The 58,623-nt window shown below is 38.5% G+C and overlaps 1 protein-coding gene and 1 long non-coding RNA gene across 4 annotated transcripts; one reads left to right on the forward strand and one right to left on the reverse strand.

Moving 5' to 3' along the window:
- Positions 1 to 767: 767 nt before the first annotated feature.
- Agxt2 (alanine--glyoxylate aminotransferase 2) lies at positions 768 to 49,208 on the reverse strand. 3 transcript variants are annotated; one of them, XM_013152888.3, is made up of 14 exons: positions 49,016 to 49,208; positions 43,918 to 44,003; positions 42,599 to 42,783; positions 33,574 to 33,697; positions 27,724 to 27,818; positions 26,378 to 26,471; positions 25,665 to 25,758; positions 18,513 to 18,613; positions 17,950 to 18,042; positions 14,423 to 14,555; positions 12,796 to 12,887; positions 10,901 to 11,050; positions 6,878 to 6,976; positions 768 to 1,689 (listed from the first exon to the last, which is right to left on the reverse strand). In XM_013152888.3, the coding sequence occupies exons 1-14, from the start codon at positions 49,101 to 49,103 to the stop codon at positions 1,582 to 1,584; spliced, it is 1,542 nt and encodes a 513-aa protein (XP_013008342.1). In that variant the 5' UTR covers positions 49,104 to 49,208; the 3' UTR covers positions 768 to 1,581. The 3 variants fall into 3 exon arrangements, with proteins under 3 accessions (XP_013008342.1, XP_003470269.2, XP_013008344.1); XM_003470221.5 differs by having other exon boundaries at positions 43,918 to 44,006; positions 49,016 to 49,198; XM_013152890.3 differs by lacking the exons at positions 27,724 to 27,818; positions 33,574 to 33,697 and having other exon boundaries at positions 43,918 to 44,006; positions 49,016 to 49,198.
- On the forward strand, positions 28,716 to 32,962 carry LOC134478072 (uncharacterized). Its single transcript, XR_010050434.1, has 2 exons — positions 28,716 to 29,261; positions 31,994 to 32,962. It is a non-coding gene; the product is annotated as an uncharacterized LOC134478072 (long non-coding RNA).
- Positions 49,209 to 58,623: the final 9,415 nt, after the last annotated feature.

Here is a 58,623-nt window from a genome sequence, read left to right on the forward strand (position 1 = left end):
GGAAAAACATCAATATGAAGGGAAAAAATACAATCTTAGACCTCCATCCCACACTGAACAAGTTCAGGAGACAGAGACATAGTATAAATTAGAAGTCACACACCTGATACTTCTGAAAAGATAGCAACTGAAGTAAAGGAGCAACTGAGTTTTTGTACTATTTGGTTAATTTTATAAGCCTATGTCTGATATTATGGATAGCTGTTTTGAAGATAATGAGAAGCATTATGATAACCATTGTTCATTTCCAATTATCATGTTTTGAAGTCCTATATCATTTTCATTGTTTTGTTTGATTTTATTTTGTTTTGTTTTATTGTGTCTGATGGTATGGGCAACTATGTTATGGTAGCCATTGTTGATTTCCTATTATCTTGTTTTGAAGTCCTGTATCCCTTTCATTGTTTTGTTTTGATTGGCTTTATTCTGTTTTATTTCATTTGGTTTTATTCTCTTTAAAATATTAAAAAAGATATTTCTCTTTCTGTTCTCCATTTGAATTCAGGAGAAGGCCTCAGTTTGCCAGGTATTTTTAACATGCCTCAAACACTCTGACCTCCTTTTTGAACAAAGAGAGAATAACCTTCAATAGAAATGGGTTATGTTGCTTGTATTCACTTGGTTTTATTTATGGTTATCTTCTATTTATGAAAAGTGGTACTGATACCTAATTATTGTTATTGTAGACAATATACTATTAATACATTTAAGTAAAAAATCAAATTAAGGGAAGTATTATAAATTCTAAGACAGGTGTTACACATACATGGAAGAAAAATTTATGAATTTTTATTATAATAAGTATACGAACTTGAGTAAGAGTTTGAGGAGTTGGGTCCAGGTCAGGAGATGGGAATGGAAAAAAAAGGAAGACTTTGATAAATGTTTATGAAAGGCAAGGTGGGGAAGTTGTTATCATCCCAAAGTGCTTTATGCATCATTTCATAGGATGCTTTTAGCCACAGTAATGCAAAGTATAAATCAAAAAGGGTTATGCAATACAATGAATTTATTATCATATCTCAAGTAGCCATGAGGCAAGGTGGCTCCAGGATTGGTTGTCAGGGGTCCACTGATATCACTAAGTACTCCGGTTGATCCATCTTCCAACTTGAAGAAACAGACTACATATTCATGCTCCCCAGACAACTAATGTGGTTCCGGGTATTCCATCTTGACATGTGATGTTTTCAGTGCAACAAAAAGAGATGGGTAAAGCAGTCTTTCCTTGAAGAGACCTCCATCAAAAGATTTTTCCTTTAGGAGTCATTTGCCAAAAAATGCCACATACTCAAGCATAAAGCAATTAATGCAAAGAAAAATCAAATTACCATAATTGCACCAGACTGACTGGGACTTGGTCTGCATGCTAAAGATAGAGATCTTTTCCCAGAATTCCTAAGTGAATGGGGGGATCTGTAAAAAAAAAAATGGTGGGCAGGCAGTCAACTATGTCTTGTACAGCTATGCTGGAGAGCTACAAGTTTTATTCAAGTGTCAGTGGTTTTGAAATTCCTCGAACTCATCCTTGCACATAAGTAGGAAGTTCTTGAGGCTTGTGATTTATCATTTCTAACTATTTTACTTAGCTTTTCTCTCCATGTGTTGGATTAAGGCAGAACGAAACACTTCCACTGCAAAATCAGCTTCTGGTTTAGTGATGCACATTGGGGGTGCAATGCGGAAGGTCTGAGGAGACAGAGGAAAACAGAGCAACAAATCAAATATGGCTTTGAGGAAATGTATTAAACTAAAATTTGAAAGCCTTGTTGTCATGACATTTCTTACGTTTTTCTCATTGAGTTCACCTCTCCTCTCAAACTGTCTCCAGGTCATGCACTTTCCAGTCTTCATACAAATTTTTGCATCATATGGCTCTGTCTCTTTTTCTTTTTCTTTTTTTCCTATTCTAGTCCTTCTACGACCTTCTCTGAGATCCCAGGCTTCTCTCTACACTCAACTTCTGCACCAACACGGGTGAGCTCCGTGATCATGTGTAAAACCAAACAACTGGCTTCTCTTTTCTGATGGCCACAACTCCCAGATCCTTTGTTTATACTCTTCTTTAGCCATTCATGTCCAGGGTCTGTTCCATGAGCCCTTTTCACCTACAAGAATCCAATTTCTTATTCCTAGTACTCCTACCCTTTTCATGAAAACCCTCTTTATACCGTCATTATCTGTAGTTCGTTCATGCTACTTTTTAATACCTCTTCTCTTGACTCATATGCAGTTTTGGGCACTGAGTTGACCAAACTACTCTCTTACCCCTCCCCCCATTTTGCATGCATTTTCATACAAATGCTCTGCACCCGTATGGCCCAGTCTCAGCCCCGATTAAAGTTATCATTGAACTGCTTTACTGTATCCTATATGACTGGGAAGTGTTAACAAAATCAATTACACAGTAAACCTGATTGACCTCACTAAATATTCAGTCTTCAACTTCTGCTGGTCACTAAGATTTTTCTTGTCCTTTGAGAGTTTCCTTTTTCATTCTAATCCTTTAGTATAATTCTCAATTTCCTTGTCTAACTACTCCTATGACTCCTACTCTATTTCATAGACAATCACGCCTCATAGTATTAGAGAAGCTTCCAGGCAATATAGTTCTATGAAAATGTTTGTTCCATTCTTATATCCTTTCCTAAAGGCTCACAGCTTTCTTTCCTATTCAGCTACAAATTGTCCACTTGTGTGCTTGACCCTGGATACTCCCATTACATTCATGCTAGGTAGCATCATTACATTCTCTTGTACCTCAGCTGCTTTTCAACGTCCTGTCAGCCTATTATCAAGCAGGCTTAATATTCTGATAATCCAAATCCAAACCACACCAAATAAGCATCTGTACAGAACCCCTGGCCCCTTCTAGCTGCCATGCAATTGCTAGCTTGCTTTTATCCAAACATTAAAGACTTAGTACATATTCACTGACTCTTATCACTCTGTCCTTCCCTGCTAGACATCACAGCCCTCTGTAGAGTGGTTTCTGTAGTAGAATGGCTTATAGTCCTATAGTGCGGTACAGCTTTCTGTCACCATTCTGACACCAGTATCCTAAAGTGACTTGCAAGATGTGCATTTCTCAGCCCTTTACCTTCTAGATCTTCTCTGCTGCACTTGGCACTGGAACCTCTCCATTCTGTTCTCTAATTTCACATTCTTCTGGCTCTCCTCACCTACCTACCCTTTTCTGTTTACCCCGTACACCTTCTCCTTCTCCCAGTAAATGTTACTCTTATGCAGGTTTGTGTCCTCACTGCGCTTCTCAGTCCGTCGCTGGGCTTCCCCTGAGGTGGCCTCACCTTACCACCTCTACGCTGATCCAGTCATGGTCTTTGCCTTACCCCTTCCCCCCAAGCTGTACACTGGACCAGATGTTCACAAACCCCAAAAATGGAGCACGTTCAGTGACGAATTCATCACGTCTACCCAAAACCAAAGCAGACACAAGAGATCCATCCTTGATTCTCTCTCACTCTTCATATCCAGCCAAAGTTATTCTCTGAGCATCCTCTCCATCCTTACCACAACTGTTCAAGTTCAAACAGCATCCTCTCCTCACCCCCACTCAGACTACTGCCTTCATGCTTCTTCTTCTAGGTTCATCCTTTTCAGAGGACAGATTCAGAAACCAGACTGCCTGAGTTTGAGTCTTGCACTCTGCTATGTCCCCATGTGTGCTTCAACTCACTGTATCACCGGTCAGGACTGCTAGCTGGGGAGGGTGGCCTGACATCCATTCTCTCTCTTATTACACCTCTTTTTATGCTTATAAATGAGTTTACTACACTGTATTATGATTTCTAGTTTATTATTTTTCTTTTCATCAGCACTGGGAAGGGACCAGATTTTATTTATCATTGTAATTTCGGTTCCCAGCATATTTTCTGCTGCTCAGCACTTATAATTAGTGTTTGCCAAGTCACAATAGCTAAGAAAGTGAACAATTGTTTCATGTTTTCATGACATTTATAACCTGATATTTATAGAGACTTCCAGGGAAATGGCAGGTGGTGAGCAGCAGAGAAAGAACCTCTCCAAGTTTTGGTGCCCAGATCCTGGAATAAAGCAACATGAGGAAGAGGAGGAGGAGCATGGTGGGACCGGTGGACACAGGAAGGATCTGAACTGAAAATTGAAGCCCAGAGAGACAGACAATTCAGGAATCCAGCAAAATAACAAAACTGGGAGCAGGGGCCCTGTCAGCGGGGAGAACCAGGAAAGAAACACTGTAGCCTTCCTGTGTGCTGGTGGAGCCTCTGGGGTGGGACAGAAGCAGAAAGGAAGCCACTTCTACCTCTGGCTCCTTCTCCCACCCATAAACAACTGGATAGGACACAGGCTGAGATGATAATAACCGAAGTAGGAAAGTAACCTGGCATTTATGTTGTTTGATTGACTTTGCAGGCCTGGAGCCAGTAGCTGAAAAACTATTTAAAGGAAAACAGTATGTAATATAATAACGATTGTAGATTTTCTACTATTGCATCAGTTTTGTTTCATTTCATTTTACTGTTCAGTTTTACTTGCTTTAAAATAAAAATTTAAGGGGCTGGGGATTTAGCTCAGCGGCATAAGCGCCTGCCTTGCAAGCAGGCAGTCGTGAGTTCGATTCCTGGTATTGATAAAAATGAAAAAAAAATTTAAAAAATTATAGACTTTATATAGAGATCTTTCCTGATTGGTTCAATTTTCTCTGAGATGTGTGAGGCAAGAACTGGAACTTTCAGTATCTATGAAAATGATGGATAGGCAGGTGTGTAGAAGAAAACTGGGAAGAATGAGGAATGTTTAAATTGGTGGAAATAATTAGAGTTAGAAGTTCTGCTGTTCTGTTTCACAGTAGTTAACTACAGATAATAGTAATGCACTATGTATCTCAAAAAAGTAGATGATTTTGAACGTTCTCATACAAAGAAATGATAAATGAGGAGACAGATATGTTTACCTTAATTGGGACATTACACTATATAGGTGTAGATACCTATACATATCACATTCTTCCCCATATGTACGATTACTGTGTCATAATATGCTTTTTAAAAATGTTTTTAAAAATGGGTAGGAAAAATGACAATGGGCAAAAACCACGTGGGAGAAGTGCAAAAGTTACCCACACTCCTCAGCCCTTGTCCTGGAGCCTGTTCTTGGGGAGGTACCAGGCAGCTGGAAAGATTTAGAGGCAGGTCCCATCCACAGAGCAGCATACTCCCTTCCGGCAGGTGGGGAGAATTCGAGATCCTGGCTGTGGAGTGCCAGCTGGTTTTTCCAGGTGGAGGATCAGGAGGAGGGCGAAGTGTGGTAGGAGTGACCGGTCTTGAGGCCACGCCCACGCTTGACCCGCAGTCTGGCAAGGGTCAACTGAGCCTGCAGGACAGGTAGGTTGCTCCCCACAGCAGCAATACTTTAGGTTGAGCTGGTTCTCAAAGTCTGAGTCAGCACAGAGTTAAGAATGCCCGACTAGGGATTGGGGATTTAGCTTGGCGGCATAAGTGCCTGCCTTGTAAGCAGGCAGTCCTGACTTGGATCCCTGGTACCGACAAAAAAAACCACGTCTGACTGTATAAAGGGTACTGCTGTTCTGAAGTTCCTTTATTAATATCAGTATCAGGCCTTAGGGAGAACCTGGGTATACCAAGCAAAGGCTGTTCTTACTTAGTAAAGACCGTTGTCATCCAAAAATGTGAAGTTCAACACTTTTAAACCTGCCTTACAGAAATGTTTAAGTGACATGACATGACAGTAAGTAAACAAAAATGAGTAATTTAGGGAGGAAAGTTGTTCTTGGGTCTTGTGACCGAAAAAAGGAGAGGGGTCCATACAAGGCAGCACTCTGTTTTGATGTGAAAACGGAGCTAACGTGAATGAAACCAGAACAGTAGAGACTAAATAATTTCCAAAAATAGAAGCCAGGTTGGTATGTTTCATCAAGTATATTTTATACAGATGCAGAAGTGATTTCAAGAAACAATGACATTAAAATTGCTTTTTATTTACAGAATTTTGAGCTTGATGAGCTATTTTATTGATATTCCACTCATAACTTTTTAATTCAAGAATATAACTTTACCAAAAGAAAAATTGGAAAATTTCTATTCAAGTTATTGGAATTAGTTATTAAAAGGAAAAAAAGGGGAAAGAATCCTGCTGTATTCAGTATTTCCTGATTTTATTTTTGTAGATATAAAAAGGAATTTCAATAATGAAAAAAATTAATAATATATGTACTTTTATTTCCTGTTTTAAAGATTTTGAGTTGCAATACCATTTTCAGATTTTTTTTCAAGTATGCTGTGTTTTGAAATGAGATCCCATTTTTTCCTCCAATATAAATTGTTTTCATAAAAATCTGGTATTGGTTATGGCCTAGTGCCTTGGGTTTTACAGGTTTTTCTTTTAAATGCAAGACCTTTTCAATAAAATAGTGTTTGTCATCAGTTTGGTACTAAACATTTATTTATAATTACTGTGTAATTATGAACAAAAGTATATAAAGCTTTGGACGTAAAAAAATGATTGCCTAACAGAGCTTTATCAGGAATGGAATTCATTTATACATGAGACAACTTTTTTTATTGCAGGACTCTTATGACCTACTTAATCAATTGTACTTTAAATTTTTGGTTTGGCTGTGTATTTTATAGATGCCTCTATGATCTTTTCTCTACAGAGCTCAGCAAATCAAATCATTTTACGACAGCTCCCTCTAATGCCCAGAAGGCGTCACTATCTTTTTTTTTTTTTTAAACATCTGAGCACTAACCTTGGTAGTGGACGGAGTTCCCCAGAACTATCAGTGAACCCAAAGATACCCACAGGGGCACATCAGAAAGGCGCCAATTTAAGACACCTATCTTTTTTTTCCTCTTACCTGAGAAAAAATGCCACCTCTGCCCACCAGAAGCCCCATGTCTTTGCAGTCCTCGTGGATTTGATTTACTTCTTCGCAAGAAAGAGGTTGGCAGCTCATCTGTGAATGTATTTAAAAAGTTTTCTGTTTGGTTTGAGGTTGTTAGAGGAGTTATTTCCCAACAAACAGAGAAGAAACTCGCCAAACCAAAATTCAAGCAGCCCATACTCTGGAAATTAAATAAAGCTGTGAATTGCGAGACAAACTTCACGGAGGGTATTCTTAAACGTATTTGTTTTTATGCTACTTTCTCCCAACTCTCTGAAGACAAAATGTAGTTCCATGCAGATAGTCAAGGAATCTTGGCCTTGCTAATGGCTACCTTGGGAGTTCGGTTCTCACTAGATGAATTTGGAGTCTGTTTTATTTATGTTGAAATTCTCCTCAACTCTTCAGGGTGTTCTGACCATGTAAAGAACCCACTTCAAAGCCCAGAGGACTCAGCAATTACACAAGCAGCCAGGGTTTTCCCGGCCACTGCTGGAATAGGGCCTCATATTCTCTGCTTGTGAAATTTTCTGTCTCTCCCAAAACTCCATCCAACGGGGCCAGGAGGCGAGAGGCTCCGACAGATCTCTAGGCCTCTGATGCTGCTCCCCAACTTGAGGGCTCCGGCATGCCAGTACCTGTTGAGGAATTGGACTGTGCCCTGCAATTCCAGTCTGTGAGCATGAGCACCTCCCACTAGCTTAGCTGTTTGGAGTCTGATTATGCCTAAATTGCCTGGAAGCCTTTCACTGTACAAATATCTGGGTCTAATGTTAAATCAGATTAACATATTTGGAACAGCCCTTAGGACTATATTTAAACATTATCCTCAGGTGGATGGGGGACTCCAACCCTCCTGTCAGGAGACCGCCGTGCTGTTGCTCCCATGTCTTCCCGCTGCCCTCCATAGGCCATTCAGGGAGTGTCAGCTCTGGGCCTGACGGGATCCTTGCCCATGACACAGCCTCTGCAGGTTGAGCACAGTTTTCTCCAGTGCACTGAGATTCCTTGTGAGCTTCCCGCACACTCTCCCCTGGCTGTCTTCCACTCCCCTCCTCCTACCAGCCTTCCTACCCTCTTCCTAATCTTCCATTCTCTGTGAGCTATTGGTATCTGACAGCACAATGTGATGGGGCTTCCTAGAGATGTTTGCAATTTTCCTGTGTCTTAAAGCTTTATCATAAGGAAAGTAACATTCCAACTTTCAGACCGTGAAATAAAGGAGGATCTGGGGTGGGGATGGGGGGCGAGATGTGTATTGGGTCCTCTCATGGACCTCAGAATCCTGTCATGGATCCTCCTTGCTCCTGAAGTTCTCCTCTGTTGGAGAAAAAAGACTAAAATAATTTGAGGCAGAACTGTGAGAACTAGAAAGAAGTTAAACATGATTAGAGGGACCAGAAATGGTGAGGGGCTGCGCCACTGGGCAGGTTTCCTGAGGGGAAGATGATTTGGTGGGAGCCTCACTCAACTTTAGGGGTCTGAACAGGTGGAATTTGGCCTCACCCCAACACTGGTTTGGACCAGAGTCCTCCATGTTGCTTTGCCCATTTTACTTCACCCCCATTTTAAATGCATACCAATTTAGTCTTACTTATAGCATATGGGAATATTTACCTTGTTATGCTAGACAGCACCATAGTAAAGTTCTGTGATGCTGTAATTATATGAATGTAGTCTGAAGTTTTGCAGGGACTTGAAACCAATGCACAAAAACAAAGCACTATTTGCTTTCTGACCTCAAGAATATAAGAATTACTTAGGAAAACAAAGTATTTATACATTAAAAATCAGAGACAATAAATATACGGAATATGCCATAGACTGAATGGTTTTACCCTCTAACCACACTACATCCCCTTCAGAGGCTTCATGAATGGAATTAGTTCCCTTCCAAAAGGCCCCCAGAGTTCCCTTGCAGGGTTACAGCAGCCTGAAGGTTCTGTAGGAATCAGGAAGTAGGCCCTCACTGGACACTGATCTATGGGCACTTTGATCTTGAACTTTTTGGCTTCCAGAACTGTAACAAATACATTTCTGTCATTTATAAGATACGCAATCTAAGGGCCTTTGTTACAGCAGCTAGGACTAAGAGAGTGGGAAAGATCTTCCTAAAAGAGCTCTTTCCACAGTGAGTACACAAGCAATCTTTTGAAAGGCAGGGCCTCTGCACGGGGAGAGGCAAATGTAAGCTTTTAAGAAGAGGTGTGACGTGGAACTGGGCCTTACAGAAGACTAGGACTTCCATACACAGAGGCAGAAAGGAGAGTGTTGCACTCCATGCGGGAAGACAAGTCGACACTCTGGCTTATTGTTTATTTTTCTGAAATTCTGTATTATTTCTACCCTTTTTTTCCTGTTTTTTTTCTCTTTAAATAATAAATAAATAAATAAATGACATCATAAAAAAAAGAAAATGAATGATCATGAGGGGACATTGAGTAGAGTTGGGACTTGGAAAAGCTGGGATTCGAATTGAGGCCCATGCTTACAAAATATAGCAAAACAAAGAGAAAAAGAGCTCATTCTACAGATACTGCTTTGTTATCTGGTAGTAGGGATGTATATAATTTAACTTTTTCTGTATTAGTGGCCTTTTGGGAAGATTCTGATGGTTTGCTATGACAAAGTTCTGATGAATACCTTTTTGTTGTTGTTGTTTTTTTGGTACCAGGGGATAGAACTCACAACCTCGTGCTTACCAAGAAAGCGCTTGAGCTACTGAGCTAAATCCCTGGCTGATGAACACCTTTGTTCACGTGACTTTGACCATGAAGAAGTTGGATTTGGAATACCTTGCCCCTCATTTTCCATCACGTTTTCTTCTCTGAATTCTTGACTTTGAGTTGTGTAAATATCTCTAAGGGCCCTCTGGGGTGGGGACTAGAATGGACTTGTACTGAATCACAGCTGAAGATCTTATGGGGTGGCCAACGAGCTACAGGGCTTCATTTCATTTATTTATTTATTTTTTCTGTTGTCTTCCCTTAGCTTTTGAATCTTATTTAATCATCCAGCTTTGTACTGTATTTGTCATATGGCATTAATGGGATAGTTTTATACCCATTGTCTGGCCTGAATCTTAAAACAACAGACCCTTCCACAATTGTATGGTGAGACCAAATATGTAGTAAGAAATAAGTACAAGGAAAGCTGGATCCTGTGAACAGAAATTATACATATGGAGATGGCCTGGGGACTCTGCTCTGTGCAAAAGATTTTCTTTCTTTTCTGTCCTCCAACTAGGATTCTGCTTCCCTGGAGGAAAGCCTTGACTTCCTACTGGCATGGACTCTAGGGCCAGCAGCAACAGAAACAGACAGGCAGCAGAGGAATTCGAGAGATAAAGCAAACAAAGTACCCATAAGAGTCACAGAGCATTTTGCAATATTGAGGCTGTGAGTGAGGAGAATGGCAGAAGATGAGAAAGAGAAGCAGTGATCTTGGGAGGAATGGTGCTTAGTTCACTATTGTCATATTTAGTTCAAGATCTCAGTGGAGTACCTTCTTCTCTGGTTACTTGGGAGACTGAAGGCCATTCAAAAACAACCAACCAGTCAGTTGGTCAGTCACACAAATATAAAACCCAGTACATTTTTAACACGGTGAGTGTATTAAAAATGACTTTATCCTGGTCCTTTTTCTTTATTTCCACTTGCTCTCTGGGCCACCTGCCCTTTCCTAAATAATTTCTTCCCTTCCATATATTTCCAGATATTCGTTCATTGCCCATATTATTTACCTAGTCTGATAAGGGTAATATCTTCTCTCTTTTCTACGTTCAGGTTCTCCCCACCTCTTGGAATTCCCCATGAACTGCTAACATTTTGTTCATACTGGGTACTCCCTACTCATCTTCCAAGGGCTTTGCTGAGTCTTGCTGTCTGCAGATACCTCCCCGCTGAAAATGAATGAAGCAGGCTTTGAGCTGATACTCCCTACACTAACCCTACAGGCTCTGAGCAGCAGCTACAAGGGCACCAGTTCAGGACTTACCTTATCCTGCACCATTTCAACCCCTATCAGGAGGCCTTTGCCTCGGACATCTCCAACAATGTCAAACTCATCCCGCAGTTTAGCAAGCTTCTGTAACATGTAGGTGCCAACTTCTTGACTGTTTTCCTGTGTTTTTTCTTCTTTAATCACCTGTTGAGAGAAAGCCTCAATGACTTTTTATGACAAAGGTTCTAAGACTGACCGAAAAACACAGAGATGTGTGTCCATGGCTATTTTTTCTCTTTGCAGCACATGGGATCGGTCCTTGGAACAACACAGTGAGCTATATTCCCAGTCCTTTTAAATATTTATTTATTTTTTATTTTGAGACAAGATTTCACTAAATTAACCCAGGCCAAGGTTCAATCTTGTGATCTTATGGACTTAGCCTCCCAAAGTGCTGGAATTATAGGGGTATACCACCACGTCCAGCTTCCGTTCTCTTTAAATGACTTACTCAGACAAACAGAAACCAGAACAAAGTCTATATAGTGTGCATACACCATGGCTACAAAAATATTTTTCTGTTAAGGGTAAAAAAATCTTAGAAGAAAGGATGTTTCCTCTAGATACCTCCTCCTTTCAGAGGTGAGTAAGAATTCAGGAAAATGTATAATACATGTCTGAGCATAGTCAGTAGTGCACATCCTACAAGTTAATTATTTTCAGGCTTTGCTGAGGACTAAGGTTCTGAGCTAAAAAATGACAAAAATTCTAGGGGAAGAATATTTCCTTCCCAGGGGATGGTGACCTTTGTTTAGTAGTCCTCAGCCTGACACAGGCTCTTACAGCTCAAGCAAGTTAGCTTGGAGCTTGGCCTCTCGCCAAACTGAGCTCTTTTAGTGCCCACAGAGAGGCAGAGGACATAAAGATATAAAAGGATTCTCACTTAAGTTCCACTCACAGAAGATACCTGTGACTCTTGATAAGACATGCCAAATGTACTGCATTTATATTAGGTGTTAATAAATGTATGATTCCAGGTAAAGCTTGATGTTTTAAAACCTGTTGGTTTATTTAAACCCTCTCTCCCTTCTAAATTGGATGCAAATATCGCAACAGTTAACAACAAAGCTGTCAGTGTCTACAAAATGAAATAAATGATATTCTTACCCTCATTATCTCAGCTCATGATTTGAAGTTGTGTTTAATTAACAAAAGCAACCTTAATTTAATTCTATTTAAAATACTTTAAGATTTAATTAATTTTGAAATAGGTAAATCATGTTCATGGTTCAAAGATCAGGAAGCAGAAAAGTATGACTCGTAGGAGGATTCTTGCTAATCCTTGACTCCAAACGAGTTTCCCTTGCTATGAATAACTACTATAGTTACCCTTTTGGACATTCTTCTGGAAATATGTCATGCTTCAGCAAATGGTATTTTATTAAGGACACTTAAAAAGCAGACATTTTGAACCAAAAATTGGCTGTCATCTGGCTTATAGGGCTGAACAATTATTCATATAGCTGAATTACCTCATTGTAATCAAATTGCTTGGTTCATCTTTAGTCATTTAATTTATTAAAGCATAGCTAAAGAAAGAATGAAGGATACCCACATAATACAGGGCCAAAATTAAATTAGAAAGATTGAAGGGAATTACTAATTATTCACAAAATGTTACTCAGGTAGCAAAACATTTTCCATGATATCTCCTGGCTGGGGGAATCCTCATGCTTCCCATGTATATGAGCGTGATTATATATTATTTCTTATCCAGTGTTTCAACGTAGATCTTTAAAAAGGGGAAGATAATATTTATTACAAGCCTAACTTATTTGATGCATTACTTATTAACTCTGCACTTTAACTCTGTGATAGGGTTATGACAATGTGTGCAACTTTGAAAGAGTAATTTGTGAGATATATGATGTGTGACAGCTAGAACGCACCTCAAGAACAGCAGATCCGATGGCACAGGCTATGGGGTTCCCTCCAAAGGTGTTGAAATGAAGCAGACATTTTGCTAGCGATTTGGCAATTTCTAGGAGGAAATAAAATGTGTATAAAGTGACACATCCCCCAACACCTCCACCATACACCTTCATGTTACACATGGCATCATACTGGATTCATTTTGCACTCACCTCATAGTGGATGTTAGGGGCTGAATTGTGTCTGCTCAAAATTTATACCTGGAAGCCTGACTCTAAATGTATATTTGGAGATCATGCCTTTAAAGATGTAATCAGTGTTGCTGAGATTATAAGGGTGCAGCCTTACTCTGATAAGTCTGATATTCTATTAACGAGACACCAGAGTCCTCTCCGCCTCTCTGCCTGGTTGCACACATGAAGAAGGCCCTGTGAGGTTGTGATGAGAAGGAGACTGTGTGCAACCAAGAAGACTCATCAGAAACTGGCCACACTGGGTTTTGATCCTAGACTCCAACCTTAAAGTCTGTGAGACAAATGCCTCTGTCTAAACTCCCGCATCTGTGGTACTACATCTGGTTCTGCCAGCCTGAGCTGACTCATACAGTGAGTAAGGAAAAAGTTTATTGATTTAATGAGGAGTTTGATCAGAAAACCTTTAATGTACTATGTAAACTAGAAAGTACCATACAGCTTGATATATAGAAATTTACACAGAATCTTAAATTAGCTAAACTTTTTTTTTGCTTGTTTTGAGACAAGGTCTTACTTTGTAGTCAGGCTAGCTCTGAATCATCTATGTAGTCCAGGGTGGCCTTGAACTCATGGTGATCCTCCTGCTTCAGCCTCCCAAGTGCTGGTATTACAGGCATGAGCCACCACGCCCACCTTCTAAGTCCTTTTCTTTTGAATCCTACTCGTGAGACTAAGAAGGAAGTGTGAAGAAAACAATCTCACACTGAAGATCTAACAACATAATCCCATACCGTTTCAGGATTACTTATATTAAGATTATTGTATTTCACCTCCCACAATATATTTTTGTGCCTTTAACATTCAGTAAAAACACTGAACCTAGCCCAAAGCACTCAATTATTTAATAACTCAGATATATGCCTTGTATTGGGGGAAATACAAATACAATAATTTAAATATTTCTAACAATGTTTCCTGAAAAATAATACTCAGAAAATCCTCACTAAAGTGGAAAATACAGATCTAGTATCATTTCATAGAATGTTTTGGATAAGTGAGATTTAATGAGCTTGGTTGTTTTGTTGGTGAGACATAAACGGGTGAGTCCACAGCTGATTGCAATGGTAAGACCAAGTGTTTCTTTCAAGAACATGAATTGGGGGTAGATTTTATGGTGTATTTTCCAAACTGACTGCCTTTTCCCTGACTTTTTGTCAGGGTGGTAGAACCCAACATTTAATTGGGGAATGGGAGGATTAGGTTTCTTTGCAGAAAAGAGCTACAGAAAAGGCTGGCTTTCTCTATCTGCCCCACAGTCTGGCAGACGGACTGCTCCTCTTCGTTTGCTTAGGAAGTGCATATGTGGTCCCCTGGGCTGCCTCCAGCCCATGACAGTTTCAGTCCACATGCTGCAGTCCCAGCAGCAGGAACGAACTGTCCAAGGTCCTACCTTGAGTCGTCACAACAGCTGCCATGGGAAAGCCATTGCCAATTCCTTTAGCCATGGTGACGATGTCAGGTAGAACATCATGGGTTTGGAAGCCCCAGAAGTGAGAGCCCAACCTTCCAAATCCTGTCTGCACCTGGCGAAAACAGATTCAAAACCATTGGAAACCTTTTGAGAGACCCCTGCCCCAGTCTGTTCTCTTCCTCATCATCCTCTTAGTCCTGCTGATCCTCTCTCTTCTTTTCTCCCTCTCTTCTTCCTTACTCTCCTCCATAGCATCACCAACATCTGTCTTCTAATTCTCAATCTGTCTCTAAGTTTTTAGGCACCAAAAGCCATTCACTACCTTGGTGCAATTTTGGTTATGTTCCTCAGGTCCTCTGCATCTTGGTTAATTCACCTGTCAAGTAGAAATACTAACCTCATACAGCACAGGGCTGCTATGAGCAGCATACAAATAATTCATATGAAAACATTCACTGTGATGAACAGTTGTTAGTAAGCATTTCCTGTGTGGAAGACAGTGGGGAGAAAAGTAGAGAAGTTGCTTCTGGCCGAGGCTGGGAGAGCAGGAGTTGCTGCCTGTCCAGTGGGCCGTGCAGTCTAGATCAGTCGGGGATGCTCACCCCCTCCAGAGAACTGTGCTATGAGAGTGTTCAGCTGAGCCAGTGAAGTGGCAGTTGAACTTCTGTACTCTAGAATTTGCAGTGGTTTGGACTGAAAGTAGGCCTTAGTTTTTCTTCATGCTCTCTTCTAGAAGATGCCCTTTCTGCCTCTCAGTCTCACTAACTTCTTGTCTTTTGAGACCCAGATTCATGGTCACCTGGTCTATGACACTTTCCTGAGCCCAGTAGGTGCCCACTTAAGGCGGTCTAAACAGAATGCCATCAGACCATAGACTGTCATCAACAATGTCTGTATTCAGTAGCAGAGACCTTGTTTTATTATTCCTCCTCTGTCCACAGCCCCTAGCAGGGCAGTTGACACAAAGTAGACACTGGGTTTGTAGAATGAATGAAGGAGTAGCAGAAATGTCTAATTGAATAAAGCCTCATAAACATCTCCATTTAAGTTTCTGCTTCAGCCTTTATGGCAAAGTTTCTCTGGTTTCTTTCTGGTTCCATGTCTGTTTTGCTCTGTAAATACACATTCTAGGGTGGGATAAGTATGGGGCCCTGAAGCTCATTCTGAATGCAGTTAAAATAACACCTTTCTCTCTAAGGCTTTTTGTGTTTCCCCATTGACTCTGCTGTAACAAAAGGAGATTCCAGGGGTTATTCTTTGATGACAGGAACCAATGTAAGAGAAGAGTTTAGACATGGGTGTGAGAGAGATCTGGGCTTGAATCCTGGGTTTCTTGCTTGCTAGTGATAGGCCTCCGGAAAAGCTGATTATTTAGTCCAAATGAGATAATGTAGAGCAATCTGTGCATTTCATCTTCCTGTTTTTTCACTCCATCTATCTAAATGCCAGAAATAAATGGTACAATTGGTGAAACATCTGATGGATTGGATAATGCACGAAATGTTGTAGAACAATACACTGTGTTTAGTCACCCAGGAAGAATAAGTTTCTTAGAACTGGATATGTAACAGGACAGAAGTGGATAACTGTAAGATGTGAAAACTCAGTGTCTTTGGTGCTGAGTGTACCTGAGGGTGTAGTGGCTGGGTTCAGGGGTGTCTGCATGTGCACAATTCCTAAAAGCAGTCAAAAATCAAATTCATTAGGTCATTCTTACGGTTACCCTGTGTGAAATAGTTTCCAATTATATCCTTGAAGGTCATAAAGCCACATCTCCTAGACAACTCTGAAATTCATATTTTCTCTGAATTGAGCCTACCTTCCCTTTAATTAGCCTATGGCAGCTTCACTATGTCCTGATTTTGAGGCCAAAGTTTATCATCTTCCCTAATGTAGCTAACTTCAAACTGATTGGATAAAGCTTTATTTTTTTTAATAGCAGATTAATTTAAAAAAATTGTTTTATTAGTGTATGAAGTTTTTATTCACCTTAGAGAGTCAGTGCATGCACACACCACATCATGATTCTTTTTAAATCTCCTTTCCCTTCCCACCCACCTCTCTCTCTCAATCACTAAATCCCCTTTCCCCATCTTCATTATTAGTGTTATTATTAGTTTGGGTTTATGACATATAATGTTGACATTCATTATCGGCATCTGTATGTGCATGAAACGTGTCTTAAATCTTTCTGCTTTGCCTCCCCTTCCCTCTTCTCCTTGCTCTTGGTCTCTTGGACCCTTTCTACTGTCTTCCTGTTTTCTTCTATCTATTACAAAATAAAGACAGACAAATTAACTTTCCTCAGCAAGGACTTTGCTCAGTTTGCAGGCAGACTGGGAGAGAGGATGGTTGTGTAGGAGAAAGCTGGCCTGAGCTGTGTCAGTGCCCCAAGGATACCCCTATTCATGGCACAACAGACCTGGCTCCACAGGAGCTATTGACAGCTGGAAAGTTTCTGTGTTGGGGTCATCTCAATCAGTATTGGCTGTGGAGGGTTTGTAGGTGAGGGAAAGTGTTTAGGTAAAGATGGTAGGACTGGGACAGGCGTGAAGCATAGATTCTGTACTTCCATGCCAGTGATCCTCCTCTGGTCTTTTAATCTTCATAGCTACTGTCAGAACACAGAACCTGAGCCGGGAGTTTAGCTCAGAGGCGTAGTTACCTGCTTAGCAAACACGAAGTTGTGAGTTTGATCCCCGGTACCAATGAACACAAAACATAGAAACCTGTGTTCTTTGATGTACTTTAACATGAAGTATATTAATAAGCTAATGGATTCTTTTTAAATATAGATTAGTACTTACACAGTCAATGAGTGTTATTCTCTTTAAAGTACTTTCCCTGGGGAAGTTGTAGTTTGTTAACTCAATCCTATGATTTTAATTCTTGTGGGAACTATTTTCCAAATACCAGTAGTGGTAACACTCATCTAATTTAGTGGCTGGATTATTATTTTTTAATAATATCATTACCAGGAAAACATGGTCAGAAACATATTTACTGTCAGACTGGTTAATATTATTTTGATAAATTAAGATTTTCTTTTTGGTACTGGGAATCAAACTCAGAACCAGGTAGGCACTTATGCCACTGAGTTATATCCCTGGCCCTTGAAAAGTTAAGATGAATACTTACTTATGATGTTCAGTTTTCTAGATGGTTTGTCAGTTCTTCTGCTGCAAACACCAAACAGGTGCACGCATGCACATGCACGCGCGCGCACACACACACACACACACACACACACACACACACACTGAGCAATGGTAGCATCATTGATGCCTGTTTGCAACTTATTTGATAGACATCAATGGGATGTTTAGGTTATGTTGTACTTGTTAAACAAACAAACCAGTGGGCGAACTAGCAGAAGCTGCCTTAATTTATGGTCCCATTTCAGAGTTTAAGCACTCGCTGTTTTCCATCTGGAATATCACAAATGGGATATTCCTGTGCCATCCTGACCCCACTACACTAAACTGGACCCTTCCATTGCTACTCACTTCATCTGCAATACACACGCCTCCTCTCTCTCGCACCAACTCAAAGGCTTCCTTTAGAAATCCTTTTGGGTACTGGACAAAGCCATTCACACCCTGCAAAAGATAAAACCAAGAAGATCCATAACATCAGCACTAGGCCTTTCACAGCATTAAACAAAAAGGCAGGTCATTTTCACAATAATAATGATAATGAGTTTACAGTCCGTACAACTGTTCCAACCAATTGTCCTGGAGAATGGATGATCATTGTTTTCTGAGCGTAGAAAACAGGAGGATAAGGGAACTTGCTGGGATTTAAATAAGGCTCTCCCTGACATTTTAAGTGTTAAGCAACTACAAATAGGGATTTTTCTTTCTTGCGAATGTCCTCCATCTGTGAAAATGGAGGTCAATTTAAAATCAGGACTTTATTCTTTTTTAAGGAGACCAAGAAAATGAATTAAATTTGGAGAATGACAAAACAATGGACACTTAATTATTTCAGAATTCTCTAAAATTATGAATATAAGTTCTCTTTTCATGTAGAACCGAGCTCAATTAATGTCTAAGGTTCATATACCTACTTGAATTGGTTCTGCAAAAAATCCAGCAATTGATGAGGACACAGAAGTGTTCAGAGTATCTTTGAACTGTTCAATATACTGGTCTTTAGCTTGGCAGCAGTCTGCAAAAAACAAAACCACAACACACAAAGAAACACAAACCACAACATATAAAGATGTGAAGAAAGGGAAAAATCATAAAGAAAGGAAGGAAAATAGAGAAAACTTATTGGAGAATTTCAGAACATGGTAAACTAGGATGAGAGGATATTTGCTTCTGAAAAGAAAGCGTTGTGTAGAAATGACTTGCATTTATTAGTGTAACCATAAGGACATAAAAAACCATCGCAGTCATTTCTGTCTAGGAGGGAAATGCCCTAGAATGTTGCTGAATGTGGTATAGCTATTTCACTGAAGGATATTCAACTTCTCAAATAGGTGGGCTTACTTCAAATGTAATTAGGGTAATTTAATCTATTTGAAAATAAATCTAATTAATAGGAAAAAAAAAGAAAGAAAAAGAAAGCAAAGCTATTGTAATTCAGAGCAAACAATGTATCTGAAAGCATGCCTTGACTTAGTACAATTGTCTTGCATGTTTAATATGTTCTTTGGCCTATTAGTCTGGTTTTCAATCTGTGTACAGTACATGATAATTGACTTTACAAGGTCTGATAGAATAAACAAATGAATATAATACTAGCAAAATGAAAGTGGGGGAGTGGAGACAGGGGAAAAATGAAGGGAACTGAGATGTGCTATGTACACGTACAATCCCTGGACAGAATGAATGTGATCATTGTGTACTAACAAATGTGCACTAATAAAAGTTAAAAAACCCTCATTTCCTTTTTATCACTGTTTAATCTGAGGTACAGTATTAAAGAAGAAAATGTTTCTGTCTTCAATCAGTAAACATGTTTGTAGAACTATTAGAATTTAATCCAAAGAGCAATGGGGTAGATTCAGGTAACTTTCACCCACTGTGACTCTTGGCTCTATAAACGCTTGTTTATGGATCTTTCCCCTTTAGCAGAGAACAGGAACTATGCCTTGTGCCCAGGCAGATGTCCAGTATCCCACAAGTATCTGTAAATACTTGAATGAAAGAGTTTTGCCCTGGTATAAATTACTGTACAGTTATGGCAGTGGTCTAACATGGCGGAAGGCCAAAGTGGGAACACCTACCACTTCCTGCTTCTTCTTCAGCCCTAATTGCAACTTCCCATCCTGTTTACATGCACGAGAATTCCAGTTGGTTCCTCACATGTCATCAATATCCACCCCATGAGCCACTTCAATCAGATGTCACATAACTCTCTGCCACTCTGTATCTGGTCGAAGGAGACAGCCCAGCCAACATGGACTGTGTGCTGCTTTTTACGTCCTCAACTCAATAAGCCTGTTCATTTTGTACTTTTGCTTCTCTATTGTGCCAGAATACTCTAACAATGAACTGACAGGGACCAAAGAGTAGAAATTATGGGAGTGTCAGAGACTGAACAATTTCTTTGAAAATCTTTGTTGTCTGAATAGGGAATAAAATGGCCTTGTACAAATGATGTGTTTAATTCATTAATTCTCTTTTGGTCTGATTCTAATTGCTGGCAAACCCACCCACTATTTTTTTTTATCACTAGAAGATCTACTTATTTTCAAAACTTGCTTTGTCAATTCTTATAGCTTCTTAAATCCTACATATATTTTCAAGTTGATAGTTGATTTTCTTTAAATATAGTAAACACACTCATTTTCTAGTCTATATGGGTAACTGTTATTTGAAATTCCTGTGAGTCTTTTTCATGACTGTGGAGTTTTGTATCCTTGTATGTTGGTTATTCTTGACTATGAGTTGTTTATTTTCCTTGGAATTTCATTTCTGAGACTTCTTTGGGTCCTGGGATGAGTTAGATTCCTTCAGAATATGTTCATATCTGCAGCTTCCAGGCACACAGGCCATTCCTAGCCTACACTATATATATGCTAGTAAATTTCATGATGGTTCAGATATCGGTAGTTATTCCTCGCAGGTCCGGTTCACTTCCATTCAGCATGAGAATTCTTGGACGTAGTGAGTTGCTGCTGGGGCATTTATTTTAGTTTTATCATGGATGAGGGTGTGAGCTCTTGGGGATTCCAGCTGTGTGGCAGAGGAACCTTCCTTATGACAATGGTTGTTTGGTTTTACCCTGGACTCATCATTTCCTTCCTGCACCCCTGGAACTATAAAAACTGAAGCCCAAGTTTACCAGATTAAACAAATGCCCTCAGGCCAAAAATGGCTACACTGTTTTAATGATCTCTTTAATTATTTGAGAATTGTTTTATTGTTATTTTTAATAGTTTATATTTAAAGTATCTGTAAAAATTTATTTAAAGTTTAGAAATGAGTTATGGATGAGAAAAATCTAAAACATGATTTCAACCAGTAGTTCCATGGGTTACTAGTATAGTTTAGAATTTTGAAAATGACCTTTTAGCAACAATTGTTTTTCACTTGTAAATTGCTTTGACAGGTATAGCAGAGAAAGTTTGGAATTACAGGGACACTTTTTCCTAGAATGCAATATATTGTTTAGATAACTTATTTCATTCTTTAAAAGTATCAATTCTATTTTTCATTAATTTTTATTGTTAAAACATTTTGAAAGAATAGAAAAACAAACTTCCCTTGCTAAAAAATTTTCCCTTTTCCAAACAATAACTTGGTTTTAGTTACTGATGTGTTTTGAGGTCTTTTTGATGAAATGTGGGAAAGAGTAACCTGAGTTTCCTAGGTCTCAGTAATTTTAGTTTAACTGTTGCTACTTTGGTTAATAGAATATTTCTTTTTTGATTTATATATAGAAAGGTTTAAAAGGAAAAGGAATGTTCTTGAGCTTAGTTGTATAGAGTTAAACTACTTTCTCCAGGAATGAACTGTAAATACCAAAGATGGGCTCAGACTATTATACAGCATACTTTTACTTGTAGTAATTAGTCATTATTTGATTTTCAGAGAATTCTGAGAATTTTTGGTTTTTTGTATCAAAGCTTTAAAGAGAGTGTGTTACATATTTTATCTAGGTGTTTTCATTTTTTAAAGGTGGAGCTATTATCATATTAATGCCATCATGTTCATTCAGCTCAAATGTCTTAGTAGTAATCATGTTTATAGTCACATCTTGCTTCCATATAATGAAAGTGTTTCTGCTGCTAGTGATGGATGCTATCCTATTTGTTAAACTCCCTATATATTCATGAAATCTTTGGGTGAGAAAGGTCATGAGGAAGGGGAAGATTTCCCAGAAGGGCTGTCTATGCTTAGGAAGCTACTACCATTTGTGTGTGTCATCACAGAACGTGGGCATGATCAAGGAAGCAGAAAGGCTAAGACAGGAACTCTCCTGACCTGGAATACTAAAGATACCAGATCAATTGCATCCAAAAGTGATTGAAATTTCATAATTTTTATCACTTGTAATTTAATTCTAAAGAGCATTATAGCATTTCTAAAGTTAAACTCAGAATCTACAGAAGGATATAAATGTGATAGAGACCTCTGCCCATATGACAATGAAAGTAGTCTGGTTGGGAGGAGAATCACCACGCACCACTGCATCATTTACCTAGAGGTCTGAACATAGCTTGTCTCTTGAGGGATAGAGGTATGGAAGAGAATCTATCAGCAATGTGCATCGTAACTACAGCAAAAATACATTTTATACTCAGCTTTTCATTAAGTAGAACTGAAGAAAAACACAACCTGTCCCTAAGAGCGTGATATTTTAGCAAGCTTGCCTGACAGACCTATCTGCTAATTTTGTGAGTTGGATACCGGAGATTAGTTAGGTGCATGAAGAAGAAAGAGTGACAGGAACATTAAAGTCAGAAGGTATGGTTTTAGAATCGTGTATGTTGTTTTGATCGATAGGACATAGTAGACAAATCTATGTTCCTACAGAGTGAAATTCCCTAAATTGATCAGGAAAGAAAGAGAAAAACAGCATTGGATAACCCTAAAGGATATATTAAAAGATGTTCAAAAGATATAATTTGGAGATTTAGCAAGCTTTTTAGCTATAAAAATCCAAGTTTAGGGTAAAATCAGTTCAAAGGTTTAAATTTGGTACACCAAAGAAAAATTTTGCTTGAACCTCTGCTAGATATTTCATGACTTTTTCCTCCATATGCCCACATGCTCAGTGATGAGACAGTTGTTTATTATGCTCATCTCTTTACTTTATTTCATACTTGCTTCAGTGGCTCATTGCTGTGACTCCAGGTTAGGTTACCTCTGGAAAGAGACTTGGTACATTAGTGTCTCCATGACAACACCAAGAGGCTGTGGATACTACCACAGAGTGGCCATGGGAGTCTGTTTTAGTTGGTGATCCAGAAAGAGAAAAATGGGGCACTAACAAAAGATGAACATTTTTAAGGAAAAGAAAACCTTCCTTCCCAATGTACAAGAATTATGGGGGCAGTGGGTAATGAGAGGTGAGTTTCATATGGGTGATATCTGAAACTCAGAGCTTGGCATTCACACCTGGAGATAAAAACTCCTGGAGAGGTAGATAGCATAAGATAACAAAATTGACAACATTAAAAAAAAAATCTGTGTTTGGTTTACAACATGGCCTCCTGTCTATTCTGAGGTTTAATAATATAATTCTGAAATGAAAATATTTTACCATGCTTGGGACCTATATGCATCCAGTTGACAGATTGAGAGGACCTGAGAACTGGAGTCTTCTGTACTCAAAGTACTTACATGTTGATATGGATCTGTGAACTCATCAGTTTTAAAACAAATACCAAACACTTCTCAGGTACAACTGCAGGAGGCTGCAGCCCCGTTATGTATTCCAGTCTATTTCAAGATGCGATATGAATCTTGTCTCCTCAAAACAGAGTGGAGTACTACCCAGGATAAACTTGAAAATTTTTAGGTAAATGGATGTACCTTGAGGACACAATTTTAAGTGAAGTTAATTGGATACACGTTTTAATATTGTATTGTTTCTCTTGTGTGAGAAACCCAAAGGGTAAACAAGGAGATAGACATTGGAAAGTAGCAAGAAAATGTTCAAATGGGAAGAGGGGAAAGGAAAAATAGGGAACAGAGATAAAAACATCAAGAAGAATGGAAGGAAAATAATAGAAACAAAGCTTTTAAAGGGAGACAGGGAGAAGGATTGAAAGGAAGGGAGGAGAATGACAAAAAAATCAAGGTATATCATGTGCAGGTATAAATTACCTATGATGAATGCAATCATTATCTATGTCAAAAGTGTACCAATAAAATTATTTAAAAAGAAAAAAAGTTAATCACTTAACAGTTTACTCCAAGTGTCACTCGGACAGTGTATTTGTTTACATTCTGACCATCTGGAGCATTGCTCTGGGAGATATTATTTCAACTAGCTGATTCTTGTATTGAATAAATTTGATACATTTGTTATGTTTATATTTCTTGTATTATCTTACAAGACAAAAATATGTAATTTTTGGTCATCCTGTACTTAAATAATTAGACTGGTTAGTGATTAAGAAAACAGCTGATTCATCAAAGACAACAGTTCAGAGAAGCAGGAATGCATGTCTAGAGAGATGACCATGAGGTTTCCAGTTATTAAGTCAGAGCAGAAGTCCTCAAAAAGGGAGGATTCAGAGAAAGAGAGAGAGAGAAAGATAACGGTTGTGGAGTAGGGAGCAAACGACCTGTGTACTAAACTCTGTGCTGGTGGATTTGAAGACAGACTCAGGCCTGTGAGTCTGATTGTACTTCTTGATGATTCATTTCATGATGTTCTCCAGATGTGATGTGCATATAAGGCTTTACTTATATAGTCAAGTAAAAATTAAATTTAAATTGCTATTGACTGTCTTCCTGTGCAAATACGTTTATAAGCCTTATATCTTGCAATGTGATCAGAACTGGGGTAGGGAGATAGGCCTTGCTATCTTCATTTTACAATAAAATGAAGCAAAATATGGAGCGTTTGTTCTCAGTGAACCCTGGCAGTACTGGGAGCAGCACTGAGACTTCCCGACTGCACGCGCTTCCTCCATCATGGAGGAAGAGCAGACACTATTTGTTCTGCAGTCTGGCTTCAGCTTGCTGGTGCATCAGTGTGAATGATGGTAGCCACAGGGGTTGTAAGCACTGGCTTTGGAGTTAGAATGCCTGGGATCAAATCATAGCTCTCTTATTTCCTCTACATGGATCTCGGTTTCCTCATCTTTAAAATGCGGAGTTTGAATTATAGCTTTGAACTTCCTGGTGGTTTTAACTCTTGTGACAAGGATATTTTGTCTTAGTTCAGCACTCATTCTCTCATTCTCCTACCTTTGTTCACTAGAATCCCATATGAGTTTGAAGATTGTGGTGACTGTGGCTCTTATTCAAGACTGTGGCTCATGATTCTTAAGACTTGTGTCTTGCATTCTTCCTCTTGACCTGGTGACTCATACTATTCTGTTAGAGATCTTTTGGCTACAGCAGTTTCTTCTTTCCTCCAGAATTACTCAGAGGCAGCTTTTCAAAAAGTCCTGCATTATGGTGACAATATGAGACAGGGCTTGCTGACAAGTAGTGAAAATTATGTTTCCATGCCATGTCTCTTTCATGTTGAGAAGGACAAAAAGTACAAATAAAAATGTGGTCGATAAATAGAAATTTTCCTTGTGGGAATGCTTTCAGAACTTTTGCAAGAGATGTCACCAGCTTTCAGATCTGACTTCATATTTAGACAGATGCTCTAACTTTGGTTTGGATTCTGAGTCCTTGAAGAACTTTTTTTTTCCTTGACCAGAGTTCTGAATTGTCAAAAGCATTTTTTTCTTTTCTCTTCTCCCATGAGAATTGGTGAATAATCCTATCTACCTGTTTTCTTTTATAACTGATAACAGACTTATTGTTAATAGAACTATTAGAGCTCCTTTAATCAGTTGCCAGATGATAGTGGATTTTAAACTTATATCTGATAGCTTGAGATACTTTCCCTACATGGCTGTAGGGAAGCCCTGATAGTTAAGCAATGGTAGGCATGAGAAGTGTTGATTCCATGAGGGGGTCACTTATTATATGAGTTTGTTTTCTTTGACTTTTCCTTTCCCATTTCTCCAAATCTGGTTGTTCATACCGGGTGGTCCTATCCACTCTGCCCCTTCCTCCCCACCCCATTGAACCTGGTGAACAGCTGCATTTCCTAATTGTTTGCACTGGAGAATCTCGACAGTGGCTTCCTCCCCAAGGGCCACGGAAAACATCTGGGCACATTGTCTGTACATAAAAAAAAAAAGGGATTTTGGCAACATATGAATACAAGACAGCAAATTTGGTGAATCATAAGGTAGCAAGGCAAGAGGGCTTCTGAATTTGATCCTGAGATTCTGACTCCTCATTCTTCCTTTACTTAGGGTGAAAATTTAATATTCTACTTTGAAGAGATATTTTTTTCTCAGAAACCACTTATGTGGGCAGTCTACAGTGAAAACTTATTTAATGTCAGCCTAGAAACAATTTTCTCAAAGTTCTATTGGATAAGGTCATTTTAAAGAATAAAGATAATTATCTGATTGTGTGATTGAGAAGACTGATGTATGTGAGAACTGTAGGTAAGAACAATGATGACTTTATGGAAATTTTTTACATTCAACATTTTTGGAGACTCAGATTTACTTGCTTTACTTAGAAGAAAGTAAATTAAAATACTCTATCATTAATTATTATTCAGACTCTGAAGGCCATAAATGATCTTCAATGCACTTGAGTTAAGTTGAGTCTCAGATTAATCTTTATATTAGTTTCTAATTATAATATCAGGAAAATATGGTCAATTATTCCACGCACTCAGCAGTTCTTTGAGAAGCAAGATAACAAACAAAACTTTAAAACTCACTGATTGGCAACCCATCCCAGTGAGGAGTTTCGTCTTGAAGGTCCTTATATTGGTCAAGCCAAGTGTATAAGGACTGCATCCATGGTAGGCTCCTCTGCAGAGAAAAGAAATGAGAGGATGGGGTCATGTTAATTTCTTTTGAGTTATTGGCCTGAGTAGAAAATGCAAAAAAAAAAAAAAATCTAAGAAGGCTATGGATATGAGCCCGACATTGAGTAACATTGAATTACAACAATTTCCAAGAACTCTTCCAAGCCTATATGACAGGAATGTACTTATGTATCTTTTCAAATGGTGTTATATATTTGAAATTGAGAAAGGACTTTTGGAGGTCTTCTGAATAAGAACTCTGACTGACTTTAAAACTTGTCCCATATTATTACTTTAAAATAGCTAACTGATCTACAAGCAACATACCAGAAACTGTATGTTCAACAATTGCTAATCTTAAAAATAGTCACTTTCAAAAGACAAATATTTTTTCCTGTGAGGAAGCTTGGGTCAGTGTCTTTGAGAGAATGGTCTTTAAGTGAGTTCTAACTACCTTATTTGGCCTGTAAGAAATACAGGTTTTATTTCTTTTGAATGTAAAACAGTCATATTTAGTATATATATCAGACTAATTCTCTCTGACCCTTTCTCAAATTCAGAATTTAGTTAAATTAAGAGACAAAATTATTTGAGAAGACGGTCATGTATGTTGAAAAAGAAGACAAGACATTTCAAACTTTGGTAGTATAAGACTGTTTAAAATAGAGCACTGTTTATTTGGATGCAGTGTTTATTTTGGAATTATTTATGTTTATGGAATTTATTATGTTATTTATGTTTATTCTGGAATTCTATGTTGATAAATCATTAATCACAATCTTTTATTTCATATTTCTTTGACAACAAATGTCTCCTTGTGCTTGTAATTACCGCATGCACATTTTCTGTCAAATGTACAATATATATGTGCTATGATGAGGATGATGGATTTAGACTGAAATTATAGCTAGTTAGGTTACAAAGCAGGACTATCCATTCCTCTAATTTTTGCTCTAAATTACTGCTTTTAGAAAAATCTTATGAATCTGGTTATATAAGAGTCTGCTAAAAAAGGGAACGGTGAACAAGTTCTTAGTTTCCTATTATTTTTATTATTAATATAACTATTAAGTCAATTTAAATGAGTTTACTTAGTTACTAAATTCACTTGATTGATCATTCTCTAAAACTTAAAATTGAAAAGATATCCCTAGTAATGTTTTTTTCTTTTTTTTTCCAGGGTAAGATTTAAATACACACATTTAGTATTGGAAAAAGTCAATGTCATTAAAGTTGGTTTTCTAAGGTATAATTACCTGAAAGAAATAATGTCTGTGTGTTGTGAGTGTGCTCTGGCCATTAGCATGGCCAGGTCATTGGCTTCTGAACCACTGTTTACTAAGAAAATGACCTGGAGGGAGAAAAAAAGATACATGACTGCTTACTTTCATTTCGTTTCTGGTTATTCAATTCATGCAAAAGTGCTAAAGACTGTATCCCACTATGGGGTGGGGAGAGAGGCAGAGAGAGGGAGAGGGAAAGAAGAAGAAGAAAGAAGAAAGAGAGAGGGAGAGAGAGGAGAAAGAGGGAGAGAGAGGAGAAAGGGAGAGAGAGAGAGAGAGAGAGAGAGAGAGAGAGAGAGAGAGAGAAGAGAGAGAGGAGAGCGCTCACAGATCACTTCAGACCAGTTTACCTAGAAGTTCCATTATTTAATTGCTGTATTAATTGTTCCACTCTTCATTGAGTGGCTAGAATGCGGCAGAAATACAAAAATAACTAAGAGTTTGTCTGAGCTGTGAAGCATTTTGGGTTTGCGTTGGCTTTTCTGTGAAATATTCAAATGGAGGAGCTGTGGTGAGGGACACAGTGGTTAGTGGCTGCATATATTTGAGGTCTTTTCACTCCTCAGTCTAACTTATTCCACATGATATTGAAGGCTTGGAGTGAAGCAAAACCCCTGGCCCTGAAATCCCAGGGGCTACTCTAGCCTGACTGTACTATGTGTGAACATTGAAAAAAATGAGTGAGCAGATAAAACCTCACTTAGATGAAAGAATGAGGAGAACTGAAGGGAACTAGGTCACCAGTCAGGGACTAGGCAGCATGTGTTCACGACTACTCACTACCTTGCTTTTCATGATTTTCAGGAACATCTGGGTCTGAACTTGGGTAACAGCTATTCCAAACTTTTCTCTATGTTCTAGATAATACAGTAAATACAGTTCTAGAAAATATAGATGCTACAGTACAATAACAGCTAATATCAGGTATTGGGCACTATTACAGATTCTTCATAAATATTAACTGTAGGGAGCCGAGTGACAGGCATTGCTGCCTAGATGTCTCTCTCTCTCTCTCCTATGGGCACTGCGTCTGCCTACATTAACCATAATCCTCTTCTGCTTACGTCACTTATCCGGATGTGATGGTAACCCTGTTGTATTCATCTGTTTAACCTCTTCCTGTCCCAGCTCCCGCCCTTAGCCTATAAAAGGTGTGATTATTTTCTCAATAAACCGGAGGCTTGATTGGGTTAACATCAACTTGCCTTCGTCTCTTTTTGTCTCCCCCATGTCTTTTATTTAATCCCCGTTTCTCCTCCAGGAGCTCCGAACTTGTTGATCTGCAGGCCGGATCAAGTGGCGCCCAACGTGGGGCTCCTGGCACGGAGAAGTTAACCAGGGAGCCGTTCGAGAGACAGCCGGCTTAAACCGAAAGTGAAAGCAAATTGAACCAGAGACCTCGGCCGAGGAATGAGTAAACTGAATCAAGGATTAAAGCTTAAAGCAACAGGACATTAAATCAAGTGCCGAGACCTGCGCAGACGACTACCCGACGTCCTGCCCGAGTCACGGTGAGTGAACGGCAACCCCATTTCCCTTTCCCGACATGGGTCAAGTATTGAGCGAACATGAAGTGTTCGTCGGAGGCCTTATAAAGGCATTAAAGACAAGAGAGATAAGGGTTGAAAAAACAAAAATTATTACAGTATTTTCAGTTTATTCATAAGGTTTGCCCTTGGTTCCCCCTAGAGGGTTCTACAGATACCAAGAGGTGGAATAGAGTAAGAGATGCTTTAAAAGATTGGAGTTTTCGGTCCAAAAAAGGTTCCTGTGACCACCTTTACATATTGGAATTTAATTTCTGAGCTGCTTGCCCAGAGGCATGCAGACCCTCAGGTTGAGGAGACAGTTGCACTAGGTGAGGCTGCCTTGCGCGACTTCCTTAAATCTACCTCAAAACCATCCTCAGAAAAATCTGAAGCCTCTGATTTCTCAGATGCAGAGAATGATGGCCTGTTAGAGGTCCTTGTACATGGTGATCTGCCACCACTTCCACCTGTTGACGTGATCAGCAGGTCCCAGGATGGCAGCCCGCAACTCCCTGTGCCTCCATGGCAAATTGGGGATTCATATAAGCCTTTTAAAAACAACCTTAACTCTGAAAAGCTTGCAGCCGCACAGCAGCTGATACCAGACCAGTTAGATGCAGGACACATTGTTCCTAGTAATTCCCCTTGGAACACACCTATCTTTGTTATCTGGAAAAGGTCAGGAAAGTGGAGGCTGCTACAAGACCTTAGGGCGATAAATAAGACAATGGTCTTAATGGGGCCCCTACAACCAGGCCTCCCCTCACTCAGTGCCATTCCTTTAGGATTTTTTAAAATTGTCATAGATCTTAAAGATTGCTTTTTCTCTATTCCTTTACACTTCATGACTTCCAAAAACTATTGGGAGATATTAATTGGCTCATACCATTTTTAAAACTAACTAAACATGATTTACAGCCCCTTTATGCACTGCTTTGGGGAGACATAGATCCAACTTCCCCCCCGAGAGCTTACACCTGATGCCAGGAGAGCGCTCAGTAAAGTAGAAGAGACTATTGCTCAACAAACTGTTTCCTTTATGGACTACAATGAGCCTTTACAGTTTCTCATTTTTAATACAAAGCTTTGCCCTACAGCAGTGTTCTGGCAACAAGCTCCCCTCATGTGGGTCCATTTACCAGTCTCTCCAAAAAGAACACTTTTGCCTTATTTCCAAGCTGTCTCAGACCTAATAATCCAGGGTAGAAAGCAGGTAAAATGTTACTTTGGCAAAGAACCAGACATTATCATTCAACCTTTTACAAAAGACCAAATAGATTGGCTACTTCAGAGTACTGAAGTGTGGCCTATTGCCTTAGCTTCCTATTCAGGGACTATTGACAATCATTACCCTCCAAATAAGCTAGTTGACTTTGCTAATCGTCACTCATTTATATTCCCTAAAGTCACAGCTTCACAACCCCTTCCGGGTGCCCTGGTTTTATTCACTGATGGCTCATCCTCCAGAAGGGCTGCTTATGTATCTCAAGACAATGTTTCTACCCTCCAGGCAGATACTTCCTCTGCACAATTAGCAGAGTTAGAAGCTATTCTTGCAGCTTTTGCTGCTTACTCTGACCAACCATTTAATTTGTATACTGACAGTGCTTACCTTGCTCAGTCTGTTCCATTATTAGAGACTGTTGCTATTATATGTCATGCTTCCCCAGCTGCAAATCTGTTCAAACAATTACAATGCTTCATACGGCTTCGCCGTCATAAGTTCTTTATCGGTCATCTGCGAGCTCATTCCAACCTCCCAGGGCCTCTTGCCCAAGGAAATCATTTGGCTGATGTTGCTGTACGAGCACAGGTTTTTATGGCTCAGGACTCCAAGGTGTCTGAGGCCCAACAAGCCCACCAGCTACATCACCTCAATGCTCACACCCTCCGCCTTCTCTACAAAATTACCCGTGAGCAAGCCAGACAAATTGTAAAAAATTGCCCATCTTGTGCTATCCACTCACCTGTTCAACACCTAGGAGTCAACCCTAGAGGTTTAATTCCTAATGCCTTATGGCAAATGGATGTTACCCATTTCAATGAGTTTGACAATCTAAAATATGTACATGTCATCATTGACACTTATAGCGGCTTCATTTTTGCCACTCTCCAGACTGGAGAAGCTGCTAAACACATTATAGCCCATATGCTGTCAGCCTTCTCAGTTCTGGGATGTCCTCAACAGCTTAAGACCGATAATGGCCCTGGCTATACCAGCACCTCCTTTGCTCAATTTTGTAAAAGCCTTAATATCCTCCACACTACAGGTATACCTTACAATCCTCAGTGACAAGGCATTGTTGAACATGCGCATCGTTCTCTTAAATTCACCATAGATAAAATAAAAAGGGAGACATGGTACCCCACCCAGGGGTCCCCTAGAAATGTCCTTTCACATGCTCTTTTTATTTTAAATTTTCTGACCCTGGATGCTTCAGGCTGCTCCGCAGCATCTCGGTTTTGGCATACTCAGACTCAAACACGGTTTACATCTGTTTTATGGAGAGACCCACTAACCAATGTGTGGAATGGCCCTGATCCAGTCCTTATCTGGGGACGAGGTTCAGTGTGTGTTTACTCTCAACAAGATAGAGAAGCTAGATGGCTACCTGAACGCCTCGTAAAGCAAGTAGACAGTTCTTCAAAGACCCCATGTAACGCCCAGGAATAATGTTATTTCCTGAGGCACAATCCCCTGTGTTCTCTTACAGGTGACACATCTCCCTGGAGCCTTATGCTGCTTAACCAGCCTTCTTGAGCCACACCACACCCATGGTGGATTTTGACCCCTGCCAAACAGACTGCAACTGCTGACAGCCATGCACAGAACCCCATGACTGTGGAAGAGGCTCTTCTCGGTCTGGAGAAACATACGCCAGCCAAATAGACTGCATCCAGTGTTATACAAGGCATGCTCCAAGACATAGGAGAATGACTTCATACAGAGACACCAATAAATGGCTGTCAACCCCTTCTCCTTGATTTTGGGGGGGGGAGTTTTTCCCTTACCTAGTCCCCCTTTTGGGTCCCCTAGCTGACCTATTGTTTCTCATTTCTGTGAGTCTTGTATTTTTCAGAGGATTATGATGTTCATTAATAACCGGATAGACGCATTTATGGCAAAGCCCATTCAGGTACACTATCATCAGCTGGAGATGACAGATCAACAAACCTACAGGGAAGGAATTCCCATGAGTGGCCCATATGATGATGCGGCCTGACTGCCCTGGAGCAATGGACAGGCAGTCAGAGACGGGCAACTAGGACATGCATGTTAATTCCAACGGCCACCTAAGACAGGCACAGGACCAACTGCTGTTCTGCAAGCCCATGACGGGTAAGGCCTGGTTGGGTTCATGCAATGAGGTCCTTGACCTAAGACAGACGCTGTCCTCACAGGGCCTGCCATACTCTTAATTAAATAATATAAAAAGGGAGGAGATGTAGGGAGCCGAGTGACAGGCATTGCTGCCTAGATGTCTCTCTCTCTCTCTCCTATGGGCACTGCGTCTGCCTACATTAACCATAATCCTCTTCTGCTTACGTCACTTATCCGGATGTGATGGTAACCCTGTTGTATTCATCTGTTTAACCTCTTCCTGTCCCAGCTCCCGCCCTTAGCCTATAAAAGGTGTGATTATTTTCTCAATAAACCGGAGGCTTGATTGGGTTAACATCAACTTGCCTTCGTCTCTTTTTGTCTCCCCCATGTCTTTTATTTAATCCCCGTTTCTCCTCCAGGAGTTCCGAACTTGTTGATCTGCAGGCCGAATCAATTAACTCATTCAATGCTTAGATGCTAATCTTGGCCAGCATTTTTACAACTTAATTCAGTTTAAAAAGTCAGTCATTTGAGATGCAGAAAAACATTTCACAAAAATATCTAAGTGAATTTTAGATTAATGTTATTTATCAAAAAATGGCTCTGCTCTTTGTAAAAGAAGAAATGTAAATAACTTTGTAGAGAAGCCAAAGAGCAAAGATATGAACATTTTTTTGGCCATAGATATAAAGACCAGGAGAACTGGGTCTCCTGGAAAGTGATTTCAGCATAGGTGTGATGAAGCGAGTCACCAAGGAAAGAAGACCAGAGAGGAGCAAAGTTCATATTGGCTTGTCTCATCAGCAATTCACAAATTCTCTTCTTTTGCTTGCTTGCTTCCACATGTCACTAACAGTTCACCATGACAGGTGTTCAATGAACTGACCAAGTTCCCTGCCCATATTCCTGCCTCCTTGAGCAAATTCCTTGGAATCCTGAGACTATATTTTGCAGTTGAGAGCACCATACCTTTAGGGGCTCAGGAAGAAGGGCTGAGAGCTCCTCTGCATATTTGTGCATGGGAGGGTGGAAGAAGACAGAACTCGTGTGCCACAGGCATCCAAGCTGCTTTTGTGCCGCTGCGTTCACCTTCCTAGATAAATAGGAGAGCAGAGACACACCATACCGCCACTGAGCATATCCTTCCAACACTTATACTAGCCACTAAACTCAGACATATGATGATTTCTCAGAGTTTTTAAGAGACAGTTTTCATCTGCACCTAAGAAAAACCTCCTTTAAGCACTAGAGGTGTCCATCAATGGTTTATCTTGCCCCAAAAGATAATGAATTTCTCCCTGAGACACATGTTCAAAAGATTGTCTTTTGGAGATTTTAGATAATAAATTTCTTGTTTATGAGGGAGTTTAGGCTTAGAATTTCTTCTATTTTTGATTTGAACATTTTAGAAATACATATGACATACTGGTAAGTATGAGTGTCCTCCCATTTTATTTTTCTAAAGAACTATAGATCATTAAACACATGTACACATGACCTATGCTTTTGCCTCCAAAGAAGATTCCATTATCTGGGTGTGAGGAGTGGTCAGTATTGAAGAATGTTTTGTAATGATGAAACCACATTGTTTCAAGGAATGAGCCAATGCTATAGAAAGTTCATATTGAGGGAAAGTATGAACTAAATGTGAATAGATATGTGTGCTTCACTAGGGAGACTAGGAAAGGCAGGATAAGATGTCTCACTTTCTCAAAAGGACAGCAATAGCTAAGGTTTGTTTTATCCCAATTCTGCTGTTATTAACTTCTGTCTCTCCAAATAAATCAGGTCAGTGGTTAAATAATTTTGAGAACTATAAGATGAAACAGATACTTTACTTGGGACCTGTTAGTACTTTTAATAGGCTAATGTACTCTGCTTCTTCTGGAAAGAAGAAAGGTCTAAAGTTCCTAAACTTATTATGGAGTTCTTTTCCATGGAACTGTTCCTGTGATTGGTGTTCCAGGAATCTCACTATAGAAATTGTGAAGTGTCAGTACACTCTTAAAAAGAAGAGGTGCTTGACAAAAGCATTATTTAAAAAAATCTGAGAGCCGATGAAGCATAAAATGGGCTTGAAGATTACTGGTAATATGAAGACCAGCTAGATTGGTGTTTTAGTTACTTTCTTTGTTACCAAGACACAATACCCAACACTCACAAATTGAAGGAAAAGGCTCTTATTTTGGTTTAGAGTTTAGTCCATGGTTAGTTGGCTCCAGGGGAGAAATAACATGGTGGAACAGCTCAGAAGAAGTGAACGTGCTCAACACATGTCGGGCAGAAAGAGAGAGAAAGAGGTAGCTGGAGAGAGAGGTGATCTTTGAGGTCACATCTTCAGTAACCCACCTCCAACCATGCCCCACTTCCTAACAGCACACTGAGCTCTGTATTCACCAGTGCACTAACTCATTTGTGAGTTAGTGCACTGGTGAATACAATGCCACCATGGTTGAATCACCTCCCAAAGGAGTGCATGTGGCTTTGAGGAGACATCTAGTTTCAAACCACAACAGTGGACAAGGTGGCCTTACCCTGGGAAAAAGGAATAGAGAACAGTAGAAGAGGCATTTCATTGGAGAGAAAACTGTCCATAGCATTGGCTGGCTATGGGGAATGAAGCATAGAGAAGCATTGAAGATGAATTTTAGTCTTGCCTGTGTCACCAGCAAAATCCCAAGTATAGTTGTGACACCTTGCTGTTGTCTAGCTCCTAGTTTCTTCACAGAGCAGGTAGTTCACATGTGCCCCTTAAATAAATGAATATGGGAACTAAATGAATATGGGAAAAGCTTTGTGGTGATGATGGATTTAGGCTTGGAAATGTTAAATTTGAGCTGATGGTGAAAGAGGAGAGGGTTGAATCCAGGGAGCTGAGGGTGCATGAGGTGAGTCCCAATGCACTTGTGCAGGCTCAAGGAGAGATTTGGACCATTGCTCTCAGTGGTTAGGAGCCTGCCCACCTTCCTGAAACACCAGAGGAGGCTTGGGAGGTCCCATGGGCCTGACTAGTGACCTTCCTAGTGACCTTCTTTCAATCCGGGGAGCTGAAGGCACGCAAGGTGAGTTCCAGCATGCTTGTGTTGGCTCAGGAGGGCTTTGGACCATTGCTCTCAGTGAGGGCACATGAAGTGTTCTCCAATACACCTGGGGGAAGCTTTGAACATCATAAAAACCAGGAAATATAAGAAAATGACAAAAGAAAGACCAAAATGCAACCTCAAACTTCCAGCCCATCCCAAGAAAGCCTAGGAGCCATGTACATAGAAGAAAATATAAGCCATACACCTGAAATGCCTGAAATGATACTAAGTGAAATAAAGAAACTACTCTGGAAAGCTATAAAAAAAAACTCAAATCAGAAATAATCTCCCAGGTAACAGAAGAAATAATAAATGTAATGAAATAAATGCTGAGCACATCTAAAGAAGACATAGTTAAAAACTAGAGGAACAATGCATAAAGTTAGAAACCATGAATGAACAATATAAGAAACAAACAGAATGTATGAAGCAGATTGAAAGAGATATACAGGAAATCAAAAATTCCTTTGAAAGTTGACAAAATCGCTTCAATGAAAGTGAATATAGAATTTCAGACCTTGAAGACAAGATTCCAACTAGTGAACAAGAAAGGAAAGATCTTTTAAAAATAACAAGGAATCAGGAGATAATAATTCAAAATTGTAAGATGATGCAAAGAAAAACAATGTAAGATTGATAGGGATAAATGAAAAAGAAGGGGACAACATAAATGATATCAGGAGGCTATCTACAGAAGTAATAGCTGAAAATTTCCCAAACATGAGAATGGAAACTGACATCAGATCAGTGAAGCATATAAAACTCCAAATAGCCATAATCAAAATAAAACTACACCCAGACATATAATAATCACCATCCCAGAAATCCAACATAAGAACAGAATGTTAAAAGCTGTTAGAGAGAAAAGACAGATCACCTATAAAGGAAAACCTATCAGAATTGCAGTAGACTTCTCAACACAAACAATGAAGTCAAGCAGAGCATGGAGTGAAGAAGAGCATGGAGTTAGGATCCTTCAGATCCTAAAGGAAAACAGCTTCCAACCCAGACTGATGTATTCTGTATTCTGCAAAACTGTCCTTCAAAATGGATGAAGAAATAAGATACTTCCATGAAAATAACAGCTGAAGAATTTCATGACCACTAAACCAACCCTGCAAAGAATACTGAAAGACATTCTAGATAGACATAGGAAAAAAACACTAAGCAAGGCAGACAATTAAAGAGCGGAAAGGTAAAGAAGCAACAGGTGAAAGATAACATGCAAACAATAAACCAATATATAACAAATATAACCATTGATGTAAATGGCCTCAATTCACCAATTAAAAGAAACAGACTGGAAGTATGGATCAAGAAGCAACATCCAACCATATGCTGTCTACAAGAAAACCAAGTAACCTAAAAGGAAACTCAAAGACTGAAATTCAAAGGATGGAAAACAATACTTCATTCAATGGGAACCCAAAAAAGAGTGGGGGTAGCTATCCCGTTTGCAAACAATGTGAAGTTCAAACCAAGAATGATCTGAAGAGATAAAGAAGGTCACTAACTACTAGTTAAGGGAAAACTTCAAGAGGAAGAGAAAACAATCTTAAATATATATGCACCAAATTTGGGAGCACCCAGATATACAAAACAAATATTAACAGAAATGAAAAATTAATATGCAATAACACAATTATAACAGGAGACCTTAACGTGCCATTAACACCAAGAGACAGATAAACCAGACAGAAAATCAGCAAAGAAATAACAGAACTGAATCACACCTGTGAACAAATGGGCTTGATAGATGTATACAGAATGTTTCATCCAACATCAGAATATATATTTTTCTCAGAAGTACATGGGTCATTCTCTAAAATAGACCATATACTAGCCCACAGAACATACTTAAGTAAATGCAAAAGAATTGAAATTATCCCATGCATGTATTAGATCGTATCACCATGAAACTAGAAATTAATGATAAAAGAAACTGGGAAAACCCCACAAACACATGGAAATTGTATAATATACTCTTGAGCAATCAGTCACAGAGTAAATTAAAGAATAAATTAAACAATATCTAAAAGCAAACCAAAATACAAATACAACGTACCAGAATCTGTGGGATGCAATGAAAGCAGTCCTCGGAGGAAAATTTATTGCAGTGAATTCCCAAATCAAGAAAACAGAATGAACACAAATAAACAACCTGATGCTACAATTTAAACATCTAGAAAAAGAAGAGCAAGACAAGCCCAAAGCCAAAAGAAGGCAGAAAATTACAAAGATCAGAGCAGAAATTAATGCAATAAAGACTAAGAAAATGATACAAAGAATCAATGAATCAAAGAGTTAGTTCTTTGAAAGAATAAATAAAATTGATAAGCCCCTAGCGAACCTTATTTAAAAAAGGAAAGAAAAAATTCAAATTCATGCAATAAGGTATGAAAAGGGTGAAATCACTACAGACTGTGGAAAAACAGAAGATCATCAGCACCTATTTTGAAAACCTCTACTCTCAAAGGTTTGATAACACAGAAGAAATGGACAGATTCCTAGAAACATGTGAAATACCAAAACTGGGTCAAGAAGATGTAAAACTGTTGAATAATGCAATTTCAATAAATGAAATTGAAAATGTAATTAAATCCTTACCCACAAAGAACAGCCAGGCTGAGATGGATTCACTGTGAAATTCTACAAGAAATACAAAGAAGATTTAATATCAACACTCCTCAAACTCTTCAATGATATTGAAAGGAAGCAAGTCTTCCTAACTCATTCCTGGAAGCAAGTATTACTCTAGTACCAAAACCTGAGAAAGACTCTCAAAAAAAGAGAACTACAAGCCAATCTCCCTAATGAACATTGATGCAAAAATTCTCAATAAAATATTGACAAACAGAATGCAGCAAATCATCAAGATTATACACCATGACCAAGTGAGATTCATCTCAGGAATGCAGGGGTGGTTTAACATACATAAATCAATAAATGTAATCCACCATATCAATAGAGCCCAAAATAAGAATCACATGATCATTTCTATAGATGCAGAAAAAGCTTTTGAAAAGGTCCAACATTCATTTATAAGAACCTTGCAGAAAATTGGAATAGATGGTCTTTACCTCAATATCATAAAGGCCGTCTATGTCAAACCAACAGCCAATATCATACTAACAGGCCAAAAATTGAAGGCCTTTACTTTAAAATCAGGCATAAGACAAGGATTTCCCTTATCACCTCTCCTATTTAGTATAGTACTGGAAATACTAGCCAGAGCAATTAGAGAAGAGAGAAAAATAAAAGGAGCAAGGAAGTTAAATTATCATTATTTGCAGATGACTTGATACTCTACATAGAAGACCCCTCAAAACTCCATTGAAAGACTCCTAGATATAATAAATAAATTCAGTAATGTAGCTGGATACAAAGTGAACACTCAAAAATCAGTAGCATTCCTATACACTAACAACAAAATCACTGAGAGAGAAATAAGAGAAGCTACACCCTTCACAATAGCATCCAAAAAATGAAATACTTAAGAATTAATCTAATGAAAGAAGTAAAAGATCTATTCAGGCAAAATTATACTATCCTGAAAAAAGAAATTGAAGAGGGCCTCAGAAAATTCTCTTATTCATGAATAAGAAGAATAAATATTACAAAAATGGCCATTATCCCAAAACTGTTATACAGATTCAATGCAATCCCAATGAAAAACCACTAGTATACCTCATAGATATAGAGAAATCACTCCTAAAATTCATCTGGAACCAGAAGAGACCTAGAATAGCAAAAACAATTCTAAGCAGCAAAGGCAAAGAAGGAGGCATCACAATCCCTGACTTGAAGTTATAATACAACTTGAAGTAATAATACAAAGCTACAAATCAAGATGGTACTGGAATAAAAACAGAGCGGAAGATCAATGGAATAGATTAGAAGGTACAAATATAACTACAAACACACTCAGCCACTTTATCTTTCATAAAGGCATCAGACACATTCACTGGAAGAACAACAGTCTCTTTAATAAATGGTGCGGGAAAAACTGGCTCTCCATATGCCAAAAACTAAAGCTAGAACCATGCCGATCACCATATACTAAACTAAACTCTAAATGGATCAAAGATCTAAATATTAAAACAGAAACACTAAATCTGTTGGAAGACAAAGTAGGTAGAAATCTTGAGGACATAGGGGTAGCTATAGAATTCATGAGCAAGAATCAAACTGCATGGGAAATACTTCCCAGAATCAATAACTGGGATTTCATCTTATGAAAGCATTTCTGAATGTAGAAATAAATCTCCAGCATAGTGAAAAGGAAACCCAAATATTGGGAAAAAATCATAGTGAACTGTCCCTCAGACAAAGGACTTCTGTCTAGAACATTAAAGCATTAAAAAAAAAATCAGACCCCCAAAATTCAAAGACCCAATCCAAAAATGGGCATCTGAGATGAATACATAGTTCTCAGATGAACAAATACGAATGGCAAATAAATACTGAAAAAATGTTCATCATCATTGGCCATTAGAGAAATGCGAATTAAAACAGCACTGAGGTTCCATCTCACTCCAGAAAGAATGGCCAAGATAAAGAAAACTACCAACAACAAATGCTGGAGAGGCTGTGGGGAAAAAGGAACTCTCCTGCACTGTTGGTGGGAGTGTAGACTGGTACAAACACTGTGGAGGTCAGTCTGGAGATTTCTCAAAAAGCTGGGATTGGAGGTTCCATTTGATCCAGCTATTCCTTCTGGACATAGAAGAACTGAAAACATTATACCACACTGATAGTGGTATAAAACATTATACCACTCCTTACAGAAGAACTGAAAACATTATACCACACTGATATATGTACACCTATGTTTATAGCAACACAATTTGTAATAGCCAGATCTTAGAAACAACCTAAAGGCCCATCAAATGAGGAATGGATAAAAAGATGTGGTATTTTTATACAATGGAGTACTACTGAGCTATAAAGAATGATCACATTGAGATATTAATAAATGGGTGCAACTTGAATCCATACTCATAAATAAAATAAATCAAACTCACATGTATAAATACCATATAGTCTCCCTAGTATAAGAAATGGTAAGAATACATAAGATTTTATGGTAATTTTGGTTCCCCAATACATTGCTTTGAAGTCTTATAATGTTTTCATTCATTGGTTGGAATGATTTTATTCTGTTTTGTTTGATTTTATTATGTGTGATGGCATGAGCAGCTACTTTGAAGAAAATAAGACCTTATGGCAGCCTTGCTGATTTAATATCATCTTGCTTTGAGGTCATACCATGCTTTTGTCCTTTCATTTCCATTGGTTCTATCATATTGTGTCTTATTGGATTTTAATATGTGTGATAGTATTAACAAATTTTTTATGGAATATGAGATATAGTAGCCATTTTTTATTTTCTGGAATTTGGGTTTGAATATCTTGTAATACTTTCATTCTCTTGAATGGTTTTATACTATTTTGTTATGTTTGATATGATTGTGTTTGAAGGTATACTCAACTATTTCAAAGAAAAGAGACATTATGGTAGCTATTGTTAATATCCAGTTGTCTTGTTATGAAGTGCTGTGTTACTTACATTGTTCTGTTCTGATTTGCTTTGTTCTATCCTCTTTTGTTCTCTTCTCTTTAAAATAAAAAAAGAAGAGAGGGTCAGAGGTATCCTACATGGTAAATGGAGAATGTGGCGCATACTGAGGCTTGATCTGGGCTCATTAGATTCATTCTTACAGCTTGGTTGGGGACCTAGGCTGCAGGGTCAAGTGAAGAAGTTGACAAAGCAATAACTAATAAGCAGGGGTAGGCGGATGAGATGGGTTCAGCTCTGTGATGGGGAAATAAGTGATGAAAGAAGAGCAGAGAACTAAGAACAGAGCCAAGGACAGAGCCAACGGCATCAGCTGGGCTTGGATGGAGATCAGAAGAACAAAGATCATGAAAGCCAACAACTCTAATGGTCAGTTATCAGAGATAATGCCAACATTATTGGGAGGATTCAATGCAAGTGTTTAAAGTTGTTATGTATTTCATTTTCTCTGCTTCTTTATGCATATTTATGTTATGTTTTAAATTGTGTCTGAAATTTATTTTAGATGCCTCTTGGGACCTTGTGTGGGAGTGATGCTTCCAGAAGGCAGGAGAAAGAGAAGGAAACGAAGATGATGAGATTGAGTCTGGACGGACAACTCATTTCTCAACGACTGTCATCTGCCAAAAGAGAAAATGTTTTGCTTTCTTCTTTGCTTTGACAATTTATTTTAAACTCACTGCTTTTTCCTTCTGATTTAATGTGAGATTTATTGGACAGATTTTTAAGGGCAAGATAGAGCAGATATTAAAATGAGAGGGTCACATGGAAACCAAAAAGATCATAGAAGAATCTGCTGAAAACATGTATGGGTGAGTTGATAATTATGGGTTTCGAGAGTCTCAAGATTAATTGCTTCATTCATTTCTAAGTAAATTTCCAGCTAAAATTGCATCTGTATCTTATTAGCTTTCTTTTCCTCACCCGTATCTCAAAGTCCATGAAGAAGATCCTCATACTGGAGTTTATTTCTCTCTTTCATCATCCCTTAGCTTGCGCTCTTTTCTCCATGCTTCTCTGAAAGCCTCCTGCTTTCCCTTTTCTTTCTGCCTTGTTGCTCTCCTTGGAAAGCGGTTACTAGTGAGAAATACTCCAGGCACACAGTACACACCACTCTGCTTGCACAATGAGAATGTATAGAGCTTTCAATGTCAGAAAACAAAGTGTGGTGTCGAGAGTTGGTGCCCAGGAGTGTTTGGGGAAGTATGTCAATCTTAATCTATAATAGGTATTTTTTAAACCCAACTAAGCAAATTGAGGGTTATGGATCAGTCACATCATTGTTTTCCTCATTCTTCTGTAATGAAAACCCCTGGATCATATGAATACTCACGGGTGGCAGTGACCAACACTGACAGTGACAATCCCAGAAAAGAAATCCAGGTATCTGTTTCCTTCAGAATCAAACAGCCACTCCATGTGTCCCTGGTGGAGCAGCAGGGGCTTCTGGAAATATGCCGTCGCCACAGGAGAAAGATGTTGCCTGTGAATCTCCAGTGCGTGCTCATAGGCAAGGGACTGCAGATAGACAGAATTAAAATCTCCTTTTTATCACCACAGTTCTTACAGGATCATCAGCAGGTCAATTTAAAAATGCTTGGTGAGCTGAACCCAGGGCCATATGAAGGAATGCAAATGGGTGTGTTTACCTAACATTCTTTAAAAAAATTTATTAATTAAATTATTTATTATTTGAAATAGGATCTCACTATGTAGTTCAGATTGACCTTGAACTCACTATATACCCTATCCTGGCCTGGGATTCACAATGAGCCTCTTTCTTCAGCTTCCCAAGTGCTGGAATTACAGGCATGAGTCACCATGCCCAGCCACCATCTTTTTTATAAATTGCTTTCTTCTTAAGTAGGTAAAATTATTTGAGGGACTTGATCCTTTTCTAGGGAAAACATGAGAAAGGGGCTGGGATTTCTATCTCTGGATGGAAAGGGTTGGTTTTGAATTGGTTTTACCTTTAAAAATGAGAAGGGGCTTTGAAAGCAGCATTTGTGTTCCTATTTTTGAACATAAACAAAAAAGGAAGTGCCAGTGGTGTTTATAGTTTTGAAGATAAAATGTTTTTCTCACATCTCTCCCCTTTGTGGATCATGCCTGACACTGATTCCATAATTTCAGACCTATGAGTATTGTGCAGAGCAAAAGGTAGAGGTGTGTGTGTGTGTGTGTGTGTGTGTGTGTGTGTGTGTGAGAGAGAGAGAGAGAGAGAGAGAGAGAGAGAGAGAGAGAGAGAAACACAATCATTATTAGTCTGACAGCAAAAAGATAACTAAATGTTAGTGACAGAATCTAGAAGGTCAGATTATGTATTGCCATACCAATTACTTAGAAGAAGCACATTCAAAAAAGGAAATATGCGTCATCACATGTATGATATATTATACATATATTTCAGGGATATATATATATATATATATATATATATATATATATTGCTCCCACACATACATATCAATTCACACACTGATAGTAAATTTTGTGGAATGTCTTTTCAGAAGCTCCCAAGGATTAAAGGATAGACATCTGGGATGGCACAGCTTAGCAGCAAGCAGAGGTGTCTGTATTTCTTGCAGCAATAACTGAATGAGACTTCCTATGGGGAAACACTTTGTATTTGCCCAAAGCTCCGAGTCTTACCTGGTATCTTTCAGGTGAGAAGTCACATGGGGGCATTCTGGGTTTTGTGTGAAGATCAAATTTGTTTACAGATGCCCACGAAGCACCTACTGGAAGCAAAGTGAGTTAAGATCACCCCTTAAACTGACATGGGTTGGTTTGTGGCAACCACCTAGAGTTACCTGAAGTTCTTAGATTTTTTGCTAAATTTTAAAGTTTAGTTAAAGTCTTAGTTTTTTTAAATTACTTCAATCAAATTTCAGTTTGGATTTAAAATCTGAGGTATCTAATTAAGATTTCCTGGAGGAAGAAAAGAAAAGGCAGTTGGCCTTGGAAGATGCTTGCTGGGGTGGACATGGTTTTCCCACCACAGTGCTTCACAAGGTAGGGAAGTTCAGTCAGCAGTCCCCTGCCCTCAGCACCCCTGTTGACAGTGATTCTTTCTTCATTTCGCAAAATTATGCCACTTCAGTATGTTGTGGGAGTCTACCCATTGTTAATAAAAGTGCTTTCCAAACCGCGAGCTGCCTTGTGCCTGAATTCTGGTCTGTGAAACATTAATCGTTAAGCAGCCTTTGACTCCTCTTTTTTTCCCAATTTTTTTTATTTAAAGAAAGAAGTAAAAGAAAATTAAAAAAAAAAAAAAAAACCAAAATAGATAAAAAGTAGAGTGACTCCTCTTGTAGGGAGGAAACCTGCAAACAAAGCTGGAAGACCACTTCCCCTGCCAAGTCACCCAAAACAAGACCATGACAGTGATAAACTAAGCCAAAAGAAGCATTAAATGTTTGGAGCTAGGAGAGATTTTAGATTTTTCTGGAGGGTCAATATACTCTTTTTATAGATAAAACTAAAATGGTAAATTATTTTTAAGTTTACCAAACTAGTTGGTTGAAGCACAGAAATGAAACTTCCAATTTTTAACTCCTGACCTAGTACTTTTTTTTTTTTTTTAATCATCCATGGCACTCTCACCTGTCCTAAAGCACAAACTTTACCTCTCTGCAGGAGTAGGATGGGATAATGAATCAGAAGGATCAAAGCTGAAAGAGCTCTGTCTAGAGCCTTCATGACTACTCTTGGAAAAGTTTGGTCTTAATTTTAAAGATTTAAGATCAACATCAAGATAATTTGACAGGTGGAAAGAGCTGAGGAGGTGATGCCACTTTTCAGCATAAAAGATGAATGCATGACTGAAGTGCGGGTTTTTTGTGTAGCTATGAGGTAATAGTCCTAAGAAACTCAATGAACAATTGTATTTTCAAATGAAGCTGGAAAGTAACAGCTCTAAATACATTTTCTTTCACAGACAACCCATTCACTTTTCAACTCTAAATAACCACTAATGTCATTAATTTGATCTTTATTTTAAAAGCAAGTGGTTTGGGGGTACCCGTGCATAGAAATGACAAAAAGAGATAGCTTAAGTTTTCTGAGAATTTCACCTTCAAAAAGGCTTTTCACTGTGCCCCACTGCATTAGTTATTCTTCTAAGATGTAGAAAATTCAAGTGTTTCTGAGAATTAAAAATTTCTTTGCTTCATCAGACTCATTTTGCTATCTATAAAATTGGAGTTGCTCATTGTGGAGACTATTAGGTCTCTTTCTTCAAGGTTATAGGAATTATAAGAGTTGGCTGGAGAGAGAAAAGAATTGGAGAAAAAGCCTTGTTAAAGAAAACCGTGGATTTTAAGTGCCAAGACAGTTTCATCCATCCACCCACCCATCCATCCATCCATTTAACCATCCATCCATCCATCCATCCATCCACAGAGAGCTGAGCATATGCTGGAGGAAGAAAGATCCTGAATATAATATAAAAAATTGTGTCTGCAGAAAGAAAGGGGAAAAAGAAGAAAGATAGAGGGAAAGCTTGAAGAGAGAAAGGAAGACAGACAGACAGCAAGCAAGCAGAAATATAGAGTTTATCAATAAATAAATCAATATAATACCGGAAAAATCTTTTTCTCGTCATAACACTCCTCTCAACAAACAGTTCAAAATAATAGAATTAATAATGATAATTGGTGATGAAAAGAAATCAAAATGCTTTGGCTTTATTTGCCAGAAAAAAATAAAAAGCTAGATAATTACATGTATTCTTTATTCAAAATAGCCTATATTTTGAGAGTCCCATAAAAGGTGGGGATTGTTAAAATTTTTTTAGGCTCTTGAAAACTATTTGTGTTTGTATATATGTGTATGCATGTGTATTTGGGGGCTGGGGAAGGAATGTGATAACTAAGATTTGGTTAAATAAAGCTGAATTCCAGTTGTGTTTCTGAATAGGTATTTTTATATTTTGTTTTATTGTTTTAACTGGTCTGATAATTGCCCTTTTAGACTACACTCAAATGACACCTACTGTTTTTCATTCAATTCACCAATTTTCACTTCAATTCACGTGGAAAACTCAGGACATTAAAATGGAATTCAATTTAGAGAACAATACCACTGTTGTACAATAAATGCCAAATGGGTAAGTGGGTTTAATTTCCCAGTTGCCTAATTCTTACAGAGTTCTGCAGCAGACAAACCACTATAGCTTTTTTTTTCTTTACCAAAAATCATAATATCAAAGAGGGGAAAATTGTTGAGCAAAATGAGTGAGAGAAATCAATTTTTGTGGATCTTTGGAAACTCTCAGGGGGAATTCTCTTTGAAATGATACAATTTTTTCAACATTTATAGTCACTTTTCAATAGAGAGGGAGTATTTGTCAAGGGCTTCCTCATGCTGAAACAGTAAAAAAAAGAACAAAAACAAACAAAACCCCCCCCAAACCCATTAGAAAACACCAGAAAACACGAAATAAATATGGTGTAATTTATTAAAATGCTAATTATGACTTACTTCTGTGTAGCATCTTAATATTCTTTGAATACATTTGTCAGTTCAGCATCACATCTGATACTTATGATAGCCAACATGTTAGGAAGGGAAGATTTTGTCATTCATCTGCCTTGGATCCAAGATAACATTGAATATGCGGCCTTGGCCTTCTGAGACATAGACATTGGTTGATTAGAGAATTTTTTGGCTCCCTCTGTGCAGGAGCTTCCAGCTCTGAGATTGGAGGGCAGAAACTGTTCCACAGCTGCAGAGGACACTCCTTGGTGGTACACTACATCACCCAACCCCTGTTAAGATCTATAACAACCTCCTCTTCCCCACCCTCTGTGTGTGCTCCATGCGAAAAGATACTACCAGATGCCTGTAGCCCATCAACCATTATGGAGAACAATTTGGCTTCTCCTTAAAAACCCTAAAAGTAGAACTACTGTAAGATCCAGCTCTCCCACTTCAGAATATGAATATCAGCATATCAGAAGATACCTGCATTCTTGTATTTGCGGCTCTAATACCAATGTCTTCATTACTTTTCTCATTGCTGAGACAAAATAGTTGGGACTGAAAGTTAAAGAAGCAAAGGTTTATTTAGCTCACAGTTTGTAGAGGCTTATAGTTGGCTGGCTCCAAGGCAGACTGACATGGCAGAAAGGCATATATATAGTTTTATTTAAACCTTTATCTGCCAAAGAATATTTCTGTTGACTCCACATCTTAGCTATGGTGATTGTGATGACTGGTTCTAGACGTCCCCCCAAAACCTCATGCACTCTTAGGTAGGGTGTTTCAGAAGTGTCTGGATCTGATGTGTGATGCTGGGATCAAGGGTATATGATTACTAAATTAATCCATTGATTGATTTGGCATGGTTCTGGGAGAAAATAAGAGGAATATCCTCCCTCAGTGTGAGTGCTATCTTCCTGTAGCCTGGATAGAATATAAGGAACAGGAGGAGGGCTGCTGTGGTCACTTGATGCTTCTTCACTACTTCACTGCTTGGTGCCTTCTGCCTGTCATGGACTGTCTCTCCCTGCAGTGCCCTTCTACCACCCTCCGAGCAGGGAGAGGATGAGCAAAGGCTGATTAGAGAGTATTTTACCTTGTTTTTACAATTACTGATGATTTACAGCATAATTTCATCCTTTCTGAGCATAAGACTCTAAGTATAATTCTAACTTCTTTAGAGAAAATGGATTTAAGTGATACTCTGGCAAAAAAAATCATGATTGAGGGAAAGAAGGGATGCTAGCAGAATTTGGAGACAGTTAACAAGTAGGGCATGGTAGAATTTCTGAGTTTGGAATTAGAGAGATCTGGCTTTGAATTCTACATTGTCACTTCCATGTATCTGCCTTCGACCACTTTAAAATTATTCTTTATTTTGTCTTTTAAGGATGAAAGGAAATGCACTGAGAGAACCAGATACATATTAAGTTTTATAAAGTTGTAATCAATGGATGGCAAATAGGAGAAAAAAGAAAGCAGAAAAAGATGACAAAAATGAAAACAAAATTGATCATAGTGCGGAAGAGACATAGTCCTCCTCTCCCAGTTTGGGGTTTGTGGGCACCAGATCCCATCATGTCATATGAGTGTGTAAACAGACAGCTGCTTTAATTCATATTTGCCAGAAGGAAATTCTTAAGAAGATGATGGAGTTCTAGGGAAATAAGTTCCATGTGAAAATCATCAACATCCAAGATATAATTCATGAAGCCTCAGATGTTTGGCTGCCCCAGGTCTGCTCACATTTTCTATTCCTGATGCATGAGCCTGAGCAACAGGGGAGAGCTGAGGTCTAGAACTGGCTCAGAGGACTTGGGGCAAATTACTGCTCTTCTCAGAGTCTCCTTATCAGTAACTGAAGGAGTGATCCCATCTCCTAGCGGCATAATGGAAATTTGTGAGAATATTTTATATCTTTTAAAGTAGTCACCCTTGATTTCAATACTTTATTTTCTTTTGATTTCTTCTTGATATTACAGCTAGGTAACATGTTGCTTAAAACTTGACATTGCAAAATAGTTGGCTTTAATTATCCATGAATTTCATTTCAGAGCACAGGGGTCATTACAAAATATTGGCTACGAAATGAGGGCACTGGATCAGCCAGTGTGAGAAACAATCGCTGTATTATGTACTCATCTATAAAGATCTCATTCTGATCTAAATGATCTTACATTCCCAAATCCCAGGCAATAGACTCCAAAGTTTAGGCTTTCCCTGCTTGCTGACTCTGCTGGCCCATGTCACCCTGGTTTCCACTCACGGCTCAGAGAAGGACACATCTTGAGGATTCTGGAAGAGGAGGTCTCCAGGCACAATGCTCTCCGCACTTGTCTCCACACTAGACTCATCTTTTTCAGGTAGGAAAGGAACTTCTATGGAAGCAGATCAGTGAGAGAATGGGCTCCAAATGCTCACTGACTGGCTGGACTTTGAGATTAGGCAGGGGAGGAGGCTCTAGAAAGGGAGTTCTGGGCTGGTGACAGCCAATGACCCCTGGCAACCCCCCACCTGAGTTTGCTATTTCTTGCAACAGTGCCTCAAGCAGGAAGAGAAGCAGAGTGAGGCAAAAAGAGAGAGAGGAAGATAAGCAGTGAGCAAATAAGAGAGGAGGAAAGGAAGCAGAGAGAGGGGAGGAAGGTGGGAGAGAGAGTCAGGAGGGAGGATGGGAAGGGAGGTGTATAGCAAGGCAAAGGGCACTTGGACTAGGTTTGTTAGCCTTTATTCCATCAGGGCCCCACAGCTGAGCTTTTCTCAGCAGGAGAATGGCAATGAGTGTGTGCAAAGGATTAGGATTTATTTAAAGGTTGGGGCAACAACCTTTAAACCAGAGAATGATGTGCATAAAATGGATGAAAAGAGAAATTGGTGTAGGTGTCTTAGAAAAAAGGGAACAGTAGGGGAGAAATCATTCAAACAGGGAGAAGAAGACATCTAGAAAAGGACTTGGATAGCTATAGATGAAAGGTTGAGAGGCTGAAGAGTTGGGGTGCTTTATTGTTATGATATTTTTATTTTCTGAAATTCCCACCCGTTGCTCCTGCCTCCTAATTCTAAGCCCTATAGGCTATCATTTAGTGTCATACTTTTATTGGTATATGTTCTTATAAAATGTGAAGGCATTTCTAACTTAAATATGTAAAATATATAATTGCATTTTTTCCCACCTCAAGGCATTTTTTTTGAGGCAAAGTCTCACTTTGCATTTCAGGCTGGCTCTGAACCCTCTACATACTCCAAGCTGGCCTAGAGCTCATGGTAATCCTTCTGCCTCAGCCCTCTGAGTACTCGGATTACAGGAAAGTGCCACCATGCTTAGTTCCAAGACATGTTCTTAAGACTTAGAGGACAGATTTCACTGAGGCAGACTGGACCTGATCCTCCTTTGCACTCTGTGGAAAATGTTAGACTTGTTCTGCCTCAGTTTCCTTTCAGGTCTGATCTTCTACTGGTGAGGAGGCAATTTTAGTTCTTGAGATTTCCCATTCTTCCCTTTCCAGGCTGGAAGTAATGATTCATGGCCAAGTTGTTTCAATAACTCACCATAAGCATGAGTAGAAAAGACTTTCTTATTTCTGATCTTTTTCTGCCACATGGTAATTTCCTTCTTTTTTTTTAAAGGCATGTAAGGTTAGAAAGAAACTCTAAATTGCCCCAACTTTTTCTTCCTACTCAACAACTAAGAACCTTTAAGTTATACCCTCAGAAAATGAATGTTTATTAACACTGAAGACAGGGAAGTCATTTTAGATAAAAAATGTATACCCCATCTCTGAGTCAGATGAGATGTCAGAACTCTGCCCATCCATCTGCTCTCCAAATTTAGCCTGCTCCCATAGGAGCAAATAAACAACCATGATTGCTTATACAGAGCTTTCCCACAGGTCTCTCTCTTTCTCCACACCTTTAACATACAACTAGCTTGTCTGGGATTACACACCCTGTGAACTGCAGAGTCAGTGGTAGAAGTCCTACATCAGATCCTACAGCTAGGGCTCTCCTCACTCATATCCTCAAGAAATTCACATGACAACAACAGAACAGGCTCAAGAACTCATTCTAGGAAGTTCCAGTAAAGATGGCAGATAGATAAGAGCAGATTACAGAGGCTCCCTAAAATAGTCAACTTAGATGCTGAAATAACACAACGTGGGGAGTCCTGGACAGAGGGAGATGGATCCTTTTGACCCAGAAAGAAACTAAGCTGAGAAGAACCAGTCAAACATGCAGTCCTGTTGCTACTGTTGGAACAGCTAAAGGTTCGGTGCTCCTGCAGCAGTGCCCGAACTTGTGTGGCTGTGACTTATCCAGCTGCCCGAATTCCCACCTCTTCAACTCACTGGAACTGTCGTACTGAGGTCAGAGGTCGGTGGGCCCAGCAGACAGCTGAGTTGGAGGGGGACCTGCATTGACCTACAGTGAGTGCAAGGAATAAAACCCTTCCATGCAAAAGGGTGTTGCTCCAATGGGATGACATCTTGGAACTGGGCAGGTCTAGCAAGAGCAATGAAGAGCACTGACTTCAGTCAATTGTTACCTTCCCAGGTGGGATTGGTGGGGTGTGCTTGCCTTGGGTCATGCCCCTGGCTGAAACCCAATATGTTGTCCCAAACCAAATCCCTACATGTGGTGCACACTAACACAGTGAAGGCCTCAGCAGGTTGACTGACCCAGAGGAGAAAGGCCAGCATACGCCACCCCTGTTTGCACCTCAATAATACACTGGAGTGGGCAGAATCACCCTAGCTAGCATGCTTCAGAAGAACCATAACCAACAAAGAAAGAGACTGGGGCCTCCTCTATATGCCTGTATGGAAGAAACAAAAAATATGAGAAGAGCAAGCAACAAGAAAAAGTCCCCATCCCCCAACCCTGAGAACATTGATCCAGGAAAGGTAAATACAAAAGAGATTGAGGACAGCAAACATGCAATATCAGATACAGCATCAGTGGACATAAAGAGATATCTTTGGGACCTCATAGACAAGTTCAAAAGTGAAATATTTAAGCAAGTAAAGCAAGATATAAATAAATTAATAAAAGAAATGTCAAGCACTTCTCAAAAAAGACATAGACAGAAGAATGGAGGAACACACAAAAAAAGGAGAGAATCATCCATTGAAGAATATAAAGAAAACATAAAATACGTGAACCAGGTTCAAAGAGATTACCAGAAAATTAAAAGCTCCATTGAAAGCTGACAAAACTGCTTGAAAACTAAGGATAGATTATCCAAACTGGAGGACAGGTTTGCAATGTGGGATCATGAAAGGGAAAATTTCTTTCAAACAACAAGGAAACAAGCAGTAACAATACAAAGGCTAGAAGATGACAGGAGTATCTATAACTTAAGAATAAAGAATGTAAATGAAGAAGCTGGGATACAAACAAAGGAACTACAAAGGTTACTCACAGAAATAATTAAGGAAAACTTCCCAAACATAGGAAAAGGAAATGACATTCAGATGTATGAGGCATGCAGAACTCCAGCCACCTACAACCAAACCAGAGCTACACCCAGGCATATAATATTCAAGATCCCAAAAACTCAATGTAAGAATAGAATATTAAAGCTGTCAGAGACAAGAAACAGATTACCTTTAAAGGAAAACCCATCAAAATCACAGCAGATTTCTTGACACAGACCATCAAATAAAGAAGAGCTTGGATAGAAGTATTCCAAGCCCTGAAAGAAAAATAACTTCCAGCCCAGATTGATGTACCCTGAAAAACCATCTCTCAAAATTAATGGAGAAACAAGATACTTCCAAGACAAAGAGGAACTGGGGGAATTCATGACCACCAATCTGACTCTACAGAGAATACTGCAGGACATTCTAGAGAGAGAGAAAAGTACCAGGATTCCAGGAACTGGCAGAGAGGTCTCAATGAATGGAGCAGAAAGCAGAATGAAGACAAGCAGACAAATTATGGCAGAAAAAGAGCACAACAGAAATGAAGCAGAGAAGGTTGGCTACAATCTCTAATATAGATGGCCTTGATACACTAAATAAAAAAAAAGAGAATTACAGGCAGAGTAGATTAGGAGGTAGGGGCCACCGAGATGCTCTTTATAGGAAATATAATTAACCTGAAAAAGCGTATATGGACCAAAAATCAAATATGAGAAAACAATTCTCTATGTGACCGAGAACCAGAGAGTAATAGGGGCAACTAGACCAGTATCTGTGGATAGGTTGGAAAGACAGGCTTTAATAGGTAAAGGAATCCAACTAGAGATCAAGTCCAGGAGTGAGAAGGTTCAGAACCATTTAGGTAAATAGCAGGTTGTCCCCCCTCCCAATTTAAAACAGAGGGTGTTGGTGAGACCCAAAAATGCACAGTGCATAACTTCTGGGGGAAGTAAAGGGGAGGAATAGTCTTTAAAAAGACTTCAGAAGAAACTGTTAATAGTGTATCAGGAATTAAAACCCATATGACTCACACAGCTCTGCTTAGATAGATTTTTTTTTCTGTTGATCTATTTGCACTAGATCTGAGGGCACAGACATCTATCTGAAAAATAACAGGATATAGTGCAGTAATCATCTTTAATTTCCTATTAACTTTATCTGGAGCCCTGTATAACTTATACTGTTTTATCATGACTGATTTTAGCTAAATCTGGTTTATTTGATTGCTATTTGGTATGGACAGATTTTATTCAAAACTGTTATGATTGATAGTATCAAGAGAGTACAGGCAACTACACTGAAGATGACAAGATTCACTACAATATCCATTCTGGTTTGATTACTATCTGTTTTTGTAGTTTTACATTATCCACAAAATTGTGTTTTTATTGCAAGAGACAACACAGCAACCATGGTAGAACTCCTTATATGGCAGTTTTATATGTCTTTTTTGTTTCATGTGTTTATAGGAATTTGTCCTGCTTTGTTTTGTTTCTTCCTCTAATATAGAAAGGATAGAAATACATGTTAAGACTCATGCATATGTAGAACCTATAAACAGTTTACAAGAACTGATCTTATGATACATGATGAAATGAACAAATACTTTGAAGAAAAATAGACACTACAGTACTCAGTGCTGATTCTGGAGTGTCATGATGTGAAATCCAGCAATGCTACTTTTCTTTGTTCAGAGTGATTTTAGCCTGCTTTGGTTGTTTAATTTCAACATAAATGAAGATACGAATAACTGCATGTGTGCTTAAGTATATAGGATTGATAACCATATTACTAAGTTTTTGTTGGGTAGTTGAACAGAACTGTTTCCAGTCTTGCTGTTTGAATCCCCACTTTATATGTTCCACTTTTGTATCTTGAACAACTATTTGTAAGAGGACAGTATGTAAACATCAACTAGTAATTTCTTACTGTTCTTTATTTTTTCTTTGAAAGTAAGTATTATTTCTACCTGGTTTCTGTTTTCTTTAGTCTTTCTTTAAATAAAATAAAATAGAATTCTGCCCATCCAGGAAAGCACACATAACAGCCATGTTCTGGATTAATGTTCTGGGTAACAGTCTTCCTCACCAGACTGAACCTGAGACCCTGTGTAAAGAACCAACTTCTGGGTGAAACCAGGAGGTGCCATTTCCCAAAACACCACACTTAAGAGACTGATTTAATCTAAAGGAGGATCTACCACCTTCTCTCTTCCCCCCTATATCTGGTTCTCATCATTTATGTGTTCAGAAGAGGAAAATACTTTGATGATAAATTGTGGACTTTGAAACTTATAAAATGCTACATAACAATCTGTAGGGTTTTAGATAGGTTGAATTTTTGTCTGTCCTTTATAGAACTTTAACAAACAGTAGTTATTCTGCAAGCAAGTTAAATGATCCTAGAGAAGCTGCCACTCTCAAAGCAGAGGCAGATTTCCACCTGCCCTTCTCATGAATCCCCTTGAAGGCAATGACCAATGGAATGTTGACCAGAGAGGCAGCTGCATTCCTTTCTGGAGACAGATCTCTGATTGCACATACCAGTAGAAACTGAGAGAACAACTGAGGTTGTCATGACCAGGGATACTCTCTGGTGGATCATGAAATATTCCTCAGTGGAAACTGTACTAACACCCTGTCTTGAGTAGTCAGCAGAAAAATCTCAACTTACATATTATACTTTTGTCTCTTTACTATTTTTAGTTAGAAACTCCAAATTTTCACTGACTTTTTGGGAGACTTTAGAAGCACCTTGTCTTTAGAATGTCCTCTCTCCAGAAATCAGGCTGAGGCAGCTTGCAACAACTATTTACCTTTTATGGAGTAAAACACCTATCAGGTGAATGAGTCACATTTGTGACTTACACATGCTAACTAAGAGTAAGAAGAGATTTTACTCAGCCTTTTTCTTTCATGCGTGCATAGAAGACTGAAAAAATGTGTCTTTATTAACGTGTAAATTATGATTGTTAGCTGATGGATATAAATTCAACCTTAGTAAGCTTCAGAGATATAAAAATTTAAAATGGACTTAAAAAAGCATAGCCTTGGCTTCTATTATTTGTATTATTTGGTGATTGTATATCATATGCCCTATATCAGCTTTGTTTCCATTTTTTTCCTTTTATTCTTTATTTCTTTTCCTCCTACTTGCTCCCCTGTCATTTGAACATTTTCTTCCCATTTCCCAATATCTGTTTTGGTCTTTATCTTACATTTTTGGTTGCTCACACTAGAGGAATTGTGCAATATTTACACATGTGTGCTCAATTTGTTTCACTTAAAAGTATGATCTCAAGGTGCATCCATTTGCCTAAAAATGTCTCAAACTTCTCCTTCATTATGGTAGAATATCCCATTGAGATAGTATTCCATTGTATAAAGAAGACACATCTTAATTAATTCATTTTTTGATGGGCATTTGGGATATTTCCAAGATTAAGCTATTAAAACTGTAATGCTTTAAACATGGGTGTACATATATCATTGTGGTATGATGTTTTTAATTCTTTCAGGAAGATACCAAGAAGGGAAATAGCTGGGTAGAATGGGACCTCACAGGTTTAGGAATCTCCATACTGATTCCCACAGAGGCTGAACCAGTCTACACTACTACCAACAGTGGGGAAAGGTTCCTTTTGTCCCACAGCCCTGCCAGCATTTGTTATAGGATGAGTTTTTGATGATAGCCATTCTTTCTGGGGTAAGATGGAATCTCAGTGTTTTAATTTGTATCACTCAAGTGACCAATAATGTTGAATACTTTTTCATGTTTTTATTTGTCATTTGTATTTCTTCATCTGAAAATTGTGTATTCATTTCAGATGCCCATTTTTTTGGTTGGGTCTTTGAATTTGAGGACTCTGACTTTTCTTCAATTCTTTTTGTATTCTAGATAAAAGTCAACTGACTATAGTTTTTTCCCACTCTGTGGGTTGTCTTTTCACTTGACTGCTTATTTCTTTTGTTGTTCCAAGGCTTTTTAATAAGGTGAGATCTCATTTGTTATTTGTAATATGTCCCTTGCAGTCTGTGTTTTTTTCATGAACACTACCTACACCTGTGTCTTCAAGATTTCTACCTACTTTCTCTTCCAGTAGACTTAGTGTTTCTGTTTTAATATTTAGAACTTTGATCCGTTTTGACATTTAATTTAGTGCATGGTGATAGATATGGGTCTAGTTTTAGTATCTTTTATGCCCATATCTTGTACTCTGAATAACTACTTTGAAGATAACAATATATAATATATTTACTATTGTTATTATTCCATTTTGCTGAGAGGTTTTGTTCTATTTTTCACATAAAATACAAAAAACAAAATTTTGCATAATGAAGAGAAAAACTAACTGTAATGCCTGTTGGTTATATTTTAGGGGGCGATACTCTACAGCACATGCTCCAATGTACAAAATTGAAAATCAAGATAGAATAAAAGCCCAGCTTACAGAATCACTAAATTGCATTCAGTGCAATACATTTTTATTGCTCCCCTTTAGCAAACAAGGTTAGTTATTAGAGGAATCATTTACCTTAATCTCAGCCAGAATGGTCATCTTACAGTAATTTGTCAAAATGACAAACATAAAGGGAAAGAAGAGAGAAATCCTCTATGTATTCTGTGGGCCTTTTGGAAAACATATTTGTTACTTTGAACACATATGTGCAAATTTACAAAAAAACTAATGTAGATATCAAGGAAAATGGTACTGTCTGTAATGCTACTCAGCATGCAGTGGGCCATTTTGAAAAGAAGGATATGAAGGATAAAATTCTTCCCAAAAGAATGAATGTGTATATTGAGCACATTAGGTGCTTTAAAATCCAAAATTACTCCCTGGTATATCAGAGAAAGAAGAAAGCCACCAAGAAAGGTACTGCCATTTACTGAACAGGCCAGAGAAACTAGGATTGGGAGAAGCAATGGGAGGGCGCTTGACCTGCTAGAGTCTGTTCCAAATGTATTCATGCACAAGTTGGCATGCATTTCTGCCATTCAGCACCTATTTAGTGGCTAAGGTGTTCTAAGACCTCCATTCAATATGTTGTACTGCTCTGGAAAAAAAAGAGCATGAATTTTAAGAGTACTCATCTTCATTGAACGAGTATGTGGAACCTTTAGCAGATTCTCATCATGTAGGTCAGTTGTGTCATGTTTTACTCTTTGTACTCAGTGTTTTATTTGCTAACAGGTTTGAGATGTGATGCAGGAGATGTCAACCCAGATGGCCAGATAGTGATAAAATACTTATGTTGGCTCAAAGATAGTTCCTCTAAGTCTGCATAGGGAAAAGGCATATGAAACTAAGTGGAAAGCGATCTGTGGCACTGTAGTTAAATCATTGTTTTAACATCTTATTGAGGAAATAAAGGAAAGTAATTTGCCAAAGTGAATATAAAGAAATATGGAACCTTGCTTTATGGCAAGATGCTGTACCATTAACTGTCATATAAAGTAATGTGAACAATTGTAAAACTACATGAAGACCTACTTAAGAACGCTACTTTGAAATTATAAATAGTGGAAAAAGTGGAATAAAGCATAAAGTTATTAAAATATTTAAAAATATTCATTCTCAATAATAATATTTTCCCATTAAATACAGAGACCATGTAAGCACCAAAACTGTAATCTAGTTTAACACAAGTTTTAAAAAATTTATTGCCAAGATATTTACTTATAACAATCTTAATAATGTTCAAGTTATACAATAATACATTTACTTAACCTTCAGAATCCTGATTTTGAAGCAAACCTAACTTTTAAAATGAAAAGAATAAATGTAAATTTTTGGTGAGGATGAGCATTGATTAGAACACTCATTCTTTACTGTTGGTCATATGAGTTATTTCTAACTGTTCAGGATAAATATGTACATTTGACCTCAAAATTGCATGTCTAAAGTGATTTCTCCAGGGGTATGCATAATTATATCTAAAATGTAAACTAGAGTGGTCATAGAAGCAATATTTATAATAACATCAAATGGAGGAAAAGAAAAACTAAATAATCAGACTGAAATGGACAAATAGGTGTATTTATTCACTCAAAAAATTTGTTGCAACAATGAAAATAAATGATTTTAACCGAACACCATACAATCAATGAATCCTACAGGAAAATAAAGCACCAAGCATATATGATGCTATAAGTTGGATAATATTGTCTTGGGAGGGAAGGAAAGAAATAAGAAGGGCATGACAAGAGATTGTCCTGATATGAGTGATCAAAGCATGTTAAAATTACTGAACTGTAACATTGACACAATTTAAAAAAATCAATTAGAAAATACAAGAATCTGATGAAAAACATAGCCTAAGGAAATGAATAGGTATAGCACAGAAGGAAAACTACTGATACTTCAAAAATTTGAAGAGAGACTCAATTTCTTTTGAAAGGGAAACTATGCAACTGAGCTGTAATATCATTTTTCACTTTTCAAAATAACCATCCG

This window comes from Cavia porcellus, unplaced genomic scaffold (assembly GCF_034190915.1).
Source record: "Cavia porcellus strain 051 isolate PalLab524CR breed Dunkin Hartley unplaced genomic scaffold, mCavPor4.1 scaffold_11, whole genome shotgun sequence".
Taxonomy (NCBI): Eukaryota; Metazoa; Chordata; class Mammalia; order Rodentia; family Caviidae; genus Cavia; species Cavia porcellus.

Excerpts from the sequence above, each read along its gene's own strand:
- Agxt2 (XM_003470221.5), bottom strand. The coding sequence starts at position 49,103 with ATGAGTCTAGTGTGGAGACAAGTGCGGAGAGCATTGTGCCTGGAGACC. Across the intron at positions 25,759-26,377 it reads CTGGGATGGGTTGCCAATCA|ACAATGTGCCCAGATGTTTT; the intron begins GTGAGTTTTAAA and ends TTTTATGTACAG. Across the intron at positions 6,977-10,900 it reads TTGAAATGGTGCAGGATAAG|ATGAGCTGCCAACCTCTTTC; the intron begins GTAAGTCCTGAA and ends ATACATTCACAG.